The sequence below is a fragment of the Bubalus kerabau genome, chromosome X (assembly GCF_029407905.1).
Source record: "Bubalus kerabau isolate K-KA32 ecotype Philippines breed swamp buffalo chromosome X, PCC_UOA_SB_1v2, whole genome shotgun sequence".
NCBI lineage: Eukaryota > Metazoa > Chordata > Mammalia > Artiodactyla > Bovidae > Bubalus > Bubalus kerabau.
This window is the reverse complement of record NC_073647.1, coordinates 68,341,994-68,414,082: the sequence shown is the minus strand read 5'-3', so window position 1 is coordinate 68,414,082 and position 72,089 is coordinate 68,341,994. Positions and strand designations below refer to the sequence as shown.

General features: G+C 42.8%; 2 protein-coding genes across 2 annotated transcripts in view; both read right to left on the bottom strand.

Moving 5' to 3' along the window:
* Positions 1–42,881: 42,881 nt before the first annotated feature.
* LOC129639504 (nuclear RNA export factor 3-like) lies at positions 42,882–50,998 on the bottom strand. The gene is made up of 19 exons (XM_055564655.1): positions 50,941–50,998; positions 49,530–49,686; positions 49,154–49,307; positions 48,458–48,541; positions 48,252–48,356; positions 48,059–48,139; positions 47,643–47,762; positions 47,421–47,528; positions 47,165–47,274; positions 46,560–46,596; positions 46,154–46,222; positions 46,016–46,071; positions 45,807–45,914; positions 45,628–45,686; positions 45,406–45,521; positions 45,257–45,299; positions 44,675–44,747; positions 43,952–44,136; positions 42,882–43,408 (listed from the first exon to the last, which is right to left on the bottom strand). The coding sequence occupies exons 1-18, from the start codon at positions 50,942–50,944 to the stop codon at positions 43,971–43,973; spliced, it is 1,650 nt and encodes a 549-aa protein (XP_055420630.1). The 5' UTR covers positions 50,945–50,998; the 3' UTR covers positions 42,882–43,408; positions 43,952–43,970.
* Positions 50,999–66,683: 15,685 nt separating this feature from the next.
* The window catches only part of LOC129639143 (nuclear RNA export factor 3-like), an 8,351-nt gene continuing 2,945 nt past the window's right edge, over positions 66,684–72,089 (bottom strand). The window contains exons 3-18 of the mRNA XM_055564086.1: positions 71,866–72,019; positions 71,170–71,253; positions 70,964–71,068; positions 70,771–70,851; positions 70,355–70,474; positions 70,133–70,240; positions 69,877–69,986; positions 69,272–69,308; positions 68,866–68,934; positions 68,728–68,783; positions 68,481–68,588; positions 68,302–68,360; positions 68,081–68,196; positions 67,942–67,984; positions 67,347–67,419; positions 66,684–66,807 (exon numbers count right to left, since the gene is read on the bottom strand). Of these exons, the coding sequence (XP_055420061.1) occupies positions 66,684–66,807; positions 67,347–67,419; positions 67,942–67,984; positions 68,081–68,196; positions 68,302–68,360; positions 68,481–68,588; positions 68,728–68,783; positions 68,866–68,934; positions 69,272–69,308; positions 69,877–69,986; positions 70,133–70,240; positions 70,355–70,474; positions 70,771–70,851; positions 70,964–71,068; positions 71,170–71,253; positions 71,866–72,019 (1,447 nt within the window). The remainder of the gene's footprint in view (positions 66,808–67,346; positions 67,420–67,941; positions 67,985–68,080; positions 68,197–68,301; positions 68,361–68,480; positions 68,589–68,727; positions 68,784–68,865; positions 68,935–69,271; positions 69,309–69,876; positions 69,987–70,132; positions 70,241–70,354; positions 70,475–70,770; positions 70,852–70,963; positions 71,069–71,169; positions 71,254–71,865; positions 72,020–72,089) is intronic.

Genomic DNA, 72,089 nt, shown 5'->3' with positions numbered 1-72,089 from the left:
CAAGAATACTGGAGTGGGTTGCCATTTCCTTTTCCAGGGGATCCTTCCAACCCAGGGATCAAACCAACATATCCTTCATTGGCAGTCGCATTGTTTAAAATTGTGCCACCAGGGATGCCCTAAGTTTTGGCTACTATAACAAATATCTCATAGACTGAGTGGCAACACCGATGTTTTTTCCTATACTGGAGGCTGGAAAGTCTAAAACCAAGGTGTTCACCATTTTTGCTCCTGGTGAGAGCTGTCTTCCTGGCTTGTTGATGACTGCCTTCTTCCTGTGTGCTCATATGGAAGATAGAGTTCTGGTATCTCTTCATCTTCTTGTAAGGGCACTCATCCCATCATGGGGAGCCCACTGTCATGACCTCATCTAAGCCTCATTACTTCCAAAATACCATTACATGTTAGCCTTTTAGCATGCATTGTCAGGGGTACACAAACATGCAGTCCATAATAGTTTTAATTTTCCTTTAGAGATGTATGGATATTGTGGGTGCTTAGGTCTTATACTGATCACTGAAGGCACATAGGGCGTCCCCTCTGGGCAGATTAATGGAAGTGTCCCTTCTTCTGGGCTGGGTCTTGGAACCAGAGCACACAGCTTGATGAGGGAAATGTGGACTGCATTTCAACTCCCATTTGCTTATTTAGCTGGGAGTCTTTGGACAGGGCCCTGTGCTGTCCCTTTAGGGTCCTCACAATTCCATCAAAAGGGATGGTCTTGCCTGAATGGTACTGAATGATCTAGAATGTAAAGTATGACCCTGAGATCGCTGTGGTCCCTGACTCCCTGGCCTTGCTAGGGTTTGTTAACTGCCTTGCACAGCTTCAATTCTCTAAAGGCAGGTGGGGACCTGAAAGCTTGTAATAAAGGACTTTTTTTTATAGCAATCCCTGTCATTACACAGCACTTTGCTGGGGCTTGTTCATAATAAACCTAAATGCTGGAATCTTGGATATGAACTAACACAGAGACCTATGTACTTCTAAGTTGTCATTCAGACAGTTATTCCCAATAGCTGTTTTGTTTCTGAAGCAATAGGCTTGGAGTAACTTATTTCTCTGCATCTCAGCTTCTGGGCAGTTTTCCTGCAGTGAAACCAGCAGGTTGAGTCACGAGAATCATACATGTTTTTATAGAAGCAGTGTGATGTAATACACAGAAGATAATTGGCATAGCTGTACAGATGGTTATAGACAGCTTTGAGCCAATAGAGAATAAAGACTTATTTGTGCACAGTGCCTTACAATTCACCATGTAGACATGAAGTCCTGAAAAAAAACACCCAGGAGGAAAAAACACACTCAATCACATGCTCACACATTCAGTCACAGTTACACATTTAATCTATAATATACATAAACATTCTTACACATTAACTTACACATATACATTCACATACTGACACATTCACTCATGAACATACTTACTTATACGCTTACATTTTCACATCAACATGCTCACATATGTGGACATGCTCATACATTTTATATGCGTGAACATGCTGGTACCTTCACACACACAGAGACTCATATACTCACATTCACTGACACATGAGCATTTTCACACATGGACATACTTGAATATTCATTGAAACATATGTGCTCACACTCATACACTCACAAATCACTCGCATGTCAAGTTTACACATTCGCACAAATGATGGTACTCAAATTTACATGCATATAAACTCAATAACACACAACAGCATACTAACACATTGCCAGACACAATGACATACACTCACAAACTCAATCACTTGCACACAGACATGCTCACATACATTTACACCCACTCACACACATGAACATACTGATATCCTCTCACAAATAAACATAAAAATCATACGTTCCTTTACACTTGTGTGTGAACGTACCCTTATGGGCTCACAATTATTTACAAAAACACACTCATGCATTCAGACACATATAGGAACACATTCTCACATTCATACAAATGAGCACATTCACGTTAACCTGCTTACGTGCACAAACATGCACACACATTCATTCACACATAGATAACACTCAGATCAAATCACAGGACACTCAAACTTAGTCAAACTTAGATGTCAACATTTTCACTGACATGAACATGCTCACACACACAAAACTGCTGATAACATTCACTCACACATGAACATGTTCATATATCAATCCACACATGAATGTAATCACAGAGTCATGTACATGAATGTACACATAATAAAATACATATCAATATAGTCACACATATAGTTAAATGTTTATTCACACATATACCAATATTCATGCATTCACTTAATGAACATCCTCACATTTTAACATACCCAAACACTCAGAAACCTCACAAATTCATTAAAGAAAAGAAAAATTTCACACAAATGCACATACTGTATTTAGTCACACACATAAATCCACTCAGACACCCATGGACACATGAAGACATAAACATGCTCAAATAAACATTGATATATTCACTCAAATGAACTTGCTCCCAGATTAATTCATGTACACAGACACACCCACAAATACTCACAACTTCATTTACAGTTTTACATCATGCTCACATACATGAACTTGCTTACACATTCAATTGTACACATGAAAAATAGTCATACATTACTACCTTAACACACACAAACTTGCTCATGCCTTAATTTACATACATGGCCATGCTCCCATACACGCACATTCCTGTACACTCATATGAATGAACACAAATTCAGTTATACACAAATTTTCACACTTGCACATTAGCATGCTCAAAATATACATGTGTTCACACTTTGATTTATTAATGCATGTATTCATGTTCACACACACACTTACTTAGATGTCCACTCAAATGTGAACATACTTTAACATTCCCAGATGCACTAAAATGCTTACACATTCACTCACAAGTGTACACTCTATCACTCACAATCCCATATAAACACACACATTCTCACAGACTTACATATGAACACAGTTGTAAACTCACACACACTCACTCCCCATGTCCACTCACATTGACACACAGACATGTTCTCAAACTGACTTAAAAACAATATGCTAATACACAAATTGCTCACGCATGAACAACTTCATACATATGAACAAGTTCACATATTCACAAAGCCTATATGCTCATAAACATACATGCATGTCTATTAACACAGTCACAGACACCCCCAAAATACTCGTGCACAGACATGGATATGATCACACATTCACATACAACCTCAATATACTCCCACACTAACAGATGCATATACACATGTGCATGTTATCACTTCCACACAAGTGAACACACATTTAGTCACATACAAACATAATTATATTCACTCACAGAAAAGAACACACACATTAACATGCCCTTACACACAAGCATGTTTACATATTCATTAACACACACATGTACCTATATTCACTTAAACTTTCATTTTAATTATATGTACCCATATATATATGTGTGTATATGTATATATGCCCATGCATTTACTGACAAACTATTTTTCTTATTTACTCAAATACAAATGTACAAAAACACAAATACAAAGCATATATTCACTCATAGTTATGAACATACATGATATGCTTACACATTCATTAAAAAACAGGAACATGATTACATATATATACTCACAAAATCATTTACACATAAACATGAACATGTTCCTATATACACACAGTGTACCTGCTCACAAACTCACCAGTACACTCATTAACACAGTCATGTACATGCATATGAACAACATTCACGCATACATTCATGCATTGACTTAGAAATAGATGTAAACATTAACGAGCTTGCAGAAATGAACATGTTTACATATTCACTCACAGGTGAATGTGCTACCATCATGCACATCCTTACAAATTCTTTCACACACAGAAACCCTTACATATTATAAATTTCACAGACACATTAACATGCTCACATACACAAGTGTGGTCACTAGTCAAATTCACAGCATAGTCTTTACATGAACACATTCATAAATTCTTTGAGATACAAGATATGCTTATATACAAGTGCACAGACCCAAATTCTGTAATATTGGAGCATATTCCCTGACTTAAAAACATATCCACACATCTACTCATATGCTTAGACACACATATACAATCATACTCTTTCACTCACACAAAAGGCTCACGTGTCTACTAATGCATGAACGTACTTACAGATTCATTCACAGACACCCATACATGCTGACAACACTACACTCAGATTCCCTTATAAGTGCATATTAATATGTTTACAAGCAACATTTTCACGCATTCACTTGAACAGATTTTCTCAGATGCATTACAAAGCTCATCCTTTAACACACAACTGCACTCATATAAACTCAAAAGCACATTCTCCTATGGTCTTCACAAACATATACTCACATATGAACAAGCTTACACAAACGAACAGTTACACACTCACTCATGAAAATGTGCTTACACATGCATTCCCTCAAACTTGCTCACACATTCACTCACAAAAAAATCTCCTATATGCTCCCAGTCACATAGTCGTACATTTCCACAGATACAACATAATCACAAAGAGCATCATACTTATATGCTTACAGATGAATATGCTCATACTTACCATGAAGTTCACACATTTACATACACACACAGATGCTCTAGTATATTTACATGCACACACTTGCACATTAACTCACAGAAGTATACTCCACTTTCATGTGCTCTCACATGCATTCACTCAGACACACATGAATATTTTAACATTCATGCCCATGGTCACAAATGCACTGATACATAAGAAAAGTCCCATTCACTTTCCACCTGCAAACTCATATTTGAATAGGCACTCACAATCACTCTCACATGTGCTTATATACATGCACATGGTCAGATTCACTTGCTCAAAATATTCACACATTCATTTGCTCAAAAAACTACTCACACATTTACTTGAATGCACTGGAAATTAAGTCATAATCATGCTTACATACATACACTCATATTCACTCACATACACACTAACATGCTCAGAAGTAGAAATGTGTTCACATGCACCAAAAAGCTCTAAAGAGACTGTCTCTTTCCCATTATTGGAGTAGATAACCTCATGAAACAAGCCTAAGGCACTTATGCTACTGGTAGGCCCTGGCTAGTGGGCATGAGTTAACCTTCCTCTACCTGTGTGAGAGGTACTGAGTAAAAGTAAAGGACCGAAGGGTTATGGACTGTTATAGGTGAGTTAGTAAAAGGATACAGATCCCCACCTTTAAGTTTCCTGCTATGGCCAGTCCTCAAAGCCACTACTAGTGGGTAGAGGCTGTCTGTGGACTAGAGAAAGTTAAAGAAGGCTTCTCCCTGTAGTAGAGCCCCTCTCCTGGGTATTGACATTATGGATTTCATACCTTAATGAATGACATTCAAATAATATTGGTAAATGGTTTGGGGTCCTAGACTGGGATAATGTTTTCTTTGTTAAATATGTCATAGGATAGTTGATCACAATTTGCCTTCTGCCTTTGAGGATCAACAGTATACTTTTTTCCCAGATACCTGTGGGCTACATGAATACTTCTGTGATTGTAGGTTGGATTTGCCATCTGGACCTAGATGCCTGCTCTGTACCAGCGCCACCTGCAGAAACGAAGCTCTGGCATTGTATTGATGTCATGCTCATCAGTGGACCTGGCCAAGACTTTGTGTCATACACTGCCACAACTGTGAGTAAATACCTCATTGAGGGGATGGGCAGTTGCTCTCCATAAGGTACAAGGCACTTTGTAGTTTGTTAAATTTCTGGACTGTAATTGAAACTCTAAAGGCTAAACTAGTCTAAATTTGGTAAAAGAAAAGCTTCTGGTTCCCCAACCTCCCATGTTAGTAAAGGAGATCCAGCATTTGGTAGGAATGTTTGGCTTCTGGTGCCAACCTCCAATATTTGCTGGTCTCCATCTATGGAGTCACTATTAGGGCTTCCACTTATCCATGGGTACCCCAGCAACAACACATACTAGATAAACTAAAGAAGGCTATCATTTCCACTTTCCCACTAGTGCTCTGAGGGCAGGACTTAGAGGTAGAAGTTCAGTCACCCTAATATTCACTCCGTGAGCCACTGGACCAAATGTCCCTGGGCTTTTGACATAAGCAACTCAAAGAATCAGTCCAGAGTTATTCACCAATGGAGGGGCAACGTCTGGAGTTACACTGAGCCCTTATTGAAACTCAAGTCTCTACTGGAACAGAGCTATTTACCTTATGGATTGAGATTCCTGTTATGCCCTGGGGAATAGCAGAAGCTCCCCATATGGCAACAGAAGTCTCTATTCAAATGGTAATGTATCTACTGGATGGAGCTAAACCTGAACCTATTAAAGTGTTGTAACTAGATGAGAAACAGCCACATTGCCTGCCATAGAAGTTAATTTGCCAAAACCATCCCATCTTCTTTTTATTAATGTTTAATTAATCACATGCATATAATACTGAATATAGTTTTAGTTTCATTTTATATTATTTAAATATATATTTTTATTAATTTATTTAATTGGAGGCTAATTACTTTACAATATTGTAGTGGATTTTGCCATATATTGACATGAATTCAGCCATGGGTGTACATATGTCCCCGATCCCAAGCCCCTTCCCACCTCCCTCCCAATCCCATCCCTCAGGGTTGTACCAGTGCACTGGCTTTGAGTACCCTGTTTCATGCATTGAACTTGGACTGGTGATCTAATTCACATATGGTAATATACATGTTTTTCTGGAACTCTCTTGCTTTTTTGATGATCCAGCAGATGTTGGCAATTTGATCTCTGGTTCCTCTGCCTTTTCTAAAACCAGCTTGAACATCAGGAAGTTCATGGTTCACGTATTGCTGAAGCCTGGCTTGGAGAATTTTGAGCATTACTTTACTAGCTTGTGAGATGAGTGCAATTGTGTGGTAGTTTGAGCATTCTTTGGCATTGCCTTTCTTTGGGATTGGAATGAAAACGGACCTTTTCCAGTCCTGTGGCCACTGCTGAGTTTTCCAAATTTGCTGGCATATTGAGTGCAGCACTTTCACAGCATCATCTTTCAGGATTTAAAATAGCTCAACTGGAATGCCATCACCTCCACTAGCTTTGTTCATAGTGATGTTTTCTAAGGCCCACTTGACTTCACATTCCAGGATGTCTGGCTCTAGGTGAGTGATCACACCATCATGATTATCTTGGTTATGAAGATCTTTTTTATACAGTTCTTCTGTGTATTCCTGCCACCTCTTCTTAATATCTTCTGCTTCTGTTAGGTCCATACCATTTCTGTCCTTTATTGTGCCCATCTTTGCATGAAATATTCCCTTGGTATCTCTAATTTTCTTGAGGAGATCTCTAGTCTTTCCCATTCTGTTGTTTTCCTCTATTTCTTTGCATTGATCGCTGAGGAAGGCTTTCTTATCTCTTCTTGCTGTTCTTTGGAACTTTGTGTTCAGATGTTTATATTTTTCCTTTTCTCCTTTGCTTTTCACTTCTCTTCTTTTCATAGCTATTTGTAAGGCCTCCTCAGACAGCCATTTTGCTTTTTTGCATTTCTTTTCCATGGGGATGGTCTTGATCCCTGTCTCCTGTACAATGTCATGAACCTCCGTCCATAGTTCATCAGGCACTCTATCTATCAGATCTAGTCCCTTAAATCTATTTCTCACTTCCACTGTATAATCATAAGGGATTTGATTTAGGTCATACCTGAATGGTCTAGTGGTTTTCCCTACTTTCTTGAATTTAAGTCTGAATTTGGCCATAAGGAGTTCATGATCTGAGCCACTTTCATACTTGTTAGCATTTGCCTTACATATTGTGGCGCTCCTATGTTGGGTGCATATATGTTTATAATTGTCATATCTTCTTCTTGGATTGATCCTTTGATCATTATGTAGTGTCCTTCTTTGTCTCTTTTCATGGCCTTTATTTCAAAGTCTATTTTATCTGATTATGAGTATTGCTATTCTTGCTTTCTTTTGGTCTCTATTTATGTGAAATATCTTTTTCCAGCCCTTTACTTTCAGTCTCTCTGCGTCCCTTGTTTTGAGGTGGGTCTCTTGTAGACCTCATATATAGGGGTCTTGTTTTTTTACCCATTCAGCCAAACTTGGTCTTTTGTTTGGGCATTCAACCCATTTACATTTAAGGTAATTATTGATAAGTATGATCCCGTTGCCATTTACTTTGTTGTTTTGGGTTCAAGTTTATAAACCTTTTCTGTGTTTCCTGTCTAGAGAAGATCCTTTATATTTGTTGAAGAGCTGGTTGGTGGTGCTGAATTCTCTCAGCTTTTGCTTGTCTGTAAAGTTTTTGATTTCTCCTTAATATCTGAATGAGATTCTTCCTGGGTATACTAGTCTGGTTTGTAGGTTTTTCTCTTTTATCACTTTAAGTATGCCCTGCCATTCCCTCCTGGTCTAAAGAGTTTCTATTGAAAGATCAGCTGTTATCCTTATGGGGATCTCCTTGTGTGTTATTTTTTGCTTTTCCCTTGTTGCTTTTAATATTTGCCCTTTGCGTTTGATCTTTGTTAATTTGATTAATATGTGTCTTGGGGGTGTTTCCCCTTTGGTTTATCCTATTTGGGGCTCTCTGGATTTCTTGGACCTGGGTGAATATTTCCTTATCCATTTTAGGGAATTTTTCAACTGTTATCTCAAGTATTTTCTCATGGCCTTTCTTTTTGTTTTCTTCCTCTGGGGTTCCTATGATTCGAATGTTGGTGTGTTTAACATTGTCCCAGAGGTTCTGAGATTTTCCTCATTTCTTTTAATTTTTTCTTTTTTCCTCTCTACTTCATTTATTTCTACCATTCTATCTTCCACCTGACTTATCCTGTTTTCTGCCTCAGTTATTCTATGCTGCTTCCCTCTAGAGTGCTTTTGATCTCAGTTATTGCATTATTCATTATTGATTGACTCTCTTTTATTTCTTCTAGGTCCTTGTTAAACATTTCTTGCATCTTCTCAATCCTTGTCTCTAGTCTATTTATCTGTAACTCCATTTTGTTTTCAAGATTTTGGATCATCTTTATTATCATTGTTCTGATTTCTTTTTCAGGTAAAAGAACTCCCTATCTCCTCCTCTTTTGTTTGGTTTGGTAGGCATTTATCATGTTCCTTTACCTGCTGAATCTTTCTCTGCCTTTTCATTTTGTTTAGATTGCTGTGTTTGAGGTGGCCTTTCTGTAGCCTGGAAGTTTGTGGTTCCTCTTTATATTGCAGCTTGCTCTCTGTGGGTGGGGTTGGACGAGTGGCTTGTCAAGGTTTCCTGGTTAGGGGAGCCTGCATCTGTGTTCTGGTAGGCGGAGCTGTATGTCTTTTGTCTGGAGTGCAGTGAAGTCTCCAATAGTGAGTTCTAGAGTGTCTGTGGGTTTGGCATGGGTTTGGGCAGCCTGTCTTTTAATGCTCAGTGCTGTGTTCCTGCATTGCTGGAGAATTAGCATGGTATGTCTTGCTCTGGAACTTGTTGGCTCTTGGGTGGAGCTTGGTTTCAGTGTAGTTATGGAGGCTTTTGGATGAGTTCTTGTCTATTAATGTTCCGTGGAATCTGGAGTTCTCTGGTGTTCTCAAGTTTTGGATTTATGCCTCTTGCCTTGGCTTTCAGCCTTATTCTTACAGTAGCCTTAAGAGTTCTCCATCCATACAGCACGGATGATAAATCATCTTGGTTAATGGTGAAAAAATTCTCCACAGTGAGCAACACCCTGAGAGGTTCACAAAGTTACATGGAGAAGAAAAGAGGGAGGAGGGAGATAGAGGTGACCAGGAGGAGAAGAGGGGGAGTCAAAGGGGGAAAGAGCAATCTAGCCAGTAAACAGTTCCCTAAGTGTTCTCCACAGCCTGGAACACCCAGAGATATTCACAGAGTTAAGTAGAGAAGAAAAGGGGGAGGGAGGAGATAGAGGTGACCTGGGGAAGAAAAGGGAGAGTCAAAAGGGGAGAGAGCCATCAAGCTAGTAATCATACCCCTAAGTGAAAATGGATACTGAAGATTAGATTCTTAAAGGTACAAAATTGATAACAAATACCAAAAAGCAAAGATTAAAAATCTAGAGTAGAGGTTAGTCTCACAAAAATACAATATTAAAAGTACAAAACAAAAGCAACCACAAAAAGTGTAAAAAATATATATATGAATTTTTCTTTAAAAATAGGGTCTTTTTTTGCAAGGTAATAGTATGTTATAAAAGTGAAAATTAAAGGAGTAATAAAGAACTTAAAAATTAAAAAATGATAATAGTAAAAATATATCTAGGAATTTCTCTGGAGCTTTTGTGGGCAGTGTGGTGTCAGTTCAGTTTCAGATAGTTCTTGTTTCAGCTTGTACTTCTTCTCAAGGTCTATAGGCCCCTTCCAATGCTTAGTCAGTGCTAACCACAGGGTTTTAAATCTGTTCCACCTGTCACTTCCAGAGTGGTTCCCTCTTGTTTATTTTGTCTTCCTGTGTTTTCAAGTCTGTTCGGTATCTAATTTCCGCCCTGACACAAGGGGTGAAGGTAGTCACTTATTTAAGCTCACTTGTTCAGGTGTGTTCTGGGGAGGGAGGAACACTGCAAACAAGTATCACTAGCTTGTGTGGGGAGTGCTTACAGTGTATGGACCACACTGGATTTGACATAGCTCAAGGCGACATGTTCTTTCCAGGACTACACTGCTTAGGGTCCAGGTTGCTCTGCAGGGTTACTGTCCAAAGCAGATGCTGCGTTTTGTGCACTTCCCAAGTCTAAGCTGCTTAGATTCAGTTTCTCAGGTACTCCGCAAGGGCACAGACTTGATTGGGTGTGTGTTTTGTGTCCTTCCCAGGTCTGAGCAGCTCAGGCGACCAGGTACTTGGTGAGCACACTGTTCCAGGTGGGCCGTGGATCTTAATCACCTCACCAGTCCGAGCCACTGCTTTCCTGGGTGTGGCACGAGAGCACCATCTCAGGTGTGCCATGTAACTCTTCTGGGGAGCTGATCTCTGGCTGTGTCCCTCCTGGCAGATGTTAACCGTCCAGGATCCCAGGAAGACGTGGTTAGAACTGGGTGCCTGCTCACAGTTTGGTGGAGGATGCTGGTCTCTGGAGCCAAGATTGTCCCTTGCCTTCCAGCTATGACTGTTGCACGCCTGCCTCTCTGCCTCCATTGATGGGGATGGGCCTGTATGCAACTGGCTAGCTCTTCTTTGGTATTTACTCAATCCTTTGTTTTGTGAGCAGGCCAGGCTGCACATGAGGTTAGAGCCTTTCGTGGGAAAATTCTCTTTTTTTTCTCTCTCTCTCTGGCTATCCCACATTTCAGTTGCTCTCTCATGTTAGCTCCCTCAGATGGTCCTCAGGGCATTCAGGCCCGGTCCTTATCCTAAGCATACAGCCTGCACCTCCCTGTCCAGCCCCTGCTCACTGGTGGTGGATGTGAGCATCTGGGCTACTTCTCTGTTGGGAGTTGCAGTTAGGTGCGTTTTCTGTTTTTTTTTTTTTTTTCCCTCCTGGTTATGTTGCTCTCTGAGATTCCAAAACTTCCCACAGACCCACCCGTGAGAGGGTTTACTGCTATGTGGAAACTTTACCTCCTTCACAACTCCCTACCCAGGATGGGTCTCCGTCCCTAACTCTTTTGTCTCTCTTTTTGTCTTTTATATTTTGTCCTACCTCCTTTTGAAGAGAATGGGCTGCCTTTCTGGGTGCCTGGTGTCCTTCACCAGCATTCAAAAGTTGTTTTGTGAAAGTTGCTCAGCATTCAAATGATCTTTTGATGAATTTGTGGGGAAGAAAGTGGTCTCCCCGTCCTATTCCTCCGCCATCTCGGGACTGGCCCCCTTATTTATATTTTTATTGAAGTACCATTGATTTAAAATGTTGCATTAGCTTCAGATATACAGCAAAGTGATTCAGCTGTATATATGTGTATATGTATATATTCAGCTACATATAAGTGTGTGTGTGTGTGTGTGTATATATATATTCTCTTTCAGATTCTTGTTCCTTATAGATTATTATTAAAATGTTGAGTATAGTTCCCTGTACTATATGGTAGGTCTTTGTTGATTGTCTATTTATATATAGTATAGTGTATACTTTAATCCCAAACTACTTTTTATTTAAAATTTTAGAACTCATTGTTTTAAATTCCACCTTTGTTTCTTTTATTAAATATATTTTTAATGGAGCATAATTACTTTATAATGTTGTATTGATTTCTGCCATAAAACAAGGAGAATCAGCCATAAGTATACATATATTCCTTCTCTCTTGAGCATCCCTCCTACCTTCATCACATCCCACCACTCCAGGTTGTCAAAGAGCAACAGGCTGATGTGGAAGAACCTAGAACCTGTTATACAGAGTAAAGTAAGTAAGAAAGAGAAAAACAAATATATTAACACATATATATGGAATCTACTGAGGAACCTATTTGCAGGGCAGGAATAGAGACAGATACAGAGAATGGACTTATGGACACAGAGGGGGAAGGGGAGGGTGAGATGATTGGAAGAGTAGGATTGACGTATATATATTAGCATGTGTAAAGTAGATAGCTAGTGGGAAGCTGCTATATAGCATGGGGAGCTCAGCTTAGTGCTACTGGCCTCCTGCACAAGTTCTTCCAATAATTTATGCATGCAAGGCACTAACTTCTCCTAGTATTACTGAAGCCTGAACAAAATAGCTTTTACAGCCTTTGGGACTGCTGTACAAGTGATACAGTCAACCCAAAGTTGCCACATCAGTGTAAAGTGATGTAAGTATGGGCATTACAAGAAAACATTGCTTGGATTTTTAGCTTTCCTGTCATCCTCTAGTGGCAGGTATCATGAAAAACATGATGGACTTTTAAGGGTTAGTGAGAGAACGTGGAGGGCAGTGGTCCTTCAAGCGGTCAAAAATACTGCCCATGGTTTAGATTATATTAAATTCATGTCCTTATGGTATAACTCAGCAATATTTAAATTTACAACAAATGAGGAGCTCAACCACATAGACATTTCTATCTCTGTTTGTGTATATATCCACACCAGACACAACCCAATTATTGTTTTCACTAACATGGAAACCCAGGCACTGCTATGCATAGAAAAGAAACATTCACCTGGTACTTTTATCTTTCCTTTCTTCCTTATAGAAAACCCAGAGCTTAGGCACCTCCTTCTTGATCCTGATAAGAACCTGATGTGGACCAATGATTCTGAAACCATCCTTAGCCCATGTTCATCATCATCTAGTATAAGCCAAGCAAAGTACCCACCACTTTCTGGAGAAAGAGGTGACCTTATATGCCATCCATGTACTTTGGTCCACTGAAGACACTGTGGAAGCCAAAAGGTGGACCTAAACCACTCCCTCAACAGGTAACACCATATGAATAGCCGGGGACAAGTCAGGTCCCCCACAGCTGAGTACAAGGTGACCTCCAAGTTTAAGCCATACCTTATTATTATGCCCCGTCTCACCTGAGAATTTCCTACACTTGCCAGTGTTGACTCCATGTCTATTGGTGGTTCACCCAGGCCTAGTAATGTACACTACTGTTGACAAGGTCTGTCTGGACACTGTACCACATACATATAACAGGGAGTCTTATAACACAAGTCAGATTGGAGACAATGGGAACCATGCTGTTGTCTGTTCAGGTTGGTCAGACCTACTATCATGACTTACTGAGGCTAGACCTTCTGTCTCTTCTACTAGAGCAACACCCATCCTGGCTAAACCAGACTCTTTGGATACAGCTTATGACTCATAGATGCTTTGTAAACCCTCAGAGCCAGTTTTGACTTAGGATCAAATGAGACACACTGTTATTAAGTAGTGCCTTTAATCACATCGAGCCACTGTCTCTTGAGTCTTATTTGAGGAATGCCCAGAGATAGCATGCACCCAGTATTACAGCCAGGATGCTTGTGGTCAGTGCAGTCATATTAAAAGTGCAGTAATGCAGAGCCATACTAACAAAGTCTATGGGATTACAATTAGATAAAATTATAGCTCTTAGTAATCCCTGGTGTAATTGAGTCATTTCCTAGGCAGGTTGATAAGAAGTCTAAGGGTCCCCAAGGAGAGAGGGGTCTGGAATTCTCAAGGAGGAAGAAAGGACAAACTTTTTCCCCTCTACATTCCTTAGGATTATGTATCCTGCCTGAGGACAATCTCTGGATTAAACCTTCTGGCTAATCCTGTTATCTTAAAATGTAAATTATGGGAGTAGGTTTGGTCTTTACAAGGACTTCCCTGGTGGTAAAGCGCCTGTCTACAATGCGGGAGACCCAGGTTCGATCCCTGGGTCGGGAAGATCCCCTGGAGAAGGAGATGGCAATCCACTCCAGTACTACTGCGGAAAATCCCATGGACAGAGGAGCCTGGTAGGCTACAGTCCATGGGGTTGCAAAGAGTCGGATAGGACTGAGCAACTTCACTTTCACTTTCAATGTATCCTGCCTGAGGACAGTCTTTGGATTAAAACTTCTGGCTAATTCTGTTATCTTAAAATGTAAATTATGGGAGTAGGTCTGGTGAGGTCTTTACAACCTCCAGACATTCTTTGGATTCATTGGAGAGTATATAACTCCATTGCTAACACTAGCAAGCAGGGTACTCTTTCTACCCCCTTCTGATGTCTATGTCAGAAGCTTTCTCTATCTCCTTTATACTTTAATAAAACTTTATTACTCAAAAGCTCTGAGCGATCAAGCCTTGTCTCTGGCTCTGGATTAAATTCTACTCCTCCAGAGGCCAAGAATCCCGGCATCTTTGTGTGGTTCAGCAACAACCTTTCATAATGATGAATATAAACCTTGCCAAAACATATACCTTTACAACTAATTGGTTTCTTTTTCTATATGTTATAATGATTTTTTCTTTATCTAGTGCAAGTCCCATTTATTGACGCTTGCACTGGAAAAAATTGCACTAAGTGACTGAGCACAGCTTACCATGAATTTCCTTCCTGTTTGGGAACTTATATTTTAAATATATATACCCACACGTGATATATTGCATATGTGTTGCATGCTGCTGCTGCTGCTAAGTCGCTTCAGTCGTGTCCAACTCTGTGTGACCCCATAGATGGCAGCCCACCAGGCTCCTCTGTCCATGGGATTCTCCAGGCAAGAACACTGGAGTGGGTTGCCATTTCCTCCTCCAATGCATGAAAGTGAAAAGTCAAAGTGAAATCGCTCAGTCGTGTCTGACTCCTAGCGACCCCAGGGACTGCAGCCTACCAGGCTACTCCGTCCATGGGATTTTCCAGGCAAGAGTACTGGAGTGGGGTGCCTTTACCTTCTCCAATATGTTGCATATATATAAAGGAATGTATGCAACATAATACTCAGGAAAGGCATGTCTAAAGAGTCAGGCGCTTCATCCAGTTTGGGAGTTCTTTCCTAACCTAACTCTTCCAATACAAACTTCCAGATTTACATCACATTCAGTGGGAGGTGGCTTTTCAACAGCTGCAGCACTTAACTGCCCACAGGAAACAATCATAGCTTTTGGGTGTGACAGCAAAGACAGTTCTCATGAAAACATATTTGATTCCATGGAGAAATCTAACCACAGTTATGTGGGACTTTTTCCATTCAAAATGACGGCTGAAGTGAAGTGTTAGTCGGCCTATTGTATCTGACTCTTTGCAACCCCATGCACTCATATTAACAAAATCACACATAAATTTGCATGCATATTTATTCATACAAGGGGATGCTCAAATATTTCCTGTCTCACAGCAACATGCTCACATTCATGAACACACATATTTATCACACACATGTTCATAAATTCATGGACACACTTAAACATATGTACTCAAAGCTTCATGTTTACATGTATGACAGTGATCATTCATTCATCTGCCAAATATAATCACATACACAAAGTTATTCACACATTATGTCAGACATTGACACACTATCATCCTCCATCACAAATATAGTTTTACATGGTCACGCACATTGAGACATTCACTCACACACACACACTAGTATACTTGATGTTAATGTGCTCACACACTCAATAATCTTAAACACACAAACATGCTACAGATTTATTCACATACATAGCTGCTGTCACATAAAATTGTTTTTACACATGTCCATTCTCACTCTCCCATTAACATGCTCACATATATGAATACCCACCATTCATTCACTAAGATACTCAAGAATTCATACAAACACAAACTCACATATATTCACATGTTCACACAACATTCAGTTGCATGAGTTTGCTCAGAAAATCACTTACACACTGGCAGATGTTTATTTTCTTTCATGTATATGCCTACATATTCAATTATACATGTGCATTAACATACAAAAAATACATATACTGTTACTTACAAATATATTCTCACCTTATCATGCTACTCAGTGCAGTCAACCATGAATATCTCTACACATATATACACACAAACACACTCTGTCCCTCATACAAACAAATATGATCACACATTCACATATTTGCACCCTCAAGTGAGGACATGCTTGTACTTTTTTTTTTTTCACTCTTTTTTTGAGGCAAGGAAAGCGACTTTATTCGGAAAGCAGCTGATGGATAAGATGGCAGGCTAGCACCTCAAAATAACCATCTTGTGGGTGTCTGGATGCCAGGTTCTTTTGTAGATCAGAGAGAAAGAAGCAATGAGGAACTAAAGACAAAAGGCAGAATAGAGAGTGAGAGGCAGTGAGGAAGTAAAGTGAAAGGGTCTTCAGCCATGCAAAACATCTTCAAGGGAATGGCCAGTCTTTGGAAGGGGTATGTGAATCTCTGTTTACAGATGGGAAGGGACAAATTACCTTTCTATGAGCTGAACAAAATCAGTTTAGTTTACAGTCAAGAAGAGGGACAGGGTCCTCTGAGACAAGCTATTAAGTATGATTATAATAACAAAAGCAACAAAAAGCAAGTCAAAGAAACAGTTTCCAATATGGATTGAGAATTGACTTCCTCCCTGCAACACTGTCACAGTCTCTCCCACAATCTTGTGGAAAAAAGGGGTGCTGATCATTCTGCTTAGTCAGATGGATCTTTCTGGGAGTGTCTGCCGTCTTTGCCAGTGTTTCAAACATTGAGATTTGTCTTCTTTTTGTTCCTCTTTTGGAGTGTCTTATTTCACACCTGTAGACTTAGAAATACTGAATTTCAGATCCATGAGACGGCATCTCAAGTTAAGAAATTTAGCACTTTTCTATGTATGGGAAGATGCAAAAGTCAGGACTCACTAAAATTATTTCCTTGGTATGTACCTCAGTCATCTGGGGCCTGAAATCCTGCATTCTCAGTTTCCTCAGGGTTCACCATAGGGAGTGGTTGCAGCGTGATGACTGCCAGGTGGCAGGCATTCCCATTCACTGGGGCTCACTGGCTCACATTGAAGGACTGGCTCACATTGAAGGACACAGATTCCATGCCTCAGGTCTTCCCCTCTTGGTCATGAATGACCATTATCTGGGAAACATTATGTGATCAACCTTTGTCCCGCGGTGCTGGGAGGCTCATCCTAGTTCAGGCAAACATTCTTGATATGCCACTCCAGGTGTTAAGTTTTGGACCAGGCCCCATCAATAATTAAAAATTCTCTGGATTCTAACTACAACCTAGGAGACCTTTTCCCTTGTTGCCTTTTCCCTAGAATCACACTACTGCAATTATTTTATGTTACAAATGTGATTTCCTCATAACATTTAACCATATAAGTTTTTCTGTAGGCCTAATTACACATTGGTTACTGCATGATACAATAATCTTATAAATTAAACAGGATATAAGTAATACAGACAATGACATAGTACAGCAGGGAGACCCAAGGCACAATTGGAAAACAAAGAACAAATTTATACACTAATTACTATAACTAGTTCTAATTCAGTTGCAGTAATCAAGTGACTAAAGGAGCCATGAGTGATTTAATGAGCTATCTGTAGTTTCATTTTACTGGCCATGCACACTCATGCATGGCTTAATCTTTGAGACAAACATATGTTACTGGCAGGATCAATCAGGTAGAGAGAAAAAGAAAAATATTCCAAACAGCATAATCTACCAAATTATTACAAGTCATATTTAATTGAAGGAGAAGGTTTTTATTACACCTGGAAAACAGATTTCAACCAATAATCCTTTTGGATAGAAAAATGGCAACCATATTTACCAGTTTACTCAGTTCTATGTAACTAATCCTTTTTGTTAACAGATTTATGAAGTCATCAAGTTTCTCAATAGAATTATTTTATTTTTTACTCAGTTTACTATTATGTTTTGAAATTCAGAAACCTGTAAAGTCCTTTTTATAAATCTTCTTAAAGAGGAGGCATTTTTACAAAGGCATCTTAAACAAATTTCCCCTCACACATAGACACATATACCCACAAACACATGCTAATGCTCAACAGTCATACATATAATCTTGATCACATATATAGTCATAGTCAATATGTAAATTTATTCATATGTTAATTCCCTAGACTGCCTGGTTCCACATATGAACATACATGTTCTCTATAGAAATTATTGTGCTCACATATTACATACTCACACATTCACTTGTGTACAAATTCACTCACATAGTCAAATACACCCATACAGCAGTTATCTGACAGATAAATAATATTCACATATTGACTCATAGGCAGGAACAAAGATATCTGTATACTCTGTGACATTAATAAAATTTGTTTACACATGTATTCACTCAAACTGGCTCACACATTAATTTACAAGGGCATGGTTATAATAGCACTCATACATAATACATTCATATGTTACAGGTACACACACATGCTTTCATATATGCATGCACACACAAATAGAAACATGCTTACACATTCACTTGTGAATGAACATGCTTCCAAACACACATATATTCACTCACAGAAATACATTCTTCCATTAAGAAGCTCAAATTAATAATCACACTTGCAACATTCACTCACAGACATAAAAATGATGGAACATCTATTAACTCAAAAAAACATGATCACAAATTTTCCCAAGATAAAAGACATATGCTCACTTTCAAAGATCCTGCATATATATATACTCTCAAATCCTTCACACATGCAAATGAACACAAACAGAAACATACTCATTTTCATTACAAATAAACATTTTCACACTCATGAAGCTCACACACACACACACACACACAGAAGTATTTGCTCAAATGTTTACTCAAACATTAGTGAAAGGTTGTTGCTGAACCACAAAAGATGCTGGGGTTCTTGGCCTCTGGAGGAGAAGAATTCAATCCGGAGCCAGAGACGAGCCTTGATCGCTCAGAGCTTTTGTGTAATAAAGTTTTATTAAAGTATAAAAGAGATAGAGAAAGCTTCTGACAGAAACATCAGAAGGGGGCAGAAAGAGTGCCCCCCTGCCAGTGTTAGCAAGGGAGTTATATACTCTCCAATTAGTTATTACAATGAATCAAAAGAATGTCTGGAGGTTGCAAAGATCTTACTAGACGCACTCCCACAATCCACATTTCAAGATAACAGGATTAGCCAGAAGGCCCTCAGGAAGGAGAAACTGTCCTCAAGCAGGATACATTGCTGCTATATAATCCTCAGTACAGAGTCCAAACCGAGTTGTTTGTTATGTAATCATCAGTTCCAGGCTTAAAGATAAAAACGTTTTATGTGACTAAGACTAAGGAATGTAGAGGAAAAAAATGTTTGTCCTTTTCTCCTCCTTGAGAATTCCAGACCCCTCTCTCCTTGGGGACCCCGGACTTCTTATCAACCTACCTAGGAATTGACTCTGTCATCAGCAACCCCATGCAAACTAGTATGCTTACACATTAACTCATCCACACAAACAAACATCCAGTGCTCGAATATACTAACAACAACACACTTAACCATGACTGTAGCTCACTCATCAATTTCAGACATGCACACACATTTATTCACTGACACGATCATTCTCTTAGGTTACTCACTAATGGATACACTTATATACTCACATATGCATGTTCATTCTCTCATTCAAACAAATATACTCCAACCACCATTTACACTCATGAAATGCTCATACATTTACGCACCCAAATATGGTCATATAACCACATACTCATTCACTCATATATATCAACATTCATATATATACTTATGTGTGTTCTTTAATTTATGCTCACACACATTCACATATTCACTTAGAAACAAACATGGTTTAAAATTCACTTGAACACACTCATTTACACATACCCTGTCCCAGATGCATATCAACATACTGCGTATATAACTTGATTACCATTCACTCATACATATATGTGTATTCAAACATACAAGTAAACTTATGAATTTACTCAAACACAAAATTGACAATATACATGCACATGCAGTGTCACTAATGATAACATTCTCACAATTCACTCACTCAAAAGGGCATATGACAGATTAACTCATAGGCACATACATAGTCTCACATATTCTCTCTTTTACACAGACATGCTTGAAAATTCACTCACATGAGCATGATAATGCATTCGTTCACTCACATGAACACACTCACAAAATCACTGACACACTAGACTTACATGTACTTACATGTACAGACTCACACTTCAACTTCCAAAAAATAACGTGATCATAAGTGGAGTATGCTTATGTGTTCACTTGTACATGAACCTGCTCATACTTACAAATGCTTATACAATCACTATATAAATACACTCACACATGAATATGCTTATAAGATGAACCCCATTCACTCACTGAATGCTTACAAATTTACTAACACTCATGGACACACTTACATCCACATGTTCACATGTTCAATCCCACAGACTTACTCACACATTAATTTGCTTATATAAATATACCCACAGATTCATTCACACACATAGAACACACTCATACATGCTCATGTTCACTCACTGATACTTTCTGTCATTAATGTATATAAACACACATACAAAGACATATATTCAGTCACACATATGTGAATCCCCATCTCAACATGATTATACACTCTAGTGCTAACACATTGAATCACACACATGTATTTACAAATTCATTTACATATATACTCTTACATATAATGGTTTATACAAATCACATGTCCAGTCTTAATTCTATATTTACATACTTGTGCACAAACATCTGTGTGTTCTCTCACACACACATACCTGCTGTCACTAATGCATATGCTTACAAATTTCCTAAAACAATTCATGCATATATGCAGACATAACACATTCACTAACAGATACATCGTAAATTCTTACACACAAGTAGACACATGGATGCTACCACAAATGCACACATTCTCTCATTCACATGAATATGTTCACAAATTTATTCACATGTAAGACACACTCAGTGTCTCACATGAACACATACATCCTTACAAATTCACTTGTGAACACACAAACCCATGATTTTACATTTTCTTTCAACACACTCACACATGTGGACACACTCACATATTTCCACACATGAACATGCTGGTACTTCCACACAGAGAGACTGATATACTTACATTCACTCATACATGAATGAGCTCACACACAGACATACTTTCATATTCATTGAAACAAATGTGCTCACACATATAGTTACCATTTACCTAGATGTCAAGTTCACACATTAACATGAATGATCATAGACACATGTACATGTATATTAACTCAGTCACATACAAAAACATGCTCACATGCTGTCAAACACAGTGACCCACACTCAGTCACTTGCACACAGATATGCTCACATACATTCATATCAACACATCTACTCAGATACATGAACACTCTGAAAATAGCAGTCATATATTCATTCCCACTTGCACATGAATGTACACCTACAGACAGTCACTCCCACATGAACACACATGCATTCAGTCACACATAAGAGCACATTCTTACATTCATTCACACAAATGAACATGCTCATATTAACATGCTTAGATGTGAAAACATGCACACACATTCAGTCACACCTAGATACACTCACATCCAATCACAGGATGCTCGCATAGTCATGTAAGCTAAGACGTTGACATTAAATGGCATGAACATTCTCATATGAAACTGCTTCTATATTCCTTCACAAGAAAGTGTCCACATGTTAACCCATACATGACTGCCATCACATACATGACCATACCTACACATTACCACACATTTCAGTATAGTCACATCAATACTTATATGTTCATTCAGACATAAACCATATTCAAACATGTGCCTAATGAACGTATTCATATTTTAATATGTTCAAACACACAAAACCTCTCAAGTTTATATACACAAAGGAAAATTTGACATAAGTGTACATAATCATATTCAGTCACACACATAAACTCACTTAGATACTCACGAACAGATGAAGAAATAAACATATTGATATATTCACTCACATGAACTTGCTCACAAATGAATTCATGTGCACAGGCACACCCACATACACTTAAAACTTCACTTAAAATTGTACATCATGCTCATGTATATAAACTTGTTTATACGTTCAGTTGCACTAATGAAAAATACATTAATACCTTCATGCACACCAACTTACTCATGCCTTAATTTACACACATGAACATGCTCACATATATACAAATACACACTCACATATAAATGAACACACAAATTCATGTTTTCACAAATACAAGCTTTAACATTTGCACATTCACATGCTCAAAACACAAATGTCTTCACATTATCACTTCCACACAAGGAACACACATTTAGTCATACACAAGCATCATCACATTCACTCACAGAAAAGAACACATATATTACATACAAGCATGCTTATATACTCATTAACACACACATGATGCTCTATATTCGCTTAACATTGCATTTCCATATGTACACATAGATGTGTGTATGTGTGTGTGTATACTCATGCATTTACTGACAAACTTGTTTACACATTAGCTCAAGAAAAAATGTAGAAAAACAGAAATATAAAGCATACATTCACTCATAGTCATGAACATACATGACATGCTTACATTTTCATTCAAACACAGAAACATGATCAGATGTATATACTCACACAGTAATTTGCACACAGAGATGAACAAGGGCACATATACATACAGTGAACCTGGTCACAAACTCACAAGTACATTCATTAACAGTCATGTACATGCATATGATCAACATTCACACATACACATACACTCCTGCAATGACTCAAAAGCAGATGTACACATTAAGAATCTGACACAAATGAACATGGTTATACATTCACTCACAGGTGAACATGCTACCAGCATGAACATGCTTACAAATTCACTCATATGTATGAACACAGAAAAACACATTAACACACTGACATTTGAACAGGCTCAATTCACTCTTACACAAAGAGATGCTCACATACCTCCACAGGTTACACATTCACTCATATGAACATGCTCACAGATTTATTTCTATTCATAGACACTCTGTGGTTCCCTGGTGTTGCAGTGGTAAAAGGACCTACCTGCCAGTGAAGAAGATGCAAGAGACACTGGTTTGATCCCTGGGTCAGGAAGATTCCCTGGAGAAGGAAATGGGAACCCACTCCAGTACCCTTACCTGGAAAATTCCATGGATCAGAGGAGCCTGGTAGGCTACATGGAGTCACAAATAGTCAGACAGGACTGAGGACTGAGCACACACACATAGACACACTGACACATGGACATATTCAAATACAGATAGACTCAAGTTAACGTGGTTATACATTCACTCACATACTCGAATATACCTCACATACACTGTGTCACTCATACATTTACTTACATGCATGAGTATACTCATCCTAAAGTTGTTCACACAGTCACGTGTACAGACATTGTCACACATACAAGTATGGTTACAAATTCCTTCATACACATAGACATGCTCACAGATACTTTGTGGTCACTAGTCATTCAAATCAACAGCATGTTCTTCATATTTACACATTCAAAGATTCACTAAGATACAAGAAACGCACATATACATGCACAACAGACCTAAATTCTCTAATATTGGGACATATTCACAGACTGAAAACATATTCACCAATTTATTCATATGTATAGACACATTTGGTCTTCCCTCATGGTTCAAATATTTGGTAAAGAATGTGCCTTCAGTGCAGGAGACCTGGGTTCGATCCCTGGCTTGGGAATATCCCCTGGACAAGGGAATAACTACCCACTCCAGTATTTTAACCTGGAGAATTCCATGGACAGTGGAGCCTTGTGGGCCACAGTCCATGGGGTCAGAAAGAGTCAGATGCCTCTGAGCAACTAACACATTCACTTTCATAATGTGCTCCCTCATTTACTTTCATAGACACACTCATGTAGCCATACACATTCCCATATACAAAATGCTCACATGTCCACTAAGACATCAACATGCTTACAAATTCATTCACAGACAGACATATATGCTCACAACAGTACACTCAGGTGCCCTTATATGTGTGTATTAATATATTTAGAAAGAGGAGCATTTTCATGTATTTATGTGAATACAAATTTTCTCACAGGCATCACAAAGCTTATACCTACACACACAGATGACTCACATAAAAACACAAACTCATATCGTTTTCACAAAAATACTCACACATTAACAAGCTTACACAAATGAACAGTTACATACTCACTCATGAAAATGTCCTTACACATACATTCCCTCAAACTAGCTCACACATTCACTTACACACATTCAAATATGATCCCAGTCATATACAATTCCCCATGTAGAAGATACAAACAGCATCATACTTATATTCTCACAGGTGAATATGCTTATATTTACTATGAAGTTCCCACATTTACACACGTAGAGGTATTCAAGTGTACTCATATGCACACACTTGGACATTAACTCACAGAAATATACTCCACTTTCACATGATCAAAAACAGACATTCATCTCACATACATGAATATGCTAATATTCATGCCCATGGTCACACATTCACTCATCCATATGAAAAGTTCAATTTACTTCAACACACAAACTCATATTTAAATAGGCTCCCATGGTCATTCTCACACATGTGGTTATAGACATGCACAAGGTCACATTGACTGGCACAAACATGCTCTCACACTTGTTCACTCATAATAACTGCTCACACATTCACTTGAATATGATAACAAATTAAATCAGTTATACTTACATCCATATACTCATAGTCACTCACATACACATTAACATGCCCAGAAGTAGGAATGTGCTCACACTCACCAAGACACACTCTCACATTCACTCACAATCACACAAAATTCATTCAAGTATTCTGGGGTTCTGACCATCCATGTGAATCTGAATATATTTAACATATAATCTACCATCACAATATAATGTTTCTGTGAATCCAGGGTTTTGCATGCATGGATTCAACTAATCATATATTGTGTAGTACTGTAGTATTTGCTATTGAAGAAATCTGCATATAAGTGGACCTGCACTGTTCAAACCCTATTGTTTAAGAGTCAGATGTACTTTTAAAATATCATACAGGGGAATTCTTTGGTAGTCCAGTGGTTAGTACTCAGCAGTATCACTGCTATGGCCCCATGTTCATTACCTGGTTGGGGAACTAAGATCCTGCAACCTGCACAACATATGTGTGAAAGTTGCTCTGCTGCTGCTGCTGCTGCTGCTAAGTCGCTTCAGTCGTGTCCAACTCTGTGCAACCCCATAGACGGCAGCCCAGTAGGTTCCCCTGTCCCTGGGATTCTCCAGGCAAGAGTACTGGAGTGGGGTGCCATTGCCTTCTCTGGTGAAAGTCGCTCAGTTGAGTCTAATTCTTTGCGACCCCATGAACTGTAGCCCTTCAGGCTCCTCTGTCCACTGGATTTTCCAGGCAGGAGTACTGGAGTCGGTTGCCATTTCCTTCTCCAGGGGATCTTCCTGACCCAGGGATCAAACCCAAGTCTTGCGCATTGCAGGCAGACTCTTTAACAGTAAGCCACCAGGGAAGCCCAACATGCCCTCCCCCCCCCTCCCCAAATATCAGACAAGTGAACAGGCTTAAATTTTTACACTCACACACAAACATGGTAATATCCATGGATATGTTAGTTGTTCACTCATGCATGCACAAACATTTCCTTAATCACACAGATATATTCCTATTAACACACTTATACTTGAAGAGGCTCACCCATTCATTTTTCCACACAGACACTGCTATATAAAGGAACCAAAGATGACCTCATTTTACTTCTTTACAGTAGGCTATAACCCATTAGCTGAAAAGCCAGTGAGCACCAAACTCAGTTTTTACATACCAGTTGGTTTAAACATTGGGTTGGGTCAAAGAATTTGTTCGCATTTTCCATAACATCTTGCAGAAAAATCTGAACAAACTTTTTGGCCAGTCCAATGTATTCCAAAAAAGCAGATTTTAATCCATTTAGAGTACTTCTATGGTGGTTCAGTGGTAAAGAATCCGCCTGCTAGTGCAGGAGATGCAAGAGACTCAGGTTTGATCACTGAGTTGGAAAGATCGCCAGAGAGGGAAATGAGAAGCCACTTTAGTAGTCTGCCTGGGAAATCCCATGGACAGAGAAGCTGGGCAGACTACAGTCCATGGGGTTGCAAAAGAGATTGACACAACTTAGCAACTAAAGGAAAACAACAATGAAAATGTGAGGCTTTTTTCTCTACGTGTTGGGGCCAGAACACTGGAGCATTAGGAGTGTGCTGCTCTCCAGGGGCTAATTGCCCTTAAGATCTGATGCACTGAACTGTGCCTTCTTTTCCCCTTCTATGATGCCAGCTAAGAGCCCTCACTTTACCTTTGCCTCCCTTAGCTAAGGGAGGGAGGTAGTCTGGGAGCCCAGTTTTCCATCCTGATGAGGCTCCAGAGCCCTATCATAAAATGCATTGGCTGACCCTCTTCCACCACTTTCAGAGGAGAGGCACTCTGGTTTATCTCAAAGGTGTCCAGATCTTTCACAACTACCTTGGCAGTAAATTTGCTTGTTTCAACCCACAAAGCAAGCTCTTGGGCATAAGTTCTTTAAAGGAAAAAGTAGATTTTGCATTTTTTACAGATGGTGGGTGCAGGATGAGGTGCCCCACACTGCCAACCCCTCTCCCAGTTCTCCAGCTGCCACAGACCTGGAGCTGGGGCTGAGCCAGGAATGACAGCAGAGGCCAGAATGAGCAAAGAGTTTGGCAGTACCCAAACCATAATAGGCAGGACCTATCTTTTTGATTGGTTCCTGGCATTTGTGGGATTTGCTTACCTCATGATTCCATCAGGGTAGGCGGGGCCAGTTGTGCACAGGGTTTTTGATTCCTAGCTGGCAGCTGGAAGTGCATCCTACTTAGCGCTCTTAGAATCCAGGGATTCCTTCGCAGCATGCTTTGTGGAGTACTCTACTCTCCGCACCCAGGCTCAGGGACCCTGATTGATTCCCACCTTCCCTACCTCCCTTGCCAAGATGGTCTTAGCTTAGTACCATATCTGCAGAAAAACAAGCTTCCCGCCACACCTCGTGGTTAGCCCGCTCACCCCCTCCTCTGTCTTCTGCCAGGTCTGTAGCAGTCTCCAGTGTTCGGAGCAATGGTGTCCGGATGAGCAGCAAGTCCCTGTGCATCTACTGCTCACCAGGATCCAGCTCTTGAAGGGTGACGACCACAATTCCACCTGAAAATTCTACTTTGACATCTAACCTCTCCTCTGATGTTCCTGACTTCACTCTGCACTTCTTTAATTGGTAAGCAGGAGTGAGAGAGTCAATTCCTAGGCAGATTGATAAGAAGTCCAGGGGTCCCCAAGGAGAGAGGGGTCTGGAATTCTCAAGGAGGAAGAAAGGACAAACATCTTTTTTTCCTCTACATTCCTTAGTCTGTACGTTTTTTTCTTTAAGCCCAGAACTGATGATTACAGAAGAAACAACTAAGTTTAAACTCTGTACTAAGGATTATATAACAATAATGTATCCTGCTTGACGACAGTTTGTCCTTCCTGAAAACCTTCTGACTAATCCTGATATCTTAAAATATATATAATGGGAGTGGGTCTGGTAGGATCTTTCTGTTGTTAAGTTCTAATCCTGTTATCTTAAAATGTAATTGTGGGAGTGGGTCTGGTAAAATTTTCACAAACTTGAGACATTCTTTTGAATTATTATAATAATTTATTAAAAAGTATATAATTCCCTTGCTAAAGACTAGCAAGGGAGGTATTCTCCATCCCCTCTTCTGAAGTCTCTGTCAGAAGCTTTCTTTGTCCCTTTTCTTACTTTAATAAAACTCTGCTACACAAAAGCTCTTGAGTAATCAAGCCTGGTCCCCTGTCCCGAAGCTGAATCTTCTTCTTTGGAGATCACGAATCTGACATCATTCACTGTAAGCTATCAGGAGTTGCCAGGCTACCAGGGGCTTGGGGGGCCGTGGGTGAGTAGACAACCTTTTAGAAGGAGACGGCTGGGGAAGATGTCAGCCTGGGCTTTTAAACCCTTGCCCATGCTCCCTGCCTGGTTGCCAGTCCTAGAGGAATTGGTGGTAGGGATGGGGATGTGCACTTGAGATGGAGCCCCCTTGTTTCATTGCCTACGTTACTGTGTTAGCTAACAGTGACCAAATCACAGGGGTTGGAGAACTGTTGCCAACAGGTCCATGTATCCACGTCCAGGGACTAAGTTCTCCTCATCCTCAGTCTTGTGTAATGTTTCCTGTGTGTGTACTTATGCACATGCCGATGGGTACTTGTTACAAGGAGTGGCCAGTGTTGGGGTGAGGCCTAAGTTGCTGAGTTGATATCTGGTATAATTGAGAGGACCTTAAATGCCCTAATCTCAAGTTTCTTTCCTCGCTCTGCTCCACCAGATAGTGTCCTCTTCAGACTCTCCTTATTGAATGCACCAGATGCATTCCTGCATAGTCCTCCTGAATAGTGTTTCCTTGTTAGCCAGCAGAGTTATTCAGAGAACCCAATCACATCTGGCTCAGGAATCAGGGGCTACCTCACCCACTTAATACTGCAAAACCCTCTTCCCACAGACCCTTCTGATTCATCCTGTTCCAGAATGCAACCCCTACATGTCCTACATTGTCCTGTAATGCCCGCCCTTCCTGGGCTACCCAATAGAGGAGTCACTGGATCTCTGAATCTTTCCCCATAACCACCCAGAAGGTCTGGACCATTCGTGATTAAATGAAGATAAAATTCAAAGGTGTAAATTTGTACTGCTTGACATCTAAAATATTGTGAGAGATTTTGTACAGACAGAAAAGACCAAAAAAAAAAAAAAAAAAAAAAAAAGATTTCAATGCAACCTAAGTGGCAGCACCATACCAGAATATGGTTTCAGTAGACCCCTCTCTGGTTTGGGGACCCAGCAATCTTCTGCTGTGCCACTCTGTTACCTATGTCTCTTTTGAAGTAAAAGTCCTGATCATTCTAGGTATAGTGAAAAAGGATCACTGCACTTTTGTGACACAGTGATGAAATAAATTCAAACCCAATTTAAGCCAGAGTGCTTAAAACTTGTTACACAACCATTGTCATAAGGGAGGCCGCTATCCCTAATGAACCTGAGTTGAGGCTCTCTGAAGGAAGAAATGCATAAATATGAGTAGTGTAGAGAGGATCCCTTCTCCATCACACACGCACAAAGTATATCCAGTGACAAGCAAAACGGATGAGAGAGAAAGAAATTAGAAAACTTGAATACAGAAGGAGAAAAGAATTTAAACTGATACAAAGGACCACAGTTTAGTCCAGTTGGAAATCTAGAATTTGCTAAAAGAATTTCTACCCAGGTAACATCTTTGTCCTTGGCAGACAGGTGTCAATTACTGTGTCCTCACGTGGCCTTTTCTTTTTTTAGTGTTGGTAGTGAGCAAGAGCTCTGTGATATCTCTTCTTCTTCTTATAAGGATACCCTCCTGTTGGATTACACCTCCATGCTTATGATGTCATTTAATCTTAATTGGCCATTAAAGTCCATATCTCAAAATATAGTCACATTGAGGATTAGAGTTTCAGCATACCCATTTTGAAAGATTAGGATTCACTGGCTCAGGGTCTCTGAGTACCTTTATTTTGAGGACGGCCCAATATATGGGCGATGGTTGCCACTCTATAATCATTTGTAGTACAGGGCCAAGAAGTGTAGTTTTTGCACTAGTGCCCTATGGGCAACTTACAGGTGTCATGGGTGGTCCAGAGATGCTGGGAGGTGCATAACAGAGATTACTAGAGCCTCAACAATGAAGGAATCTCTGGAGACACTAATGGAAGTGTCCATTGATTTAGATCTGGACAGATTCTAGAGTTTTTTGTTGTAAGATTTGTTAATATAAATTGGCATAGTAAATTCTGGTTTTCTAATTGGATTAAATTGTAACTTTATAGACAGTAATAGAAAACAAGTTTATATATTGATTGATTGATGAAAATATTGTGACCAGAGGCTCATAGGAACCTAACCCATCATTTCCCCTGGGATTAATGTTTTAGTAGTCACTAATTCATTACTTGTATTGACTTTAAGAATATATAGAATATAGAGTGAAAAGACACAAACGCATTGCAGGGACTGATATTCCTTGGTCATCGTTTGTAAGTACCATGGGATCACAGTGCTGCTCAGCAACTCTTCCTGTTTCTATGCCCTTTTGGAAAAAACATCCCTGCTTAAGGTCAGATATCTTGGTTGAGCAGGTCAGAAAGCTTTGGAAAGGCCAACTCTCTGCAGGGCTTAGGCTGGGTACTTGTGTTTACTCATTGAAGACATCTCCAGTCTCAAAGCACATGATTAACAAGAGAAATGCTTGCTTGCTTGCTCCCAGAATGAATGTCTTTGAGAAGACACCATTGAGCCTAAGAATCTGAAATGATTTTGCTGGTAAGGGCCAGAAAGTTCTTTCTCAGTGTCCAGCCATTTCCTGGCCCTAAAAACAGGTATACAAGAGCAAGGTTGATATGGATGTTACAACAAAATGTTAGTCCCAGCTCAGATAATGTAACTTTGTGCTGGAGAATGTAGACTGGTTACCTCAGCTCAGGAGGACACTGAGGGTGGAAGATTACTTTTCCCATGGTAATCAGCTGCCCCTGGATGAATCCCCACCAACATGGAAAGCTGTGTCCCTGCTGATTCCAAGATCAGGCTCTTTAGGGGACGGACTTAATGCTTTTTTTCTGTGGACTGCCCCCTGTATGCTTCCTCTATTCTCCACTTGCCTGAATGCCTGCTCCCTGTAGCCCAGCCCCTCATTCTGGCTGTTGACATGGACCCAGTCCTTGGATAAAAGCTGGGGAGGAGGAGGAGGCTTCCTCACCATATGCTGCTGGCGGGCTCACCGTGGGGATAGAAGGGGATGGGGTAAAGAATGTGTACAGGTATGACTAGATACGTCAACATCTGTGCCATAGAAGGCATGACCCTGGAAAGGTGACAGCTGGGGTGTTCTCTGTTGTTTGTTCTCTGGGAAATAATGTGACATTTACTGATGACCAGGGACTCCTTTGTTTCAGCAACAACTAAGCAAATGAAAATGATTGTGAAGGTTTTGGTCGGACAGGGTGCTGACAGCACATTGTGTCCATCTGAATCCGTATGTTGGAGGTAAGCCGCTTCTACACACTTGAGGGTTTTTCTTTTTATTGAAGTATAGCACTGTTATATTAGTTTCAGGTACACAACATAGTGACTCGGTTATACATATTTAGACATCTTTTTATATTCTTTTCCACTATGGTTTACCACAGGATATTGAATATAGTTCCCTGTGCTGCAGTAGGACCTTGTTGTTTATCCATTCTGTGTATCATAGTTTGCATCTGCTAGTCCCCAAATCCCAATCCATTCCTTTCCTATAACCTCCCCCTACCTCCACCTTGGTATCAAGAAGTCTGTTCTCTGTGATCTGTAATCTGTTTTTGTTTCATAGATATGTTCATTTGTAGCCAGGTGAAGGTTTATAAATGAATCTTTTTTATATTGAATTGTTAAATATTTGTTTAATATATTTGGTTATGTTGGTCTTAGTTGTGGCACGTGGGATCTTCATTGGCACTTGCAGGAACTTTAGTTAAAGCACAAGGGATATTCTAGTTGTGGTATGCAGGACCTTTGTTCAGCATATGGGTCTTCAGTTGCAGCACGGGGGATCTTTGATGCACCATGTGGGATCTATAGTTGTGGCATGGTGATCCGTTTTGCAGTATGTATGATCCTTAGTTTCAGCATGCAAGATCCTCTAGTTGTGGTACGTGGGATCTTTGTAGTGGTGTGTGGGATATTTTGTTGTAGCATGTGGGTTCCTTAGTTGTTTCCTCACAGCATGCGGGATCCTTCAGTTGGGGCATGTGGGATCATTGTTGTAGCTTGTAGGATCATTTTGTTTTGACATACAGGATCCATTATTTGTGGTATGCAGGGTATTTGCTGCAGTATGAGGAATCTTTGTTTCACTGTGTGGGATCTTCAGTTGTTTACATAATGGAATGGGGCATCTTTTCGTTATGGTATGCAGGATCTTTGTTGTGGCATGTGGGATCTTTGTTGAAGTACATAGGATCTTAATTGTGGCATGGGGGATCTTTAAATTGTGGCATGGGGGTCAATGTGAGTTCTTTTTAGTTGAGGCATGCAGGATATTTTAGTTGCAGCATATGAGATCTTTTTTGTTGAGACTTTTGTATTAAGTTGAATAGAGCTGAAACACAGCAAACAAACCCTACCATGTGTACTTACCAGTGGGATTACCCAAGCTCTACATTTTGCCTCCCAAGATTGCAATTTCCTGACTTGCAGAGACCTGCAATTGGGTACTCCCAGGTTCCCAAACTCTAGACTCTTTGCTCTGATCCTGCAATTTCTCATACTTCTCTGGCCTCCTAAGCCAGAGGCCTCTGTTCTTTCTATACTCCCTTGAGAAGGACCAACACCTGAAGTATACTTCCTGGTGTGACTGAAGGAGCACTATCCACAGAAATGGGTGTACAGGCCAGAGGGTGCTATGCTGCTCAAGATTGACTTTTCTGCTCCATCTTGCACACTCCGTGGTGAGGGCTCCTGAGCACACATTCACCACACCCTGGCTTCTTACTCTATTGAGTTTGCTAAAAACTGAGTCTTGTCTACCTCACATTCCCCAACCCAGTTGACATGACTTAGTGACTAAACAAAAACAAAAATGTCAGGCTTTTTTTTCTACATGTTGGGGCCAAAACGCTGGAGCCTTAGAGTGACCTCATCTCCAGGGGCCAGTTGCCCTGAAGATCTGATACACTGACCTTTGCCTTCTTTTCCCCTTCTATGATGGCAGCCAAGAACCCTCACTTCACCTTTGCCTCCCTTAGCTAAGGGAGGGGGCAGTCTGAGAGCCCAGTTTCTGTCCTGATGAGGCGCCAGAGCCCTATCAGAAAATGCATTGACTGACCCCCTTCTACCCCTTCCAGAGGCGAGACACTCTGGTTTACTGGAAGCCCAAGGGTCTGGAAGTGACCCCCAGCCAACTATCTCCTGATCTCTCAAAGGTGTCCAGATCTTTCATAATTCAACCTGGGCAGTCAAATGACTCCTTTCACCACACAAAGAAAATTCTTGGGCATAAGCTGTTTTAAGCATAAAGCAGGTTTTGCATTCTTACAGACGGTAGGTGCAGGGCGAGATGCCTTGGTCCCCCAACCCCCTGACCCCTCTCCAGCTTCCAGGGAGCTTGAGCTGAAGCTGAGCCAGCAATGACTGCAAGGACCAGAATGAGCAGAGGGCTGGGTAGTGCCCAAACCATGATAGGAAGCAGGATCTGGCATCTTTTTGAATGAATCTTGCCATCTGCAGGATTTGCTAACCTCACTATGGCATCACGGTGGTCGTAGCCAGTTGTGCACCAGGCTTCCTCCTCCCTATTTGGCAGCCGGATGTGCGTTAGACCCATTGCTCTTAGAAGCCAAGGGATTGGTTCACAGCATGCTTCATGGAGTCGAGCTGCTGGGCTGCTTCTCTTCTCGCCACTCTCAGGCTTGGTGCCCCTGATCAATTCCCACCTTCCCTTTCCAAGATGTTCTCACCTGAGAGGTGAGTCTTTGTGGAAGAACAAGCTCCCCGTCCCACCTCGTGGTTAGCCTGCTCACCTCCTGCTCTCTGCTCTGTATTCCACCAGGTTTCCAGCGGTGACACCTCCCCCATTACAGACACACAAGGTATATCCAGTAACAAAGAAGCAAAAAGGATCCAAGAGAAAGAAATCAGAAAATTTGAATACAGAGGGAGGAAAGAATTTAAGTTGTTACAAAGGCCCACAGTTTAATCCAGTTGGAAATCTAGAATTTGGTACAAGAATTTATACTCTGGTAAGACCTTTTTCCTTGACTGACAGCTGTCTTATTACTGTGTCCTCACATGGTATTTACTTTGTTTAGTGTGGGGAGAGAGAGAGCTCTGTGGAATCTCTTACTCTTCTTATAAGGATGCCCTCCAGTTGGATTACAGCTGCATACTTATGACCTCATTTAATCTTAGTTACACCTTAAAGGCAGTATCTCCAAATATAGTCACATCGGGGGTTAGGGTTACAACATACCCATTTTGAGAGAATAGGATTCACTGGCTCAGGGTCTCTGAGTACCTCTATTTTGAGGATGGCCCAGTATGTGGCTGATAGTTGCCACTCTATAATCATATGTAGTACAGGGCCAAGAAGGGTAGTTTCTTGCATCAGTGGCCTGTGAGCAACTTTTAAATGTCATGGGTGGTCAGAGATGCCACTGGGGCATAACAGAGGTTACTAATTCCTCAACAATGAAGGGACCTCTGGAGATAGTAATGTAAGTGTCCATTGATTTAGACTTGGACAGATTCTAGAGTCTTTTGTCAGAAGGTTTTATCATTTTGTTAATATAAATGGTTTTACAAATTCTGGGTTTCTGATTAAATTGTATCTTTAAATAGAAATAGCTATAAAACAAGTTAATAAATTGATTGATTGATGAAAATGTTGTGACCAGAGGCTCACAGGAACCTAACCCTTTATTTCCTTTGGGAGCAATGTTTTAGTAAGTCACTAATTCATTACTTGTATTGACTTTATAGAATATAATGTGAACAGACGCAAGTACATTGGAGGACTTTGCCATTGTCTGAAAGTACTATAGGATCACAGTGATGCTCAGGGACTGTTCCCATTCGCATGCCCTTTGGGAGGAATTATCCCTGCTGAAGGTCTCACGTATCTTGGGTGAGCATGTCAGAAAGCTTTGGAAAGGCCAACTCTCTGCAGGGTTCAGACTGGGTACTTGCCTGTCCTCATCCAAGACACCTCCAGTCTGAAAGCATGTGATTAACAAGAGAAATGCTTGCTTCCAGAATGAATGTCTTTGAGATGACACTCTTGAGGCCTCAGAATCTGAAATGATTTTGTTGCTCGATGGCCAGATGGCTCTCTCAGTGTCAAGCCATTTGCTAGCCCTAAAAAGAGTTGTATACCAGATCGTTGATGTAGTGACAGTCCCAGCTTAGGTGGGAAAATGTGACTTTGTGCTGGAGAATGTAGACTGGTTAGCTCAGCTCAGGAGGGCACTGAAGGTGGAAGATTGCTTTTTCCAGGGCAATCAGCTGCCCCTGTTTGGATCCCCACCAACATGGAGAGCTGTGTCCATGCTGACTCCAAGATGGGGCTTTTTAGGGGATTGAACTAATCTTTTTTCTGTGGGCTACCTGCTGCCTGCCTCCCCTCCTCTCCACTTGCCAGAATGCCTGCCCCTTCTACTCCAGCCCTTCATCCTGCTTGATGGCATGGACCCAGTGTTTGTACCCCATCACCTGGATAAAAGCTGGTGAAGAAGAGGAGGTTTCCTCACCATGTTCTTCTGGCTCACTCACCATAGGAAGAGAAGGGAGCAGGGGAAAGAATGTGTACACTTACTACTGTGTGTCTACATGTGTGCCAGAGAAGGCACAGCCTCGGAAAGGTGACAGCCAGGTTCTTCTCTGTTGTTTGTCGTCTGGGAAATAACGTGACATTTACTGATGACCAGTGACTTGTCTGTTTCAGCAAAAACTATGAGAATGGTTCTGAAGGTTTCAGACAGGGTGCTGACATCACATCGTGTACATCTGATGCTTCTACACACTTGAGGGTTTTTTTTTAATTGAAGTATAGATGCTAGAGTGTTGTGCTAGTTTTAGGTGCACAGCATAGTGACTCAGTTTTACATATTTAGACATTCTCTCTTTTCTTTTCCATTACGGTTTACCACAGGTTAGTGAATATAGTTCCCTGTGCTATACAGTAAGAACTTGTTTATCCATTCTGTGTACAATAGTTTGTATCTGCTAGTCCCAAACACCCAATCCATTCCTCTCCTACAACCTCCCCCCAACCCAGCCTCAGTAACCAGAAGTTTGTTCTCTGTGCCTGTAATCTGTTTCTGTTTCATAGATATGTTCATTTGTAGCCAGGTGAAGGTTTTTAAATGAATCTTTGTATATTTAATATTTAAATATTTGTTTAATTTATTTGGCTATGTTGGGCTTAGTTGTGGCACGTGGGATCTTCATTGCAACACGCAGGAACTTTAGTTAGAGCACAAGGGGTTTTTCCGTTGTGGTAGGTGGGATCTTTGAGTTATACCATGCAGGTCTTTAGTTGTTTAGTTGCAGCATGCGGAATATTTGGTTGTGGCACGTGGGATCTTTATTTGGGGCATGTGGGACCTTTAATTGAGGCATGCGAACTCTTAGTTGTGATTCTAAATCATCTCGATTTGGATTTTAGGTGCCTGACCAGGGATCAAACCTAGGCACCCTATATAGGGAGTACATACTCTTAACCAGTGGACCACCAGAAGTCATGACACTTGACACTTTTGTGTTAACTTGAATAGAACTGAAACAGAGCAAACCTGCCCCACCATGTAAACTTACCAGTGGTACTCCCTCAGGCTCCACACTTCTTCCTCTTGAGATCCCAACTTCCTGACTTGCAGAGATGAGCAGTGGGGTACTCCCAGGCTTCTAACCACCAGACTTTTTGTTCTGATCCTGGAATTTCCCCCACTTCTCTGGTTTCACATGCCAGAGGCCTTCTGCTCTCTGTACACTCCCTTGAGAAGGAGCTACACCTGAAGCACACACTCTCGTGTGACTGCAGGAGAACTACCCACAGAAATGGGAATGCAGGCCAAGGGCTCTATGCTGCTTAAGGTAAAATTTTCTGCTCCATCAGTCAGGCTCTATAGGGAAGGCTCCTGTACCCTGGCTTCTTACTCTGTTGAGTTTGTTAAAAACTGAGCACATGATCTCTGTCTTGTCTATCTCACCTACCCAGACCCAGTTGCTTGCCTGTTGGTTCAACCTCCAGCAAACATGCCACCTCTGTACTCATCTCTGCATTGATCATAAGCCACCCCCAGGGCAGCCCTTCGACATATTCCTCCCGAATTACTGCAACAACATCCCAATTTCTTTACTCTCTGATATTAGTGTTGGTCCCTCTAGTCTGTTCAACACACTGCAGTCAGCATGATCTTTATAAATCAAGCCTGATTATGTCAAGAACTGGTAATCACATTAGCTGTCAAATAAAATCCAAACTAGCCTAGCATTGAGATTTCTAGATCAGACATGAGAAATGGTGAAGAAACATAAACACAAGCCACCATGACGCTAATGAGTCAGTTTATTTCCGTATTCACTCTGAACCTTCCCCTTGGAAAGGGCAGGTAGCCTGGAACACACAGCTCGATGTGACATGAAACCCACCCTGATTCCACAGAATAGGAGTAGTATTCTCTTGCCCAGGGCCCACCTGGAACCATAAATCAATGACAAAAGAAGGGTACATTGAATAGAGGTTGTATAGAAGGTTGAACCGGAGAAGGCAATGGCACCCCACTCCAGTACTCTTGCCTGGAAAATCCCATGGATGGAAGAGCCTGGTAGGCTGCAGTCCATGGGATCGCTCAGAGTTGGACACGACTGAGCGACTTCACTTTCACTTTTCACTTTCATGCACTGGAGAAGGAAATGGCAACCCACTCCAGTGTTCTTGCCTGGAGAATCCCAGGGACGGGGGAGTCGCACAGAGTCAGACACGACTGAAGCGACCTAGCAGAAGGTTGAACAAAGGATTCCCAGATGGCGCTAGTGATAAAGAACCCTCCTGCCAATGCAGGAAATATAAGAGAGGCAAGTTCAATCCTGGATTGGGAGGATTCCCCGGAGGAGGGCATGGCAACCCACTCCAGTATTTTTGCTTGGAGAATCGCATGAACAGACCAACCTGGCAGGCTACAGTCCATGGAGTTGCAGACTCAGACATGACTGAAGCAACTTAGCATACATACACATACACACACACACACACACACACACACACACGAGGTTGAACTACATATGGAATCTATAAGGTTAATGAATGCTAATACCGAATTTCCAGGGACTCTACCCTAAAGAGCACACAACTGTGAGGATTTGGCACCTATGTTTAAACCAGTGAGGGTAACATGTTTGCCCTGGGAGCTTCCTTGAAAACCAAGGTCACTGCCATGGGCCCTGAATTTTGGAGGTGAATCAGGTGACTGTTGCTTTCCTTTTGTTCCATTGTTCCCTCCAGAATGTGAGGGGATAAAGTGTGGGGCACATGTTCCAGTGTGAGTGTGTACCTAGGGGTTGGGATGCTGACATGGAGAAGGCAGAGAGCAAGATCCTATACCTTACCTTATAAAGACAATACTTCTAGGTGGGGCCCCTAGGGAGGAAACTGAGGGCCAGAGGAACGGGTGTAGGAGAATTCAGGTGTTGTAGCACAGACAATTCCCCTTGCTTGATAACTTTTGGGTAAGTTGGGCCAAGCACTGGTGGGTGTCAGGAGATTTGCTCCCTCATGGGAGTCTTAGATGTCATGGGAGTTGCTACCTCATGACTTGCTAGCTCATGTTCTCCTGTATTTCAGAAAAGGCTAACAGCAGCAATTTAAAAACAGTAAGCACATTTTCCCATTGTTTTAAGCAAGATAGCATGTCAGTAGGCATCTAGGGTCAGAGGGAGGGAGCATGGACCAAGGTCAAAGCCTGAGGATTGTCAGATGTAGATAATACACATTATCTCTGAGGCACTTCACCAGTGTCTTTCAGATTCTGATCTGTTTACACCTGTTACCTTAGTTGGGAGAGGGTAGGATACATTATCCTTTTTTGTCATTCAAATCAGGGGCATATGAGAAAAAGGTGGTCCCTGGATTGATTTGGCCAAGCCTTGGGTGAAGGCTTGGCCACCCTGCTTATATTGTCACCCTGATTATTTAACTTATTTGCAGAGTACATCATGAGAAACACTGGGCTGGATGAAGCACAAGCTGGAATCAAGATTGCTGGGAGAAATATTAATAACCTCAGATATGCAGATGACACCACCCTTATGGCAGAAAGCGAAGAACTAAAGAGCCTCTTGATGAAAGTGAAAGAGGAGAGTGAAAAAGTTAAAGCTCAACATTCAGAAAACTAAGATCATGGCATCTGGCCCATCATTTCATGGCAAATAGATGGGGAAACAGTGAGAGACTTTATTTTTGTGGGCTCCAAAATCACTGCAAATGGTGACTGCAGCCATGAAATTAAAAGACACTTGCTCCTTGGAAGAAAAGCTATGACAAACCTACACAGCTTATTAAAAAGCAGAGGCATTACTTTGCCAACAAAGGTCTGTCTAGTCAAAGCTATGGTTTTTCCAGTGGTCATGTATGGATGTGAGAGTTGGACTATAAAGAAAGCTGAGCACAGAAGAATCGATGCTTTTGAATTATAGTGCTGGAGAAGACTCTTGAGAGTCCCTTGGACTGCAAGGAGATCGAACCAGTCAATCCTAAAGGAAATCAGTCCTGAAAATTCATTGGAAGGACTGATGCTGAAGCTGAAACTCCGATACTTTGGCTACCTGATGTGAAGAACTGACTCATTTGAAAAGACCCTGATGCTGGGAAAGATTGAAGGCAGGAGGAGAAGGGGAAAAGGGGACAACAGAGGATGAGATGGTTGGATGGCATCACCGACTCAATGGACATGAGTCTGAGTAAACTCCGGGAGTTGGTGATGGAAAGGGAGGCCTGCCGTGCTGCAGTCCATGGAGTCAAAAAAGAGTCGGACATGACTGAGTAACTGAACTGAACTGGATGAAGAGGGGAATGCAAGAACAACTTTAGACTTTGTTTAGACAGAACAGAGCATAGTAGGCACTAAGTCTCAAGCTGTCATTGTGTGTGTGTGTGTGTGTTGGGGAGGCCAGTAGGTGGGACAGTTGCATATGAATGGAGTGTATGGCAGGTTTGGGGAAAGCAGAGAACAAACACAACACTCCGGTACAGGTATCCTAGGACGTAGGTTCTCTGCCTGGCCTACAACTGCAGCATCATCTGGAGAGGAAGGATGCTCAGCCCCAAAGAGCAGGAGAAGAGGATGGCCAGCATCTGCCAGGGGCCTGTAAGTACTGCAAGGGCAAGGTTAAAGTTACCGGGGTGTCACTCTGGGATAAAAGAGGACCTGAGAAGATATTCGCAACTTGAATGTGAAAGAGAGTGAGACTCTAGGATTCAAGGAGTGAGCATTACTGGGTTACACTGTGAATTGCATTTAATGGAAGAAAGTGAGAGGCAGCAGGAGAATGAGAGCTGACACTGGACACAGATGAGTAGAGTAGTCAGGAGAAAGGATGAGGGATGAGGATAAAGAACAGTGAGAATGGGAAAGAAAGTGCTGCCAAGAAAAGTGGTAGTTTCATGTCAACAGTCCTTGAAACCCATTCAAACCAGTGCATACTCCACAGGCAAGTTGAGCCCAAGCCCATCCCCTGGTCTGTGAGGTAATCAGTGGCAAGAAGGATCCAGGCAGTGGCACTTACCCCGTAGAGTCACCTCTCCTCCCACCTCTCCCTCTCTTCAGGCAGGACTTTGGGGAATTTGGTTCAATGGCCTCAGAGTTTGGGGACTCCTAGATCTCCCTGTGCATGCTCACACCAGACTGAATCGAGTCTTTGTGTCAGAGGTGAAGTAGTGTCTAAGACTAACCCATTCTTCCTCTTCCCCAACAAGTTCACCAGCAGACGCCTTAACAACTTTGTCCTATTCAGGTTCAGTTAGCACATTTAATGTTCTTTGAGAAGGGGCAGTGAGAAGAGGAGGAGGAGGTGCCAGGGTGAAGCTTGCACAGCTTCTTCCCACTGGGCCAGAGACCTGGAAGCCAGAGTGTTGTGAACAGCAGCTGCTCGAGGGCTTATACTTTGCATGTAAGTTAAATAAGCAGGCTGACAACATAAGCAGGGTCAAATCAATCCACGGACTATCTTTTTCTCATATGTCTCAGATCTGCATGACAAAAAAAGGATAATGTATCCCATCCTCTCCCAACCAAGGTATCAAGTGTAAAACAGATCAGAATGTGAAAGATACTGGTGAAGTGCCTCAGAGATAATGTGTATTATCTACATCTGACAATCCCCAGACTTTGACCTTGGTCCATGCTCCCTCCCTCTGACCCCATATGCCTATTGACAAGCTCAAGAACTGATTCATTTGAAATGACCCTGATGCTGCAAAAGATTGAAGGCAGGAGGAGAAGGGGACAGCAGAGGAGGAGATGGTTGGATGGCATCACTAACTCAATGGACATGAGTTTGAGTAAACTCCAGAAGTTGGTGATGGATCGGGAGGCCTGGTATGCTGCAGTCCATGGGGTCACAAATAGTCGGACACAACTGAACAACTGAACACATTCACTCAATAAAATGCATGCTTATACATGCATTCCCTCAAACCTGCTCACATTCACTCACACACACACACACACACACACACACACACTTCTATATGTTCCTGACCACATATTCATACATTTCCCCAGGTACAACATACTCACAAAGAACATCGTATTCATATGCTTACAGATGAATATGCTCACACTTAACATGAAGTTCACACATTTACACACACACACACAGATGCTCTAATATACTCACATGCACACACTTGCACATTAGCTCACAGAAACATACTCTGTTTTCAGATGCTCATACACATATTCATTCACATACACACGAATATGCTAACATTCATGTCCATGTTCACAAATTCACTCATCCATAGGAAAAGTCCCATTCACTTTACACATGTAAACTCATATTTGAATAGGCACCATGGTCACTCTCACATGTGCTTATATACATGTACAAGGTAACATTCACTTGCACAGACATGGTCATACACTTATTTGCTCACAGTAACTACTAATACATTCACGTCAATGTGCTGGGAAAATCAATCATTGTCATGCTTACATTCTACATTCATACTCACATATACATTAACATGCTCAGAAATAGGAATGTGTTCACATGCACAAAGAAGCTCACACATTTACTCATATACACTCTCACAAATTCATTCACTCAAATATACTAATGTCATTGACCCTTGTGTGATGCAGGGCTTAGGGGTATGGACCCTCCATGTGCACTTAAATATATATAACATATGGTTTACTCTTTGAATATCAGGTTCCTGTGAATCCAGGATTTTACCTCACAACTAATACATATTGTGTAGTACTTGCTGTTGAACAAATTTGCATTTATGTGGATCTGCACTGTTCAAACCTTTGTTGTTTTAGGGTCAGATGTGCTTTTAAAATATCATATGGAAATTCCCTGGAAGTCCAGTAGTTAGTACTCTACACGTTCACTGCTGTGGCCCTGGGTTCAATCCCTGGTCCAGAAACTAAGTGCCATGAGGCACATGGCATGGGCAGAAAAAAAAAGTGAGACAAATAAGCATGCTTACATTTTCATTTACATACACAAACATACTAATATCCCTGTGCGTTATCACCTGTTCACTTATATACATGAACTTGCACAAACATTTACTTAATGACACAAACATATTCCTATGAACACACTCATACTTGGAAAAAACACACCAATTTATTTTCCAACACAGACATCGTTATTTGACGGGGCCAAAGATGGTCTCTCTTTATGTCTTCACAACAAGCTGGAATCCATTAGCCAAAAAGCCAGCCAGCACCAAACTCAATTTTCACACATTCAGTTGCTTTAAATATTGGCTTGCCCAAACAGTTTGTTTGGACTTTTCCCTAACATCTTATGGTAAAACCCCAAAGAGCATTTTGGCCAACCCAAAATATTCCAGATAAGCAGATTTTAATTCATTTAGAAGGCTTCCCTGATGGCTCAGTGGTAAACAATGCCTGCCAGTACAGGAGATACAAAATATGTTGGTTCGATCCCTGGGTCAGGAAGATCACCTGATTGGGACAAATACACAGAAAAACTAGCCTTTTAGGTGGATGATTGTCAGTTAAGTGTTGGCTTCCCAGCTCCAAGCAGACCTATGGCTTAGTCACAGGGATATTCTCAGATCGGATGTAAAATACAGCAAAGATGAGGATGAAGATGATGAAACCCAAGGGTTTCTTGTCAAGGCTGTTTTTGGGATCCTAGATCAAGTGTGTGTGAAGGCTTGCTCTAGGATCTTGTGCTAGGCCTGGAGGAAATGAAGGGAGAGAGTTGGAAAATGAATAGAACTAGGAGGCCTGAGTCTCATTTGCTGACCACCTGGCCTCTTGGCCTGAATTCCCAGACCTCACCATGGGAAGAGGGAGAACCTGAATGGCACCTGTATTAATCTCAGTGGTTGCCAGAATGGCACCTGAGATGGAGGAAGAACAGGTAATATCCATTAGGAACAAAGTGGATACACTGACCATACACTGTCATTTCCTAAACTGTGGGTCAGAAGCAGCTTCCATGTTTACTGTGACATATGCAGCAGAGTGAGCTCAGTGTGTAATGGGTAAATTTCCTGAAAACTAAATGTCTGTCAATAAAAGAAAAAGGTTCATGGAGTTCAGAAAAGTAATGCACACCTATTCAAAACAACTAGGTAAATTAATATGTATTGAGAATGACATGTGCAGGGTATTAATGAGTAAAGTAAAGAAGCAAAAACAGTTATCTGCAAAATCCACTTATTAGCTCCTCTACTCCTGCCAGCTCCTTTCTGTCCCCATGCACACCTAGCACTTACTTCTGAGGCTACTCAAGTTTCATCCCAGACGTGATGAAGAAAGCCTGCACCATTTCCTGCTGCTCCTGGGAGAGGGTGTGCATGGAACTGGAGGTGAGTGTAGGTACTGGGATGGAGAATGCAGATGCTGAGCCTCACTGGGACTGGCTTTGCTCACAAACAGCTCGTCATTCACTATACAAAGACTGGGGAGAAAATGCGTATTTGGACAACTGATGGATAAACCACCCACACCCCCAATCTTGACTGCTCCCACTGCCAGTCGGCAACCAGATTCCTTCCATCCCCCTCTTGTGTCTGTCCACAGGCTCCTTGACTGTTCCTCTGCCCCTTGCATAGAGCCCACCTTCAGAGAGATTGTCTACCAGCTTCACTCAGCGGATAGGCTGATCCCCAACCCAGGAACAACTTTACAATTACCCTGAACAGTAGCCCAGTACACTACAGAAGAGTGTACAGTCTGATCCCCATTTTCAGAAGAAGACACTGAGTCACAGATAGATCATATGTCTTGACCAAGGTCACACAGTGAGTGTTGAGTCAAGGAAAGAGCCTATATGCTGATTCCAGAGCCCATACTCTTCCTAACCACTAGGCTAGACTGGTCCTTGGCTCTCCCTGCTGACTTTCCATAATACTGAGTAAACCTAAGGTCTGCATCCACATACCCAGGACCCTGAGCCCAGGCTGGATGGGGATTTCTGCCCACAACATGGCTCTCACCTGGAAAAGCTGGCAGGGGTAGCAATGAAGGTCTGGGTGAAGGCACGCACACAGCCAGGAGATGTTCCTTCCACTTCAACAACAAACAGTAAGAGTACCCTTTACAGCCCCCACATAATTTACAGGCTCCCATGTCATTCCCCAGTCAGGGTCTGACTTGACACTTAGGCTGAGGGGACAGTTGTTCCCTTGGGGAACCAGGGTGTTGGGAATGGGGAGGGCAACTGTAGGAGCTGTCTGCTCCCAATAACACGTCCCATGACAACAGCTTCACAAGTTCATGTGATGCATTTTTCACACCTGCCCAAGAGGTGCACATTATGACTCCATTTTGCAAATGAGGAAACTATAATGGCCCAAATTCTCAATGTAAGGATGTGGGATGGGAGCCACTAAACTCGACATCCTATGTCACCAATGCCCAGGCTAGAAAGGGCAGGCACAGACGCACTTCAAACATGAACTGTGGGAAGACTTGAGGGCTGTAGGGGAGGGGAGGAGAGGAAAGGGGAGTGGACTGGAGGGAAACTGGAAGGGTTTTGGTGGAGGGGGTCCATGATGGGGGGAAGGATCTACACATACCTTCCTTGAACACCCCGTTGACAGAGAAGCAGAGCATCTTTTCCTGAGAGAGATGAACCTAGTTACTCAGCTACCCCTAAACATCTTCCCTACGATGTGCTTCCTGCCCCGCCCCCCCCACCACCACCAAGGGAGGAGCACCTGCTCACCGTCTGAAAACACATGTCCACCACGAAGGAGCTGAAGTCATGCTGAGTTTTCGGCAACGCACAGAGGGCATGCACAATGTCATGTTTTGTGTGTTTCATCATCTGGACACGCAGGTCTGTGGGGAAGGGGAAGAAAGCAAAGGTCATGTCTGTCATGCCATGGACCCTATGATTGGCCCCCTTACCACCCTTTCTGGCCCAGTCTTCCCACCACACACTCACTGGGGTCCTTGAGTGTCTTCATATTCCTGTTGTCCAAGAAGTACGCATACATGCTGCTTCTAGGAGACACAGAGGAACAGTAGGTGGTGGTCTGGCCAGCACAGGTGTCAGCAGGAGCTGGCCTGCATCTGCTGGGGAACCACATGGCCTGGGGGAGGAGTCTAGGCTGTGATACTCACAGGGCTGGGTCCTTGAGTTGGAATGGAATGGCCAGGGAGAAGCAGGCCTCCTCATGATAAGCACCCAGGAGTCCCTGGCGGTCCCCAGAGTCATGGATCAAGTAATACCTGAGAGGGAGCAGTGAAGACAATATATCTGTGTGGTCTGGAGCTTTGGTGGCCTCCCCTGTCCTAGCCCTCCCCTTGCTCAGATTCTCAGGAGTACTTACTGCTGCAGGAATTGCAGGATTTGACTCTTCAACTCTTCAGATCCAAAGAAGCTTCCCTAGAATCAAAACAGTCCTCAGGACCAGGTCTGACACCTCTTCACGTACCACCTAGAATCCTGCTGGATCCTCTGTGCTCACCTTGCACATTGGTAAGCGCTTGGGGGCTTCCACAGCACATTTAGAACCTGAGAGTGTCTCCTGGCCATCCTAGGGGAGGGAAGAGGAAGTCAGCAGTGCAGTCCAGGATGTCAGGGAAAAGGATGGGCCCAGGATGGGCTGGGGGTAGGGAAGAAAGTGTCCCTGGAAATGCCGGAGGCAGGACTACATGTTCTGTCATCACCGTGGGTCCCCGAAGCCTGTGGACAACATGGCTGAAGATCCAGAGCCTTTTCAGGTGCCCACAGAGAATGGTACACCCCCCTACCCCAGGACATTTAAGGGTCAGGCTAAAAAATGGAACTTGGACGGGTCCTAACGGGTTTCCGTGTAGTTTGAGGGCACTGTCGGTGCTAGTTAGAGGAGTCTGATCAAGGAATGCACTTACCAAGCTTAGTAACCTGGGGAACAACTGCAGGAGGGTGCTGCCAAAATCAAGACAAAAGAAAAATGTCAGTGAAACTATGGACGGGACCCTCCTCATGGGAGCAAGTCACTTACAGTAATCACAGCACCCTCACACCCCAGTATCCTAGCATTCAAGGGCCCTGGTCACCACTCTATGGATGGACCAAGAGGGAGACTGTCCCCTCCACCCCTTCCTTGAACCTCCTCCTCCATTTCCTTTCCTCTGCGTAGCTCCCAGCCAGACTGTTCTGACTCCCTTCTGCAGTGCCACAGGGACCAGCACTTCAAATCCAGTCTGCAGGCCTTACTCCCCTCCATCCCTTCCTTCCTTCCTCCAGGGCCCCGTGAAGGCTGTAGAGAAAAGAAGATATGGGAGGATGGGAGCCCGGGGCTTTGCTACCTCACTTGGGAGTCCAGCATGCTGTCAAGTCAGGACACACCTCAGGGATGACCAGGTGCTATGGCAGGGAGGTGGTTGAGGTGGGACTCAGGAGGTAGGGAGGGGAATAAAGACAGAAAGGGGGTGGAGGGAGGAGGGGAGAGATGAGAGAGACATAGGGGTGTAGAGACAAGGCAGAGGAAGACCTCATGTTGGTTGACTTATCACGGAAGGTGGTGCACACAGCGCTTCTGTCTGCACACATCCCTTCTGGTTCCAGCTGATGAGCCTTGTCCATCTCCCCGGCAATCTTCACCTAGAATTATAGGGAACACCCACATGGACCAAATGGCTCTGCACCCACACCCTTCCTTTCCCTACAAATCCACTTTCCTTTGTCTGTCACCACCCATAAGGCCTCCCACATTCCTTTCAAAGGAGGATCTGGGTGCCCCACCTCACCTCAGTGTTGGAGAGATTCAAGTTCTCCGTGGTGGAAGCAATCTCCTTAATGGTGGACAGGCCGTGCCCCAAGTAGGGTTTCTTGTTGCTCAAGTACAAAGATGAAAGCTAGAATGAGGAAAGAGAGTGAGGACCCCAAACAGAATACCTGAGACATTTGCCTCTTCTACGCAATGTCTCCCTCCCTCACCATTGGACCCAACATTGGGCCTAGGTCCTCACCATGGGCCTGATCCCTGGATAGACGTTCAGGGAGGTAGCCGTGCTATTTCTACGGTTCCATGTCGTTCCAATATCACACGGTATAAAGTCTCCAGGAAACCAGAAGGAGGGAAACACGGGCTGAGAGGGTCCCAGCTGGAACACCTCCAGCACCAAGCCCTCCCCATGATACCATCTCTGAGTGCTCTACTCAGACAGACCCTCTACCCTCAGCTGCCCTGCAGTTATTACTGTAGCCATACCAGGGCCAAAGCGGAGTCTCTGGATGTCAAGAGCTTGCTGGCAGGCATCATATGGTTTGTTCATGGTGAGCTGCAGAGTTAGGGATGGGGTCCAGCGAGCATGAGTCTGAGGGTGAGTGGGGGGAAGAGGTGGGTCTGGCTATGAGGGCATAGCTTGTGTTGAGTTTGCATTACCTTTATCTGCTCCAACTTTTCAGATGTCAGTGTCTTCTGCACAGACTGGGGTGCATCACAGGGCTCAACAAAGATAGATATCTGGAGAGAACACAAGAGGGGCTGGGTAAGCTCCAGGAAATCTGTGCATGGGATCAAGCAAGGCCATGCCGCCCTCCTGCCCTCTTGCCCTTAGTCAGGCCTTGACACACACCATTTCATTATCCTCACTGAAAATCTTGCCGCTGACATTCTTCAATGCACAGGCAACGTTGGCATTCTCTACAAAGAACTGGGCCTGCATTTTCTCATAGTGAAACTGTAGGGAGAGTGACAGGAGAAGCAGAACATGAGACCAGGGCCATGTCTCTGGGCCTGCAATCTACCCGTTTGTCGCATCATCTCCATGTCCTGTCTTACTTCGACTGCAGTAAAGGGGACACTGCACTTCTTCTGAATCAAATTCATCAGCCACTTCTCATCATATTGTATACCAAAGGGAATCTAGGAATCAGAGAACAAATGGGAAAGAGAATGGATACAATGGAATCCAAGATTAAGGTAAGACCCAACTGTGTCTTGCTTTAGGGCTATTTTTCAGGTTTTAAATAATTACTTAAGACAATATCTGTTATCACTAACTTTGGTATGAGACAAGGATTTTCTATATACACTTTCTTTGCATTCAGATACTCTTTCTGAAAAAAAAAATTGACTTAATATGTTTCACATGTACTTCCTTTTATAAAGTTCCAGGAGATCCACATGAGGTACACCTGGCCTGTCACTCTGACACGGACCCCAGAGACTCAACCTCCTCCCACACCCAGCTCAAGCCAAACTGCGTCATCTGGTATGAAGTGCTCCATCTCCATGGCAGTAGGCTTCCTCCTTTGCTTTTAGTCAACCTCTCCCATGCTCCTCCTTGCAGTCAGTCTGTTTCCTTCATACCGCTTCTCTGAACCTGCCCTTCGATGATCTAAGAAGATACCTCCTGGTAATATCAAGACAGATTACCAACACCGCTGCCCCAGAAAAGTTCCCAGCATCTCTACACAAATCCAACACGACTCTGTCATCTTCTACATATTAGGTTCATTTAGCCAGGATACTCACAATAATCTTGAACCAGCTCCCCAAGGTCTCATCCTGTCTATTTGTTTTCATTGTTCTCGCCGGAGGCTTTTGCTCTGTCTCCATGGTAACATGCATTTGGTCTTTTCTCTGAAAACTACTTCTCCAGTGATGGGATGGAATGGCATAGGGAGCACTGTGGGGAAGTGGAAAGAAAAAAGTGGTCCATATAGGCCTGGAAAGTCTTCTCTATACATTCTCCCAAATGATACCAGAGTTATAATAAAGACTGCTCAAACATTAACCTGATCCAATCATTTTTTACTCTGGCAAGTTGGAGAGAAGAATGACATATTTAACTGCAAGGTTTTGTTGTTCAGTGGTTGGTACATGTCAGCCATGGTGACTGGTCACTTACTATCTTCCTTGGATGTCCATATGAGCATCACTTTCTTTTGAATCTCTGTCTTGCTGCTGCTGGGAAGTGACCGGTTCAGACCAACAGGCATACTGCCTTTGGTAAATACCCGAGCTTCGTGCTCTTCTTTGTAAAGAGTTCCCTTTATCAGTGTGCTCTAAAATTGACAACAACGTATCAGTGGTCCCAGTATCAGAAGTAGTCCTGAGTAAATATCATGACTAATGAATAAACATCATTCTTTATAATCTAAACATACATGCATCATAGAGCTAAAAAATGGCTGAGAGACCTCACCATGGCTCCACTTTTCATGAAATGAGAGGTAGGGAGCAGTCACAGACAAGAAACCAGGGAAAGGGTCTGGATGTAGAGTGTAGTCTGTGATGTTAGGCTGTGTTCTACTTGGTTCAGGTTAGGTGACCTGGGACAAGTGGCTTCTTATCCCCAAGTCTCACTTCTCTGCTCTGCTCTATGAGTACAATAAACCCTACCCTGAAATCTACCCTGATGTGATAGTTCAAGGGTCAAGGGTGATCTGCCTCCCTGAAGGAAGAATTAAGAGAAATGAAAGGTAAGTCTTATGAAAAGATCCAAGATGGAACCTGGAGAGATATAATATGGAGGATACCCTCCCCCCAAAAAGAGAATTAAAGGTGATACAATGAGTATACCTAATACATGGTTAATGTGAGCCCCATAGAGAAGGAAAGTGAACAGTGGAGAAGTGGTATTTGAAGAGAACTTGGCTGAGAAGTTTCCAAATGTACCAAGATATCAACTTAGGATTACAATATTAATAGGAGGACTTCCTTTGTGGTTCAGTGATTAAGAATCCACCTGCCAATGCAGGGGACACCAGGGTCCCTGGTCTGCGAAGATTCCACATGCCTCAGGACAACTTAGACACTGTGCCACAGAAACTGAACCTGCCCGGCAATAAAGCCTCAAGAAGCTTCGAGGGGCTAATACAATTTACCCTAACTGTTAATGTAATATCCAGTAGTAACGGTTGGTTTTCTGCCCCTCCCCCACCTCTAGTATAAATCCAAAGAATATTAGTTTATATAATCCTACCCTCCACCTAGGTGACCCTCACTACGCTCCAAACCCTAGACCTGAGAAGATAACATGACTCATGCCTTTTCCTTAGCCAGAGAAAAATTCAAGTCAGCAACGGCCATTTTCGTCAGAGGGGAGGTTTACCACATGGAATCGAGGTGGGTGTGCCAGAGCCCACTTGGCCCATCTCCTCAAGAGACCGGAAAATAGTCAGTCTGGGCTCTCTCGCCGCTTTCCCTGAAGAACAGTCAACTGGTTGGGGGTCCTGTGCTTTGGGGTGTGGGAGGGCACCCAGAACCCTTCCTGCTTTGGGGGGATCTGAAGAGACGGTCTCACACAGACCACTCACCCATAGGGTGGCCTGAAGGCAGAGATCTGTCACCACCGTCCTCACAGGCTGCCCTGGAAGAGAATCTGTGGGCCTGGAGCTGGAAGCTTGTAGAATATCAAGGAAAACTGCTGAGGTAGGAAGAGTGCAAGCCCCACACAACTTCGTCACAGCCACACAAACAAGATGGCGTCCTAACAGGAAGTCCTTTCCCCAAGGTCATAGAGGAGCAGAGTCTTGGGGGCCAGAGGAGACTTAACTTCCTGTAATTACTGCCCTCTGAGTTTGCTACCAGCATAACATCCAAGGAACTCTTTCCAACAGTACCACCCCTGCAGAGGAGGCCAGTTAGAATCAGGAGGCTTAGGGATCTTGGCGATGGCACCCCACTCCAGTACTCTTGCCTGGAAAATCCCATGGACGGAGGAGCCTGGTAGGCTGCAGTCCATGGGGTCGCTAAAAGTCGGACACGACTGAGCGACTTCCCTTTCACTTTTCACTTTCATGCATTGGAGAAGGAAATGGCAACCCACTCCAGTGTCTTGCCTGGAGAATCCCAGGGATGGGGGAGCCTGATGGGCTGCCGTCTCTGGGGTCACACAGAGTCGGACACGACTGAAGAGACTTAGCAGCAGCAGCAGCAGCAGCAGCAGTGCATTACAATCATTACTGTTTTTGATGTTCAAATTGTTCTATCTTTGGCCAATGCGAGCCCCTCCACTTATGATTCTTTTTGATATAATTTCTGTTATGAGAGTTCAGTCCACACTCACCTTGTAAAATCCTTACCTAGACCAGAAATCAGGCATTTCTCCAGTAAGCCTGGTTCCTTTTAGTGGGAATTCAGTGCAGAGACTACACTTGCTGATTGTTACTGGATTGGTCAGTGTTTCTTGCCCTTTTCAGTGAATAGAGCCAGTAAACATAAGTCTCATATTTAGAGACTCTACATCATTGTCATGCATCTTGGGTTGCTCTTCTGTCCTCTTATAGGTACACATTTTTATCATCATTTGTATAACTATACAGTTTAGAAAATAAAAGAAAAGATTACACAAATTTGTTTTCACTCCCTTTCATATGTAAAAATTGTTCTATTTTACTTCAGAGCTATCCAATAGAAATTTCTGTGGATATGGGAACATTCTGTATTCTGCTCTTCAACACAGCAACCATTAACTAACAGAGGCTTATTCAGGAATTGAATATTTAGCTACTAAAATGTGGCAACTGTGACTGATTTGTAATTTTAATTTAATTTAGTGTAAGTAGTTACTTGAGGCTAGTAGCTACCCTATTGGACAGCAGCAGCTCTGCACACTTTTTTACACCTGTTTTTTTTATATCACTGAACATTATATCCTGGTGATGACTCCATCGCAATACAGAAAGAGAGTCTTACTGGTTTTTATAGCTGCATAGGTCTTTTGGATGTAGATGGACCACAGTTTATTCAACCAGCCCCCTGTTGGTGTATATATCTTGTTTCTTATATTAAAATCTTATGAATTGTTCTGGCAGGAATGACTTTGTGCTTATGTCTTTTTTTTTCTTTTTACATTATTACTTTAGGGTAGATTCTTAGAAAAGGCACTGCTGATTCCAAGGGTAAGTACTCTGGTAATTTCATTACATCATAACAAATACCCTGGTTAGGAATTGTACCATGTCACATTACTACCAGCAAAAATGTACATGTCTCCCTATTTCTTCACAGACTATGTAAATGATGAGAAGAGGCATCCTGATTTTTTTCTTCTTTTCATCTCTTAAGAGTTAGGTTGAACAGTTTTTAACATGTTGAAGGAACATTTTTTCGGGAAGCACTTCTTTGTATCTAGTGTGCTTTCTCTTTCAGAATGTTCTAATTGGCCTTTTCTTTTTCATAATCTTTCTACTACAAGTAGATAAACTTTGTTAGTTACATAAGTTGTATATTTTCCCCAATGTGTAACTTTTCATTTTACTTTGCTTATGAGATTTTTCACCATGTAATTTTTAATGGAATCAAGTGTTACCAGGGTTTTCTCTTACTGCCTCTGGATTTGAAGTCATCTTTGGAAAACTTTTCCCGAGTATTAGCTTATAGAGGAATTTACTGTGGGTGTACATTTGTAGCCAGGAAAGAGAGAAAGGGATCATATTAGAGTGTCAGGTGTAAGAGGAACCCAGAAAACAAGTGACCATTGCGTGAGAAATCTGGGAAAACCATTTCACTAAGTCAAGAGAGTTGGGCATTTGGACCAGAGTCTTCATGCTGTGTTTGTCTTAATAGCTCGGTCTCTACTCTTTGCCATCTCTTATGGATACATACCAGGCTCCCCCCGACTGGCGGAGAACATCTTCATGAAGCAGGAATTCTGTGTCGTCTCAAATGGACCTGTCAGATGACTGAATGGATAGAACCACCCTCTTATCTTCTTAGAGAGAAGACATATGAAACCAATTCTGAAGTGTATCATTCTGACAGAACAAAAGACTAAGAGAAAGGGATACCTCCAGGTGGATCTGGTGAGAAGAAGCAAAACTGAAACCAGCATTGATCATCTCATCCTTGACTCTCTGAGTGATGTCCTGTCAGGAAAGGTAATAGACAGCTTATTAGTCCTATGCAAAAGGATGGGGGTTTGAGTTAGAAGGTGCCACAGTCTCCTGTGTTACAAGCTCTCCCCCTCAGCTACATCATTTCTTGTTTCCATGATGGTTTCCAGGAGTCAAAGTCAAGCTCAGACTCATTTTGCTTAGAATGGAGCCTGAGGTCATACCCCAGGGATGGCCACTAACACCCATCTTGTTTCCTGTGGGCATTTCCAGGTACGCAGGTCTGCAGATAAGACAGAGGCTGAGATGCAGATAAGGAATTGGACTGACAGTTCCTGGCAGATAGTACACACACAGTACACATAATACCTCAGTGAGAAGCAGGATAGAAACTACACGGATATCCTGTTAGTCTTTTTACACACGTCTGAATTTTCAAAGAAAGTTAAGGTCCCGTTGTACCTACTTTTGTCTTTTGGGAAACTTTTTACTTTGAAAAAATGATGTCTTTTCGTGGAGGGAGAGAAAGAAAAATATGTAGACAATGGAGAGTGCTGCCACCTGGTGAACAGAGTCAGAACTGCAGGTGTGAATGTCTGAACTGGGGTTGGCAAAGGATGGGGGATGGAAAGAGCCGTGGTATTGGTGTGGAATTGAACGGATTCCCCCCCACAGGCCAAGATTTCTAGACTTCACACCGGCAGCAGTCCTTCTGTGTTTATGCCCATGCTGGGATCTTCAAGCCCGGGGACTGGAAATCCAGCCTCCTCGTGAATTGAGTAGAAAGCTGCACGAATTAGTGTATGGATAATTGATATAAACAATTCGAGACAAAAAACAGATATAAATACACACACACAGAAAACTGTCAAAAACATTGTTTTCAATGCCTTCTGAAACAATGAATATATGAATGTTGTATCTTTATCAGGGTGCAATTTTTTGTATTTTCAACATTTTATTCAGTAAATTACATATTGAAAACACCCTAGAAATGCAACATTATAAAATAAAAACATCCCCTATCTTTGACAATGCATATTCACCAAATAATCATGAAAGAGATCTGTTTAATACCTAAGTCAATGAATGTATTTCTACACTATTGTGACTCAGCTGTTGATAAACCTGTTTTACAAAACTTTCTCTTAATATGTTAAGTCACCAATTAATAGTTCTGTTTGTTTAACACATATGAAAAAAATAGAGACATGGGTTTCTCTTAACTTCTTGGTGCCTACTTTCCAGATTTTTCTCTGCATGTAATGCACTAACATATTTAATCACACTCAGACACCCATGCTGATATATATTCTTTGCAAAAAAAAAAGCATCATAGTTTTGGTACATCATGACAATCCTGTTCACTTAATATGATTTAGTTCTTACTTATTTACATAGTTTTTTTTTTCTTTTCAAGTGTTTTTGTGTGCTCTTGATATCATTGACCTACTCTATAGTTTAAGAAATCTATATGTGAATATATCTTCCTTGGAAGAAAAGTTATGACCAACCTAGATAGCATATTCAAAAGCAGAGACATTACTTTGCCAACAAAGGTCCGTCTAGTCAAGGATACGGTTTTCCCAGTGGTCATGTATGGATGTGAGAGTTGGACTGTGAAGAAGGCTGAGTGCCGAAGAATTGATGCTTTTGAACTGTGGTGTTGGAGACGACTCTTGAGAGTCCCTTGGACTGCAAGGAGATCCAACCAGTCCATTCTGAAGGAGATCAGCCCTGGGATTTCTTGGGAAGGAATGATGCTAAAGCTGAAACTCCAGTACTTTGGCCACCTCATGCGAAGAGTTGACTCATTGGAAAAGACTCTGATGCTGGGAGGGATTGGGGGCAGGAGGAGAAGGGGACGACAGAGGATGAGATGGCTGGATGGCATCACTGACTCGATGGACGTGAGTCTGAGTGAACTCCGGGAGTTGGTGATGGACAGGGAGGCCTGGCGTGCTGCAATTCACAGGGTCGCAGAGTCGGACACAACTGAGCAACTGAACTGAACTGAACTGAATATCCTCTAGGTGTTTGCTGCTGCTGCTAAGTCACTACAGTCGTGTCCGACTCTGTGCGACCCCATAGACGGAAGCCCACCAGGCTCCCCCGTCCCCGGGATTCTCCAGGCAAGAACACTGGAGTGGGTTGCCATTTCCTTCTCCAATGTGTGAAAGTGAAAAGTGAAAGTGAAGTCGCTCAGTCCTGTCCGACTCTTAGCGACCCCATGGACTGCAGCCCACCAGGCTCCTCTGTCCATGGGATTTTCCAGGCAAGAGTACTGGAGTGTGGTGCCATTGCCTTCTCCAGGTGTTTACACATTTTTTAATGTTGTTATGCAGAGGGTATCCAATACTTTGTAATGAGTTTTAGTGTTTTGCATGTTCTTCACATTGTTTTGAAAAGAACAACTGAATAATGATGCTTCCTGGGATGTCGAATGTCAGTTAAAGTATAAAATGGGAAATGCTGAATCATTTTTGTAACTCCCGTTTATGAATCCTGAAGTAGTAGTTAATAATGCTGTTTCCTAGGTCATGTTACTTAACTTTTACATTCTGTTCCCTGAAATGAACTGAGCAAGGTAGCAGGATAGAAGATTAATCTATAGGAATCTATTGCATTCCATTACACTAATAAAGAAATATCAGAAAGAGATTGCAAAACAAACAAACAGTAATCCCATTTAAAATGCCATCAAAAATAACTAAGAATAAACTTAACCAAGACATAAAAACTCTAAAACCTTGATAAAATAATTGGAAGAAAATTCAAAGAATTTAAAAGATATCCCATGATCTTAGATCAGAACACTTAATATTATAAACATGTCTATACCTCCCAAAGAGATCAACAGATTTAATGCAATCCTTATAAAAAAAAACCTATTACATTTTCACAGAACTAGAACAAATATTTCAAAAATTTATATGGAACTACAAAAAGACCAAGAATTACCAAAGCAATCCTGAGTTAAGGAACAAAGCTTGAGGCATAACCCTCCCAGACTTCAGGCTGTACTAGGAAACTACAGTCCTCAAAGCAACTTGATACTGGAATAAAAGCAGACATATGTATCAATGGCAGAGTAGAGAGTCCAGACATAATCCCACGAGTGTGTGCCTTCGTGTGAAGTCACTTTAGTCGTGTCTGACTCTTTGCAACCCCATGGACTGTAGCCCACCAGGCTCCTCTGCCCATGGATTCTCCAGGCAAGAATAATGGAGTGGGTTGCCATGCCCTCTTCCAGGGCATGTTCCTGACCCGAGGATGGAACCCACATCTCCTGCATTGCAGGAGGATTCTTCACCTCTAGTGCCACCTGGGAAGCCCAAACCCATGCACCTATGGTCAATTAATCTTCAACAAATGGGGCAAGAATGTACAATGGAGAAAAGACAGTCTCTCCAACAAGTGGTGCTGGGAAAACTGGACAGCTACATGTAAATCAGTGAAATTAGAACACCCCCTCGCACCATACACAAAAATAAACTCAAAATAGTTTAAAGACCTAAATATAAACTCTTAGAATTCTGAGAACAGAAACAATAAACACTCTGACAAAACAATCGTAGCAATATCTTCTTAGATCAGTCTCCCAAGGCAAAATAAATTAAAACGAAGATAAACAAATGGAACCTAACTAAACCCAAAAGGGTTTGCACAGCAAAGGAAGCCATCAGCAAAATGAAATGACAGCTTATGGGATGAGAGAAAAATATTTGAAATGTCGTGGCTGTCGAGGATTTAATATCCAAAATGCACAACTCTATAACAAAAGGTAAACAACACAATGAAAAAATGGGGAGAAGATCTAAATATTTTTCCAAAGAGATGCAGATCTCCAAGAGGAACTGCAAAAGAGGCTCAACATAAGTAAATATTAGGGAAATGCAAATCAGAACCACAATGAGCTTATGCCTCACATGGGTCAGACTGGCTATCATCAAAAAGTCTACAAATAATAAGTTCTGGAGAGGGTGTGGAGAAAAGGGACCTTGAAACACTGTGGGTGGGAATTAAATTGGTGCAGCCACTATGGAGATTGGTATGGAAGTACTTGGGAAAGCTACAATATAGCTACCATAGAATCCAGCATTTCCACTTCTGGGAACATAGCCAGAAGAAAAGAAAACTGTCATTCATAGCAGCACCATTTACAGTAATCCAGACACTCAAACAACACAAGTACCCATCAACAGATGACTAGCTTAAGAAGATGTGATATGATACACACACACACACACACACAGTCACACAAACAGTGGACCATCACTCAGCCATAAAAGGATGAAATATTACCATTTGCAGCAACATAGACAGACCTAGTGAATATTATAGTTAGTTAAGTCAGTCAGAAAGAGAAAGTAACTATTATATGATATCATTTATATGTTGAATCTTAAAAATAATACAAATGAATCTATATTCAGTACAGAAACAGACTCACAGACAGACAAACTGAGCTTTTGATTACCAAAGGGGATAGGGAGTGGAGAGGGACAGGAATTAATAGGAATTTGGGGTTAACAGACACAAACTTTTATCACAAAAAGGGTAACCAATAAGGAATTACAGTAAGGTACAGACATTATACTGATTAATTTATAATAATATATGGATAATAATCTGAAATACATATATATTCCAAATTGCTTTACTGTATACCTGAAAATCATGCCCTACATCAGCTGTACCTCAATTTAAAAATTTGCACACAAAAAACTCTCTTTGTCACTGTTTGTGAGTGCATATTGGCCTTGAAAAGAGATTAGGGCTGAATGAGATAAAATGTAAAACAGATTTCATTATAGTAGCTGTGAACATGTTCAGTTCAGTTCAGTTCAGTCGCTCAGTTGTGTCCGACTCTTTTCGACCCCACGAATCGCAGCGTGCCAGGCCTCCCTGTCCATCACCAATTCCCGGAGTTCACTCAGACTCACATGCATCGAGTCAGTGATGCCATCCAGCCATCTCATCCTCTGTCGTCCCCTTCTCTTCTTGCCCCCAATCCCTCCCAGTATCAGAGTATTTTCCAATGAGTCAACTCTTCACATTAGGTGGCCAAAGTACTGGAGTTTCAGCTTTAGCACCATTCCTTCCAAAGAAATCCCAGGGCTGATCTCCTTCAAAATGGACTAGTTGGATCTCCTTGCAGTCCAAGGGACTCTCAAGAGTCGTCTCCAACACCACAGTTCAAAAGCATCAATTCTTCGGCACTCAGCCTTCTTCACAGTCCAACTCTCACATCCATACATGACCACTGGGAAAACCGTAGCCTTGACTAGACGGACCTTTGTTGGCAAAGTAATGTCTCTGCTTTTGAATATGCTATCTAGGTTGGTCATAACTTTCCTTCCAAGGAGTAAGCATCTTTTAATTTCATGGCTGCAGTCACCATCTGCAGCGATTTTGGAGCCCAGAGAAATAAAGTCTGACACTGTTTCCCCATCTATTTCCCATTAAGCCATGGGACCGGATACCATGATCTTCATTTTCTGAATGTTGAGCTTTAAGCCAACTTTTTCACTCTCCTCTTTCACTTTCATCAAGAGGCTTTTGAGTTCCTCTTCACTTTCTGCCATAAGGGTGGTGTCATATGCATATCTGAGGTTATTGATATTTGTCCCAGCAATCTTGATTCCAGCTTGTGTTTCTTCCAGTCCTGCATTTCTCATGATGTACTCTGCATATAAGTTAAATAAACAAGGTGACGATATACAGCCTTGACGAACTCCTTTTCCAATTTGGAACCAGTCTGTTGTTCCATGTCCAGTTCTAACTGTTGCTTCCTGACCTGCATACAAATTTCTCAAGAGGCAGATCAGGTGGTCTGGTATTCCCATCCCTTGAAGAACTTTCCACAGTTTATTGTGATCCACACAGTCAAAGGCTTTGGCATAGTCAATAAAGCAGAAATAGGTGTTTTTCTGGAACTCTCTTGCTTTTTCCATGATCCAGTGGATGTTGGAAATTTGATCTCTGGTTCCTCTGCCTTTTCTAAAACCAGCTTGAACATCAGAAAGTTCACGGTTCACATATTGCTGAAGCCTGGATTGGAGAATTTTGAGCATTACTTTACTAGTGTGTGAGATGAGTGTAATTGTGTGGTAGTTTGAGCATTCTTTGGCATTGTGTTTCTTTGGGATTGGAATGAAAACTGACCTTTTCCAGTCCTGTGGCCACTGCTGAGTTTTCCAAATTTGCTGGCATATACAGTGCAGCACTTTCACAGCATCATCTTTCAGGATTTGGAATAGCTCAACTGCAATTCTATCACCTCCACTAGCTTTGTTCATAGTGATGCTTTCTAAGGTCCAGGATGTCTGGGTCTGGGTCAGTGATCACACCATCGTGATTATCTGGGTCGTGAAGCTCTTTTTTGTAGACTTCTTCTGTGTATTCTTGCCACTTCTTCTTAATATCTTCTGCTTCTGTTAGGCCCATACCATTTCTGTCCTTTATTGAGCCGATCTTTGCATGGAATGTTCCTTTGGTATCTCTGATTTTCTTGAAGAGATCTCTAGTCTTTCCCATTCTGCTGTTTTCCTCTATTTCTTTGCGTTGATTGCTGAAGAAGGCTTTCTTATCTCTTCTTGCTATTCTTTGGAACTCTGCATTCAGATGCTTATATCTTTCCTTTTCTCCTTTGCTTTTTGCTTCTCTTTTTTTCACAGCTATTTGTAAGGCCTCCCCAATCAGCCATTTTGCTTTTTTGCATTTCTTTTCCATGGGAATAGTCTTGATCCCTGTCTCCTGTACAATGTGACGAACCTCATTCCATAGTTCATCAGGCACTCTATCTATCAGATCTAGGCCCTTAAACTATTTCTCACTTCCACTGTATAATCATAAGGGATTTGATTTAGGTCATACCTGAATGGTCTAGTGGTTTTCCCTACTTTCTTGAATTTAAGTCTGAATTTGGCAATAAGGAGTTCATGGTCTGAGCCACAGTCAGCTCCTGGTCTTGTTTTTGCTGACTGTGTAGAGCTTCTCCATCTTTGGCTGCAAAGAATATAATCAATCTGATTTTGGTGTTGACCATCTGGTGGTGTCCATGTGTAGAGTCTTCTCTTGTGTTGTTGGAAGAGGGTGTTTGTGATGACCAGTGCATTTTCTTGGCAAAACTCTATTAGTCTTTGCCCTGCTTCATTCCGTATTCCAAGGCCAAATTTGCCTGTTACTGCAGGTGTTTCTTGACTTCCTACTTTTGCATTCCAGTCCCCTGTAATGAAAAGGACATCTTTTTTGGGTGTTAGTTCTAAAAGGTCTTGTAGGTCTTCATAGAACCGTTCAACTTCAGCTTCTTCAGCGTTACTGGTTGGGGCATAGACTTGGATTACTGTGATATTGAATGGTTTGCCTTGGAAATGAACAGATCATTCTGTCGTTTTTGAGATTGCATCCAAGTACTGCATTTGGAACTCTTTTGTTGACCATGATGGCTACTCCATTTCTTCTGAGGTATTCCTGCCCACAGTAGTAGATATAATGGTCATCTGAGTTAAATTCACCCATTCCAGTCCATTTGAGTTCGCTGATTCCTAGAATGTCAACATTCAGTCTTGCCATCTCCTGTTTGACCACTTCCAATTTGCCTTGATTCATGGACCTGACATTCCAAGTTCCTATGCAATATTGCTCTTTACAGCATCGGACCTTGCTTCTATCAGCAGTCACATCCACAGCTGGGTATTCTTTTTGCTTTGGCTCCATCCCTTCATTCTTTCTGGAGTTATTTCTCCACTGATCTCCAGTAGCATATTGGGCACTTACCGACCTGGGGAGTTCCTCTTTCAGTATCCTATCATTTTGCCTTTTCATACTGTTCATGGGGTTCTCAAGGCAAGAATACTGAAGTGGTTTGCCATTCCCTTCTCCAGTGGACCACATTCTGTCAGATCTCTCCACCATGACCCGCCCATCTTGGGTTGCCCCACGGGCATGGCTTAGTTTCATTTAGTTAGACAAGGCTGTGGTCCTAGTGTGATTAGATTGACTAGTTTTCTGTGAGTATGGTTTCAGTGTGTTTGCCCTCTGATGCCCTCTTGCAACACCTACCATCTTTCTTGGGTTTCTCTTACCTTGGGCATGGGGTATCTCTTCACGGCTGCTCCAGCAAAGTGCAGCCATTACTCCTTACCTTGGACGAGGGGAATCTCCTCACCGCCGCCCTTCCTGACCTTCAATGTGGGATAGCTCCTCTAGGCCCTCCTGTTACCCGTGCAGCAATCCAGGTCTTCTTTCCAAAGAGTAACATCTTGTGCTGCCTCCTGGGTTCAGTTCAGCACCTCAGGAATCACGTAATCATTGTAGCCCCCACACCCATTCCTCCTGGCCCAGGGAGTAGGACTTCGTCCCCATTATCATCTTCATGTCCAGTGGGGAGCATGACACAACCTAGATTCTACATCAGGTGAATTTTCCACTATCAGTCTTTAAGCCCTGGAAATCCATCATGTAAAATGGAGCTGCCAGTTGGTCTTTGCAGAGGGCAAAGGGAAGACATCTGACCCTGGAAATTTTACATTCTCCATCAGTCTGAGGTTGACCATCTGTAAAACAGGACTATGGCTGCCTACTTCTAGACTTGTTAGAAGAAAAGGAGAAAACCTCAAAGAACAGCTCATATACAACGGGACTTTGAGATGTATTACTCCTGGCCTACCCTGCACTGGAGAAGGCAATGGCACCCCACTCCGGTACTCTTGCCTGGAAAATCCCATGGACAGAGGAGCCTGGTAGGCTGCAGTCCATGGGATCGCTAGGAGTCAGACACGACTGAGCGACTTCCCTTTCACTTTTCACTTTCATGCATTGGAGAAGGAAATGGCAACCCACTCCAGTGTTCTTGCCTGGAGAATCCCAGGGACAGGGGAGCCTGGTGGGCTGCTGTCTCTGGGGTCGCACAGAGTCAAACACGACTGAAGCGACTTAGCAGCAGCAGCAGCAGCACCCTGCACATTGTGCATGCATGCTAAGTTGCTTCAGTTGTGTCTGACTCTGTGTGACCCCGTGGACTGCAGACTATCAGGCTCCTTTGTCCATGGGATTCTCCAGGCAAGAATACTGGGTGGGTTGCCATTTCCTTCTCCAGGGGATTTTCCCCACCCATGGATCAAACCCGAGTTTCCTATGTCTACCTGCACTGGGAGGTGGGTTCTTTACCACTAGTGCCACCTGGGAAGCTTGTCTCCTATGTGCTATTAAATAGAAAATTTGAAAAACTATCTGGAAATGAGGAATCAAAAAGTAAACTTTGGTTCCATCTCATCACTTCCTATTTGCTCACACTTTTTGGTGTCTTTTTTCAAATTCTCGTTTGACCAGAAGTAACTTCTTATTAAACCCCCAAGGATGGATTAGTACAGGAGAGCAAAGAAGGCACAGGTCAGCTAGACAGAAGTCATCGAGCAAATCTCCAGTTCCAGAGTCATCAACTGACTACAGGACTTGGGCTGAGTCCCTTACCTGTGTTGGCCTCAGTCCTAATGCATAAGTACACTCACTATAGAAACAGAGGTGATGGGCAGAGCCTTTTCAGTCCGAAGACCAGGATTTGATGCTGTAAACCATTATGTGCTGAATGATTTACCTTGATAAATTAGTAATTTATCTAATATGTGTGCTTGGTATCTTTTATCATTTTTGTGGGGTTTTTTTCAGTTTTATGTGTACTATTATTTTTCTTACTACTCAGCCAAAATATGAATGGTGGAGGTGGTAATCAGCAAGAAGTTAGGGATGAACCCAACTGAGAGTGGAGTACATAGGAAGTGAAGATTGTGGAGTTGAGGGATGCAGACAAGCATTGGGCTCTCCCTGGGTGTTTGGCCCTATGCCCATCCTCTAATGACCCAGGGAATATTCTTACCCAATAGCGTTCCTGGTTCTCAGATGCAGACAGTGGTGACGTGGGGGCTACCTACGTGGTGGAGGTGCCTAGCTGAAGCACTCTGCCCTGATCAGCTCCTGCTCCACTGAAGGCCACCATAGCTGCCCTTCCATTGCCTTCTCCCAGCTCTTTGCTTCTGGATATCTGAAAAGGTCCCCCTGTGGAACCTTCCAGACTTGATTCTTAAAGCGCTTCCACATGAAAATGATACTCTATTTTCCCCAATCCTCAAAAGTTGTCCTGCACACTAGGGAAAGGAGACTCTGAGGTAAAGAAGGAAATGTCTTTCTCTCAGAGGCATGTCATATCCACATATTTACCTGACATGTTGTGCTTTTATAAGTAATGATATTATACATTTCCTACACACAGCCCGATGATACACATACACACACACGCACACACACACACACACACACACACACAGATATGCTGGCAATACACTTTAATTCTAATTCATCTCCTCATGAAACTGAACATAATGAATTCTTTTCTTAGGTAATGAATGCATGTGCACATGTCTGTGCAGTATTATATTCATCAGTAGGGGCTTTTGAGGGAGTACCCCTTGAGCCTGTTATATCACAGGAGAGCCAAGTGACCATTTCTCTAGCCCATAGTCTAAAAGGGAGGCTGCTCCATTGTCCTCCAGAGAGGGCAAGGGACAGAACCTCACCCCAAGTTCCCACTTATCTGGACAGGGGACAGAAGCTATAAGAGGAGGAGCTTATAGCTGTGAAATGGGACTCATCTCTAACACAGAGCTGTCCTGAGGGGTGAATGAGAAAGCCTGGGGCTAAGGCAGGCACTGTGTAAAGTCATTTCTCACACTTCTCCTTAATGATATGGTAGATATAATTAGAAAGGATGCAAATGACTTTCTGATATGGCTGGAGTTCAAACTTCTAGACAGAATAACTTCTCGTCTCTTGGGAGACTCAGAAGCTCCTAAGAGCTGCCCAACATCATGCCTCTGAGCAGACCTTAATCCAGTCCCCACACTGGGAAGACAGGCTTGCCTTTGACTCACCTGGTAATTTCAGTGAGAGATGGCAACAGGGCAGCAAGCTGTGGTGTTGCCTAACTGCTGCTCCTGGACTGCTCCTTATATTAATATACTGATAGGAAAATTCTGGACCTACCGGTTGGATCCAGGGATATCCTCAGGAGAACAGCTTTGGCGAAAGAATAGCAAAAGGGGAGAGACAGAGGTTTGATCTGACTGGTTTACGTGGGAAACCAATAAAGTTTGTGACACCGAACTTGCTCTGACCACGGAGGCTACAGGCGCCCTCTCAAATAGCTGAACGTGCCCCACCTTAGGCACCTTCTCGAGTAGGTCTTAGAAGCCCAGGCTGTAAGTGGTCTCAGAGAGCCCCCACGCTCCATTCAGTCATCCTGAAGGAAGAACAGAGAAGAAAAGGAGAGAAAGGGAAGCAAGAACAACACGGGGAGACCAAGCCTGATGAGCAAGGCCCGTAGCTTTATTTTCAAAGGGAGCTTATATACCTTAAGTTGTGCATAGAGGATAATAGGAGGTGTAAAGTCATGCAAAGTCAGCAGTCCTTGATCCTTATCGAGACCAGGCTTTCTTTTCTGCAAACGTATTGTATACAAATGCTTTAGGTGATTTACATCATCTTCTGGCCAGGAGGCCTATTAACATTTTATGACTCTTTGTTCTGAGAAAGGTTAGTTAACCAGAAAATTTATTTTTTCTAAGAGTAATTATTTTAAAGTTTGGCGCCATCCTCCGAAAGTGTTAGATATAAAGTTGCATTCCTATAGGGCAAAGGTGCAGTGGGCTTACAACAAGGAAAGAATTTATTACCTTAAGGGTCTAAAGTTGTTAACACCAAGGCCACTACTTATTTTTTCTATATACCAACTATATTAATTAATATACTCCCAAGGACACAATACAGGGGATGTGCAAACTTGGCAGCAAGCATTGGCTCAACAATGAAATCCTCCACCAGTTCTATTCTAATAATTTCTAACTCCCCAAGAGGCTCTATACTATTTGAATATCTTAAGCTTCCCATGCCTCTCGTAGTTGGGAGGCTGTAAACAATCATATGCGTAGCTATAGGAGTCCAGATAAACCTGTCAGGGAAGTTAGAGAGCCATCTGAGGGGTTTGGATTGAAACACTCCTATTATGCCCAGGAGGCTAATTAACTGGAGCTTGAAGTTGATTTCCTTCAGATAAAGGTGGTCAGGGATAGCCCCCCGTTCATGTCAGAGGAGTTGGTGAAAGTCGTAAAATGGTAAAACAGACAGATTCTGGTTTTGGGGTAGATGCTCAAGCAGATCCAGGGGGCCCCTCGAGTCCTGACTCACCTTTGCATATCAGGCCTCTCCGCATGACCTTTGTCATGGGTGGGAACTCCCGTGCTGGCTCCCGGTGTGGACCTGTCTCCCATTCAACACTGCAGGAGGTATCAGATCATGCAACATCCAGCCATGTCACACCAGAATTTCCAATATCTGCTGCCTCCATGTGGGACAAAAAACTAAAAAGTACTACCATTTTACTGAAATACAACACTCCATTCTTTCATTCAGTAATAATATTCATTTGGCTCACAGTTTGTACTATTCCATTTGAGATGCCTCTTAACTCAGCAATAGAAATAAGAGGTTATGAAGGAAAATAAGTGTATGGGCAAATTTAAGGGTAAAAAATGAGATGGGATGGCTCCTTCACATTAACTTTTAATCTTGCTCAAGTTTCAGGTCCCCATTCAGCCACAAGCCTCTCTTTGTCTTCATATCATCTGTGGTTTCCTTTTCTCTCTTTCATGATGAGATCTCATTTTCTGTAGATAAATATACAAATATATATATATATATATATATATATATACATGCACAAATACGTATATACCTACATAAGCAAATTTTCAGGAAGATACAATGACGATAAAAAACAAAAGGGTTATCTTAGGGTGTTATGTTGTGGAACAATTATTTTTCTCTTTCACATATACTGTGTATTATACACTGAAATGAACCTCATGCAGAGTGTATCATGATAAAAACATCTGAACACCCAATTGTCCATTAACACAGGGAGAAGTTTCATTAAACTCATAAAAATGATTCAAGCCTGCTCAAAACAACTAGTAGCTTCCTATGTACTAAAAATGAAATGTTCAGGGTAAAAATAACTGAAATAAACAAGGAAAACAATTTACTTTCAAGTTTCCATTAATTACTCCTACACTCATCCCAGCTCCCTCCTATGTCCACGCAAACCCAGCATTCACTTCTGAGACCACTGAAGGTGATTCCAAACTGGATGGAGAAAGCCCGCACTGTTACCTGCTACTCGGGGGAGAGGATGACCATGAAGGTGGCTGACACAGGGATGGAGAATGCAGACGCTGAGCTTCACTGGGGCTGGCTTCCCTTACAAACAGCTCATCATTCACTATACAGAAACTGGAGGAAAAATGCACATGTGGACAATTTATGGATGGACCAACTGCACCCCAACCCTGACTTCTCCCACTAACACTCAGCAACTAGATCCCTTCCATACCCTCCTGTGTCTGTCCCCAGGCTCCTTGACTGGTTCCTCTGCCTCTCGCACAGAGCTCACCTTCAGAGAGATTGTCTACCAGCTTCACTCAATGGACGCTCTGTTCCCCAACCCAGGGACAACTTCACATTTACCTTGAACAGTAACTCAGTACGTTACAGTACAGGAGTGTACAGTCTGATCCCCATTTTCAGAAGACAGAGTCACAGACAGATCATGAGACTTGACCAAGATCACACAGAGAGTGAGCACTGGGTCAAGGAGAGAACCCATGTGCTGATTCCAGAGCCCATGCTCTTCCTAACCACTAGGCTAGACTGGTCCTTGGATCTCCCTGCTGGCTTTCCACAATACTGAGTCAGCCTAAGATCTGCATCCACATGCTCAGGACCCTGAGCCCAGGCTGGATGGGCCATCCCACCTACAACATGGCTCTCACCTGGAAGAGCTGGTGGGAGTAGTGGTGAAGGTCCGGGTGAAGGCACAGACACAGCCCTGAGAACTTCCTTCCACTTCAACAACAAACAACAAACAAGAGTACCCCCTAAGAACCCCACGTGTTTACAGGCTCCCACGTCATTCCTGAGTCAGGGTCTGACTTGACACTCATGCTGAGGGGATAGCTGTTCACATGGGGAGTTGCGTGTCAGGAATGGGGAGGGCAACTGTAGGAGATGTCTGCTCCCAGTGACATGCCCCCATGACAACCACTTCACAAGTTCATGGGATGCATTTTTCTCAGTTGCTGAAGAGATGGATATTATGAGGAAACTGTGAGGTTAAGTAGTAGCCCAGGTTCTCAGTGTAAGGATCTGGTATGGGAGCCACCAAACTCCACAGCCTGTGTCCCTAGTGCCCAGGGTGGGCAGGGCAGACATGGACGCAGTTCAGACCTGGGATGTCTGTGGGAAGACTGAGGGCTGGGGAGGGGAGGGCAGGGGAGGGAATCTGGAAGGAAGAGTTCTGGTGGGAGGGAGCCTGACCAGGCGAGAGAGCAGTGCGGCATCTGGGGGGAGCAGGCTACACACACTCACCTTCTTTGAACACCCCACTGACAGAGAAGCAGAACATCGTTTCCTGATAAGGAAGAGACCAGGTACTCAGTCACCCCTCATCCTCTTTCCCACCTGTGCCTTTCTGCCCCTCACCACCAAGCGAGGAGCAGGTGCTCACCGTCTGGAAACACATGTCCACCTCAAAGGAGCTGAAGTCATGCTGAGTTTTGGGTAATCCACAGAGGGCACGCACAATGTCATGTTTTGTGTGTTTCATCATCTGGACGTGCGGGACTGTCGGGGACGGGAAGAAAGCAAAGGTCATGTCTGCCATGCCATGGACCCTATGACTGGCCCCTTACCACCCTTTCCGGCCCAATCTTCCCACCACACACTCACTGGGGTCCTTGAGTGTCTTCATATTACTGTTGTCCAAGAAGTACACACACATACTGCTTCTAGGAGACACAGAAGAACAGTGGGTGGTGGTCTGGCCAGCATAGGTGTCAGAAGGAGCTGGCCTGCATCTGCTGGGGAACCACATGGCCTGGGGGAAGAGTCTACACTGTGATACTCACAAGCCTGAGTCCTTGGAGTGGAAGGGAATGGTCAGGAAGAAGCAGGCCTCCTCATGATAAAACCCCAGCAGTCCCTGGCGATCTCCATAGTCATGGATCAAGTAATAGCTGAGGGAAGAAGTGAGGAGAGTCTCTCTCTGTGGTCTGAAGCTCAAAGAAGACTTGAAAACTCCCATGAGCAGACCTGAGCTTGGGTGGCCTCCCCTGTCCTGGCCCTCCCCTTGTTCAGATTCCCAGGGGGACTTACTGCTGCAGGAATTGCAGGATTTGACTGTTCACCTGATCAGATCCAAAGAAACCTCCCTGGAATTAAAACAGTCCTCAGGACAAGGGCTGACACACCCTCTTGTACCACCTGGAACCCTGCTGGATCCTCTGTGCTCACCTTGCACATTGGTAAGCGCTTGGGGGCTTCCACAGCCCATTTAGAACCTGAGAGTGTCTCCTGGCCATCCTAGGGGAGGGAAGAGGAAGTCAGCAGTGCAGTCCAGGATGTCAGGGAAAAGGATGGGCCCAGGATGGGCTGGGGGTAGGGAAGAAAGTGTCCCTGGAAATGCCGGAGGCAGGACTACATGTTCTGTCATCACCGTGGGTCCCCGAAGCCTGTGGACAACATGGCTGAAGATCCAGAGCCTTTTCAGGTGCCCACAGGGAATGGTACACCCCCCTACCCCAGGACATTTAAGGGTCAGGCTAAAAAACGGAACTTGGACGGGTCCTAACGGTTTTCCGTGTAGTTTGAGGGCACTGTCGGTGCTAGTTAGAGGAGTCTGATCAAGGAATGCACTTACCAAGCTTAGTAACCTGGGGAACAACTGCAGGAGGGTGCTGCCAAAATCAAGACAAAAGAAAAATGTCAGTGAAACTATGGACGGGACCCTCCTCATGGGAGCAAGTCACTTACAGTAATCACAGCACCCTCACACCCCAGTATCCTAGCATTCAAGGGCCCTGGTCACCACTCTATGGATGGACCAAGAGGGAGACTGTCCCCTCCACCCCCTCCTTGAACCTCCTCCTCCATTTCCTTTCCTCTGCGTAGCTCCCAGCCAGACTGTTCTGACTCCCTTCTGCAGTGCCACAGGGACCAGCACTTCAAATCCAGTCTGCAGGCCTTACTCCCCTTCATCCCTTCCTTCCTTCCTCCAGGGCCCCGTGAAGGCTGTAGAGAAAAGAAGATATGGGAGGATGGGAGCCCGGGGCTTTGCTACCTCACTTGGGAGTCCAGCATGCTGTCAAGTCAGGACACACCTCAGGGATGACCAGGTGCTATGGCAGGGAGGTGGTTGAGGTGGGACTCAGGAGGTAGGGAGGGGAATAAAGACAGAAAGGGGGTGGAGGGAGGAGGGGAGAGATGAGAGAGACATAGGGGTGTAGAGACAAGGCAGAGGAAGACCTCATGTTGGTTGACTTATCACGGAAGGTGGTGCACACAGCGCTTCTGTCTGCACACATCCCTTCTGGTTCCAGCTGATGAGCCTTGTCCATCTCCCCGGCAATCTTCACCTGGAATTATAGGGAACACCCACATGGACCAAATGGCTCTGCACCCACACCCTTCCTTTCCCTACAAATCCACTTTCCTTTGTCTGTCACCACCCATAAGGCCTCCCACATTCCTTTCAAAGGAGGATCTGGGTGCCCCACCTCACCTCAGTGTTGGAGAGATTCAAGTTCTCCGTGGTGGAAGCAATCTCCTTAATGGTGGACAGGCCGTGCCCCAAGTAGGGTTTCTTGTTGCTCAAGTACAAAGATGAAAGCTAGAATGAGGAAAGAGAGTGAGGACCCCAAACAGAATACCTGAGACATTTGCCTCTTCTACGCAATGTCTCCCTCCCTCACCATTGGACCCAACATTGGGCCTAGGTCCTCACCATGGGCCTGATCCCTGGATAGACGTTCAGGGAGGTAGCCGTGCTATTTCTACGGTTCCATGTCATGCCAATATCACACAGTATAAAGTCTCCAGGAAACCAGAAGGAGGGAAACACGGGCTGAGAGGGTCCCAGCTGGAACACCTCCAGCACCAAGCCCTCCCCATGATACCATCTCTGAGTGCTCTACTCAGACAGACCCTCTACCCTCAGCTGCCCTGCAGTTATTACTGTAGCCATACCAGGGCCAAAGCGGAGTCTCTGGATGTCAAGAGCTTGCTGGCAGGCATCATATGGTTTGTTCATGGTGAGCTGCAGAGTTAGGGATGGGGTCCAGCGAGCATGAGTCTGAGGGTGAGTGGGGGGAAGAGGTGGGTCTGGCTATGAGGGCATAGCTCGTGTTGAGTCTGCATTACCTTTATCTGCTCCAACTTTTCAGATGTCAGTGTCTTCTGCACAGACTGGGGTGCATCACAGGGCTCAACAAAGATAGATATCTGGAGAGAACACAAGAGGGGCTGGGTAAGCTCCAGGAAATCTGTGCATGGGATCAAGCAAGGCCATGCCGCCCTCCTGCTCTCTTGCCCTTAGTCAGCCCTTGACACACACCGTTTCATTATCCTCACTGAAAATCTTGCCGCTGACATTCTTCAATGCACAGGCAACGTTGGCATTCTCTACAAAGAACTGGGCCTGCATTTTCTCATAGTGAAACTGTAGGGAGAGTGACAGGAGAAGCAGAACATGAGACCAGGGCCATGTCTCTGGGCCTGCAATCTACCCGTTTGTCGCATCATCTCCGTGTCCTGTCTTACTTCGACTGCAGTAAAGGGGACACTGCACTTCTTCTGAATCAAATTCATCAGCCACTTCTCATCATATTGTATACCAAAGGGAATCTAGGAATCAGAGAACAAATGGGAAAGAGAATGGATACAATGGAATCCAAGATTAAGGTAAGACCCAACTGTGTCTTGCTTTAGGGCTATTTTTCAGGTTTTAAATAATTACTTAAGACAATATCTGTTATCACTAACTTTGGTATGAGACAAGGATTTTCTATATACACTTTCTTTGCATTCAGATACTCTTTCTGAAAAAAAAAATTGACTTAATATGTTTCACATGTACTTCCTTTTATAAAGTTCCAGGAGATCCACATGAGGTACACCTGGCCTGTCACTCTGACACGGACCCCAGAGACTCAACCTCCTCCCACACCCAGCTCAAGCCAAACTGCGTCATCTGGTATGAAGTGCTCCATCTCCATGGCAGTAGGCTTCCTCCTTTGCTTTTAGTCAACCTCTCCCATGCTCCTCCTTGCAGTCAGTCTGTTTCCTTCATACCGCTTCTCTGAACCTGCCCTTCGATGATCTAAGAAGATACCTCCTGGTAATATCAAGACAGATTACCAACACCGCTGCCCCAGAAAAGTTCCCAGCATCTCTACACAAATCCAACACGACTCTGTCATCTTCTACATATTAGGTTCATTTAGCCAGGATACTCACAATAATCTTGAACCAGCTCCCCAAGGTCTCATCCTGTCTATTTGTTTTCATTGTTCTCGCCGGAGGCTTTTGCTCTGTCTCCATGGTAACATGCATTTGGTCTTTTCTCTGAAAACTACTTCTCCAGTGATGGGATGGAATGGCATAGGGAGCACTGTGGGGAAGTGGAAAGAAAAAAGTGGTCCATATAGGCCTGGAAAGTCTTCTCTATACATTCTCCCAAA

Excerpts from the sequence above, each read along its gene's own strand:
- LOC129639504 (XM_055564655.1), bottom strand. Across the intron at positions 48,542-49,153 it reads GGAGCTGGTTCAAGATTATT|ATTCCCTTTGGTATACAATA; the intron begins GTGAGTATCCTG and ends TCTGATTCCTAG. Across the intron at positions 45,687-45,806 it reads CAACTCAAGGACCCAGCCCT|AAGCAGCATGTATGCGTACT; the intron begins GTGAGTATCACA and ends TGTGTCTCCTAG.